Below are 72,089 nucleotides of genomic sequence, written 5' to 3' on the forward strand. Positions count from 1 at the left end.
GAGATACAATACTTGGCCAAGGAGGCCGAGTATTATAGGTGTTTATGCAAGGAGATGGTCCCTCAAGATCACATAGCACCTAGCTATGCTGCGGTGGCATCCACTCGATCTGGTCGTAGCCATATGAGGACAAAGAGTAGAGGTGTCATGGGGCTTGCTCGACGTGATCCATCTGGTGGAGATCTAGGAGCTAGGACATCTACTGTAAGACCATCTACATCAGGAGATAGTCATACTTGAGAGATCCGTCTTTGTTGCATTTTGATCACTTTTTTTGTATTTTGACAAACATGATATCCCTTGTACATTTCAACCATTTTTGAGATATATATATATATATATATATATAGCACTGATTTTCTCTGATCCACATGTGATGTGTTATTGATGATGATTAATTTACGATATGCATTATGTTTTGATATAATGATTCTATGAGGATGATTAGATGCTTAGATAATAATGATGTTCTTGATCATTTGATTTTGATTATTATATGATGATGTGAATGAATGATTCATGATGGAATGGGTGATAATGTGATGATGTATTGTTGTGTTTACTTTGAAATGAGATGTGATGTTATCTGAATGTTTATGATTTATGAGATGTATCTTGAAAATGAGATCTATTATAATGATAATGAGATGTGATATGTATCTTAAAAATGAGATGTATGATAATGATAATGAGATGTGAGTGAGATGTATCTTAAAAATGAGATGCATGATAATGATAATGAGATGTGAGATGTATCTTAAAAATGAGATGTATGATAATGATAATGAGATGTATCTTGAAAATGCGATGTATGATAATGATAATGAGATGTGAGACTAATGCAAGATTAAAATGATATGCAACTAAATGCAAGGTTTAAAATGATATGCAACTAAATGCAAGTTTTAAAATGATATGCAACTAAATGCAAGTTTTAAAATGATATGCAACTAAATGCAAGTTTAAATGATATGCAACTAAATATAAGTTTAAAATAATATGCAACTACATGATTGCTTTAATTTTGTCATTGTCATTCCTATTTAGTCACTTGTTTGTGCTCTTTTTGTCATCATTGAGCTTTTGATATGTTGAAAGTTAATACAAGAATCATGGTATAATTGAATCATAATGACCTGAGTAAAACTTACATGGATGTTTGATATTGCAAAATGACACAAGCGTCGAGGTATAATTGAACCAAGACAACGTGAGTGTTGCTTGCGTAAAACAGACAAGAGTTAACCATTTTTATGTGCAAAGTGGAAAATGTCTTCAATGATATGTTTCCAATCGTGTCTCGAGACAAGTTTGCACCATACGCATGATTGCCTCACAAACAGAAAACAAGGGAACATATCAGATTCCTTTGTTGCTTCTCTAGCTCAGTGCATCATTGAGTAGCTTAGGAGATCTAATGATTCGGAAATAAAGATACAAATAGCTAAAACTTCATGTCAAATGTAAATAAATCACAATTCAGAAAAATCATCCATCGTATGTGTGTTGAAGTTGCAGTTGGATAATGATCTTGTTATCTAGTCTGATGAGCAGTTTTGATATTGGTTCCCTAGTATGGTGCGATCCTTGTTTGTTGTTTGAATGCTAAAGTGAGATGAATGTTGCCCCCAGTTATGGACACTCATTGACATGGATATATACGTTGATCACCAAGCCATGGTGGGATATGATATGAATAAATGTTTAGATAATCAAGGACAGTGACTATGCTAAGTATGTCCGGGATAAAGTTACGTGTATAAGCATTCTGCGATAGCTATTAGCTGAGACTAGAGGGATCAAAGATATGAGTACCAATAGATAGAGGAGATGTTCTCTCACAAATAGTGCCTATTGCTAGGTTTTCACCCTTTGTTTTTATTGCACTTTTTGATTTGTTTTTCATTTTTTTGTATTTTTGTATTTATTTATTTTTGTGTCACAAGGTGTCTGTTTGCCAAGTTTTCACAATAGTGACGATTTTTGATACTTTTAAATTTTTTTTTTTGCTTGATCCGTGCATTGGACGACTCAAGTGTAGAACTTCTTCAGATGGATGTTGTTGGTTGGTTTGTCGACCACATCCCCTTCTGAATTTGATAACTGATATGCTCCTGATCCGTAGGCTGATATGATGACAAAGGGTTCCAACCAGTTAGGTTCAAACTTCCCCTTCTTTTCTTGATCTTGCTGATTTTTGGTATTTTCTTTTAGTGCAAGAACACCAACTTTGAAAGCCCTTGGGATGACTTTGTGATTATAGCTTCTGCACATTCGTTGTTGATATGCCTTGATATGATCATGGGCATGTTGTTGTTTTTCATCAAGAAGTTCTAGTTCCTGCAACCCATTCACTCAATATTCCTCATCTGGTATGAGGCCCTTCAAAGATACTCAGAGAGATGGGATTTCTACCTCAAGAGGTAGAACTGCTTCTGAACCATACACCAATGAATATGATGTAGCCCCTGTAGGTGTCCAAATACTGGTCTTGTAGGCCCAAAGTGCCAGATTGAGTTGTACATGCCAATCCTTGCCAGCATCATTTACTGTTTTCTTAAGGATTTTTTAGGATTGTTTTGTTGGATGCTTTTGTCTAACCATTCCCTTGCGGGTAGTATGGTGTGGAGAAACGATGTTGGATTTTGAATCATTCGCATAGCTCTCGCACATCTTGATTCTCGAAAGGACGTCCATTATCTGTGATGATGAAACTGGGAATGCCATATCCACAAATGAGATAGTTGAGGATGAATGATGAGATCTGTTTTCCAGTTATGGTGGTCATCGAGACTGCTTCGATCCACTTGGTGAAATACTCCGTGGTGGTGATAATGAACTTATGCCCATTTGAAGAGGACGGATGAATCTTTCCTACCAGATCGAGTCCCCATTGACAGAAAGGCCAAGATGTGGCGAATGGTTGCAGATCCTGTGCTGGTGCATGGATAAGGTTACCATGAATTTGACATTTAGGACATTTCTTAGAAAATTGATAGGACTCTCTTTCCATTGTCGGCCAGTAATATCCTATTCTCACAAGTTTCTTGGCGAGAGTAGGACCACTTGAATGCTTACCGCAAATACCTTTGTGAAGCTCATGTAAGGTAGAGTCAGATTCATTACGATCGAGACATCAAAGAAGAGTACCATCTAGACCTCGGCGGTAAAGTGTGTCAGCAATTAAGGTATAGTGGGCAACTTGTTGGATGAAGCTGTGTTTTTGGTTGTGAGATAGGTCTAGAGGGAGAATATTATTTTTGAGATAATCATAGATCTTCCTGTATAGAGGTGAATCCAAACCGGTTAGGGCATAGATGACTTGGGATGCAGAATTATCATAGGCTGGGGAAAACAATTTCTCTACTAGGAACTCGTAATGAATTTGTTTATTTGGAATTTGCAGCAGTGAGGTGATAGTGGCCATTGCATTGATAGCTCTGTTGTCCAATCTTGGAATTTGCTCAAAGGTGATGTTTACAAAGTATTTTTTGAAGTCATCCACCATTCTCTTGTAAGGCATTAGTTTATCATCCTTTGTCTGATAGTCATCGTTGATCTGGTTGATAACTAATTGAGAATCCCCATAGACTTTCAATTATGTGATTCGCCATTCTATAGCTACCTTGATTCATGTTACCAAGGCCTCATATTCAACAATGTTGTTGGTACATGGAAACATCAGTCTATAAGATCTTTGAATTGTGTGCCCCTCTGGAGTGACGAACAAGATGCTGACACCCGATCCATGTTGTGTATAGGATCCATCAAAGTATAGGGTCCATTTCTTGGGGGTGATAGTGAGCACATCCATGTCTATAAATTCCACCTGTAGTGGTTGTTGGTCTGGTAATGATGCTTCTGCTAGTTGATCTGCTATTACCTGTCCTTTGATAGCTTGTCATTCTGTATATTGGATATCAAACTCACTTAGAATCATGACCCACTTAGCCAATCTTCTTGTGAGAGTGGCTTTGCTAAGTAGATATTTGAGAGGATCGATTTTTGCTACCAGCTTGATTGTGTGGGCTAGCATATAGTGGCAAAACTTTTGGGAAGCAAACACCACTACTAAGCAAGCCTTCTCAATGAATGTATAATTGAGTTCATATCCGTTCAAAGTCCCGTTGATGTAATAGATAGCCCATTCTTTGCTTGTTGGATCTTCTTGTGCTAGCAGTGCCCCTAATGATACTTTTGTTGTTGATATATAGAGAATGAGTGGCTTGCCTACTATTAGAGATACCAATACTTGTAGATTCATCAGATATTGTTTGAGCTGGTGAAATGATCCCACACACTTGTCTTCCCATCTGAAAGGTATATTATTATGAAGCAGATGATTGAATGGGAGACATTTGTCTGCTAGCTGAGCAATAAATCGTCCGATGGATTGCAGCCGTCCCTGCAAAGATCTGAGTTGGCTAATTTTTTTAGGAGGTGGCATCTCCATGATAGCCTGAACCTTTGCTGGATCTACTTCAATGGCCTTTTCTAATATAATGTAGCCCAACAGTTTGCCAAATGTGACCCCAAATACACACTTCTTAAGCTTTAGTCTGACCTTGAATTGCGCCAATCGTTGAAAGATTTTATCTAGTATGCCCAGGTGTTCTGCTCGGGTGAATGATTTAGCTAGTAATCATCCATATAATCCTCCATGAAAGTATGCATCATGTCATGGAAGATCGTTGTCATGACCCTTTGATAAGTTGTACCAGCATTTTTCAAGCCAAAAGGCATGACGTTCCAACAATATGTTCCCCATGGACAGGTGAATACAGTTTTATCATGATCCTTTGGAGCTATCTTGATTTGGTTATAGCCAGAGAAGCCATCCATTAATGATAACATTGCATGGCCTGCTATTAGATCCATAATAGTGTAGTACAATGTTTGAGATCCATCCAGCATAGTCTATAGGTCGGATGAATCTGACATCTAATAAATTCTTTAGTTCTGCTTTGATCAAGAATGCCACATGTGGATTCATCTTTCTTAATTTTTGCTTGATAGGTTTAGCTCCAAGAGTGATGGATAAGTGATTGACTAGATTCAAACCTACCCCTGGCATGTCAGCATACCACCAAGAAAAATTGATTTGCTTTTCCTTGAAGAATTTGATAAAATTTGGTTGTTCTTCTTCTTCTATGAGTGATTCTACCAGATGTATGGTTTTGACTGCTACTTCAGTACCAATGTTTATTGATTGAGTTGGCTCAATCAATATTGGTGACCTTTCTTGATAATGTTCAGGAAGAGTGTCAAGTCTCCCATCTTTAGGTGCCTCAAGAAGGTTTTCACCTTCAGATACATCCTTAATTTTTACTTTCTTGTGATCTAATACGACCATTGATTGGTTTTCACCATTAGATCCTTTGTTTATTTCATTTTTATGACTGAGAGACTTGACACTCCCCTGATTGTAGATATTTTTATTTTATTCACTGGTGGAGCACGTTTCCAGGTTGATTGAGCACAGGTATTGGAAAATTGATTCATCGTTTGGGAATACTGGTATATCATGATGTTTGGGTTCTTCCTAGTCTATGAGATCAAGATATATGAGTGGTAAGGAGTCATTTAGTGGGTTAAGATCAATTTCTGTAAGTGTCATAATGGAATTATCGTTATAGTCATTTGGGATACTGGTGAGGTCTATGATATTTTTGAGGTCGTCGATGTTATTCTCTTCGATATTGCCTTATTTATATTGTTGTTGCTCGTTCTCACTAGCCTCGTAGATATATCGTGGTCCGAATTCAAGCGGTCAAGATTCTGAGCCTTGTCCCTCTTGAGAAATGGGTGTGTATGCATGGATGGTATCCACCTCAATATCTTCAGTAAAATCATAACAACTATCCCACTCATATTCATTGGAATCAATTTCAGAATCACCGTCCCAGGTTACCTCACTGTATCTGACAGGTATGTTGTATGGTGAAAAAAGATCATTAATGATTGACACCAGTTTTGTAGCTTGTTCCGATTCAGGATCGGTGCTTTCTTGTACTCTTTGTATTTGTTCATACACTATTTCCCTTATGTGAGTAGAAATTTCTTTAGGTGGTGGCTCCACCTTGGTTTGATCAAGCTCTTGTATATGATGTACTTTTTTATAAGAAGCTTCCTCCTTTTGAATAGCAAGCTCTTCTTGTCATTTCTCATTTTCTTGATGCTTTTGCTCCTTCCTTGTCTTTTTTGCTACTTGGTGCAGTGATTCTTTCCATGAATCTTCATTATATTGTTTCTTGGCTCTCCACTAGGATTTTTGATGGTGATTTTTCTTTTATCTAGGTGGAATATGTTATCCATACCCAAGTCCTATTTTGTCTCTTGCAAATTGTGAAGGAAGTTGCAGGGGTTCTATGATGTCTTCTTGGCACTTGCCAATAGGTTCTTTTCATTTGTATCCCATTTGTTGCATGATTCGAAACCCATTTCCATACTATTTAGTTGGTATGACCACTTCTATGGTAGCAGCTCTGATTTCTTCATCCTTGTATAGCCAACTAAGGATGTCTTTCTCTTCTAATTCATTAACTAGCGTGCCCAGTTGGATAAATTTACCATAAAACTTGGTGTTGGGTTGTGTTGCCTGATGTATTGATGTGGAAGATTGCCCATAAGATTTTGGTGACATTGGCAATTTAGATAGTCATAAGGGTTCAAAAGAGTACTCCCCCATGCCTTGGTCCTTGATTTTCATCTTTTGCTTGAAGTGTATGGATAAAGACTTGAGTTCTTCTTGATGATTGGATGATGAGGAAGCTTGGGCCTCCCTGTTGTGTGGAACCATGCTATCTTGAGCTGCCCCCATAGCATTGCAATACTGAAAAGGGTTATTATCTGCAGATATTAAAATTTCCTATCCATTGTAGTGGAACTTGATACATTGATGGTATGTGGAAGGCACCGCTTGCATTTCATGGATCCATGGACAACCCAATGGTATATTGTATGTCAAGTCTATGTCCAAGACTTGGCACATGGTGTCTCTTTGTACATGACCTACCTCAATGGGTAATATTATAGTTCCTTCAGATGGTCTCTTCATCATCATAGGCTTTGATGGTGATTTTCTTTTTCAGATCAATAGACTACTCAGAGAAGCCCAATGCATGAATAAGCTTTAGAGTACATATATTGAGACCAACTCCTCCATCTATTAATACTCTTTTTACCCAATGTCTATAGATTAAGACCTCGATATGTAGCGGGGTATTATATGGATGATTCAAGGAGACATCATCATGTTTAAAAAACTATATGTTGTGTGGCATGGTCATATGGGCCACCATGGCTTGAAATTGATCAATATCCAGATTATTTGGAATGGTTGTTTCGATAAGTGCTTGCTCTGAGATATCCTTATGTTTTAGCGAAAGTTTGAGTAACTCAAGTATAGATATCTGAGTGGGAGTTCTCCGTAGTTGGTTGACCAAGTTATAGTGAGTTTTGGGGAGATTTGTTGATGTTGATGCGTTCCCTTTTAAGACATATTTCTGCCCTCTTGTGGTCACATTTATCGATGCATGTTCTTTCTTGTCTTTGTTTTTTATGACATTTAATTGATTGTCATATGTCGATATGTGATTGATGGTGTTTTTCGTATATGTGATTAATACGAGCTCCTTTGGTATTGTTGGACGTTGACGCTCCTCCTTTGTCGTAATTGGGAAGAGGTTTTTTGAAAGTTTTATGGTCACTATTGGTTTCATGACCATGAACCATTAAGTCACCCTTGTCTATCACGTCTTGAACTATTTTCTTCAGCCTCATGCAATCATTTGTGTTATGCCCTTTGTTTCTATGAAAATCACAATAATGTGAGTCCATCCACCAGGGTGGTTTGGCTTGGGGTTCAAAGTTGCTTGTGGCTGGCAATGTGATGATTTTATTTGCCAATAGATCTCAAAACACTGATTATAAGGTTTGTCCTAATGGCGTGTATATTCGTCGATACAAGAAAGTATTAGTGTTGCACTTTTGGTTTGTATTATTCCCTTGGTTGTTGTTGTTGTTTCCTTGGTAATTTTTGTTGTTTGACATTGAAGCTCCTTGGTTGGCATTTTGTTGAAGAGTGTTAGTGCCTTGATTAGCACCTTTTTGATCATTATTGGATGGTGGGTTGCCCGATAAAGTCAACACTGGTTGTTTAAACTTCACATTGTTGGCATCAATTACCACACCATTAATAATGTTTTTGTTCCTTGTCCAAAATTTGGACTTGTCTAAATTGTTGTTATTATTTTGATTGTTAAAGGTGTTATTGTTTGACGAATTAACACCTTCCTTAAAGAACTTAAATGTTCCTTTCTTGATGGAAGCTTCCTCTACTTGGATACTATTTTCTATCAATTTTGCAAAAGATGGTATGCATTGTAGTTTGAGTTGATAACTCATCTCACTATTTAGATTGTCTGAAGATTTCCATCTTTTCCTTTTCAAGCACATCTCGGGGATATCTTGAGACCATTCGCCTCCATCATTTTAGAAACACCATAAATGTTTCATTGTTCTTTTGTTTTGTGTTACACACATCTAGCATAGTGATTGTGTGTTGGATGCTATAGGAGTATTATGTTATGAATTTGTTTACCAACTCATCAAATGATCTGATGGGAGGTGTAAGCTTTGGCAACCACTTCATTGTTTTCCCTCCCAAACTTATTGGGAATAATCTCATTAAGTATGTGTCATTGTGAGAAAACTCTAAGCTCATGGTACAAAATTCCCGAACGTGATCATGGGGATCACTCTTACCATCATTTTTGTTATACTTTGGTATACCTAAATTCGGGGGAAAAGGTACCATGTTCAATCTTCTATCAAAAGGGTAAGGACAAATTTCGTCCAAGGAGTATCTTATTATGGTTCCTTGTTGCATGTCCTGCATTTATCTTTGAAGTGTTTGGAGTTGTTGTGTAAGAGCATCCATGGGTGCATTTGTCCTTTGATGGGGAGCTTCCCCTCGTTCATTATGATTGTCCCAATTGCGGGGCATGGTCTTGCTCATGAGTGTTGTCTCATTCATGGGTGTGATCTTGGTTGCGTATGTTTTCTTGATCATGTGCCTCTTCTTCTCTTCATTGTTCTTGATAGGCATATTTTATTGCTCTTGTTCTTGAAATTCTCTCATCTATATTCCTTAAGTTATCTGTGTCGAAATACTCAGGAATGTTGACTCCTTTGCTAGTTAGCATGAGTAGATATTTTTCCTTATCTGCTTTTATAAGTCTTTCTACGAGTTTCTGGAAAGACACGTTCTCTTGAAATTCTTGGAGAAGTTCTTTGGTGATCTTTGTTTCTCCCATATTTTCATATTCATCAAAAGGATTGGATAGTCTATGACCCATGCTTGATTCTGGTTGTGATTTCTTCTCTTTGTTTCTCTGAGATCGAGTGACAATAGGCATTAATATATCTCTACTATGATGAATTATTCTTCTTCTATTGGGGTTCTTGGTGGAGTTGGTGGCTTAGGTAGAGATTCATTGTAAGTGATAAGAAATTTTGGAAACAAAGCGGGGTTAATCCTTCCTCCACTATTAAGGTGTTGGTTGAATGCCATTTTCTGAATGTAAGTCCTACTTATCAAAAGCTCTTTGTCAAATTATTTTGTTTTTCCTTGGATATACAACCACATATGATGCAAGAATGCATGATGTGATGCAAATATTTGACGGTTGATATAGAGAAATTTATTCCTTTTTGGTGTAGAGGCACCTAAGCACACACGCATACGAAGAGGTCAAAAGTCATAATATGAGCAATTTTATTGTATTTGAGTCATTCATAATGTATTAAGGTTATTTGAGTCCATCGAATCATAATATGTAAGGATAAATGAGAAATTTTGTAAAAAAATATCATATTTGGTCTATCTTGAAGTGTTAAAAGTGTCCATGTAAGGGTTAGAGTCATTTATATCAAAAATGCAAAAATTGTAAAAATTGTAAAGTTGCAACATTGCCAAAAAGTGCAACAAAAGTGTAAAAATCAAATCCATTGGTCATGAGGTGGTTAGAGTAGTTAGGAAGGATTTGGAAATGGTTTATAAAACCATGTTTGGCCGAAATCAAGGGGGTAGAGCAGTTTGGAGGGGATTTGACAAAGATTATCTATCAAACCCTCAAAGTGTCATAAGGTTTTAAGGAATCTGTGACTGTCATAGATCCATGGAGGATAACATTTGGTGTAATTTTTGTATGTAGATGTTTTTTAATGATATATTTATGAAATATATTTCAGATGAATCCTTTCTTATGCATTTTTGTGGAGTATTTGGCAAGATATGTTTGTTTTTACAAAAATTGTCAAAACCCTGCCAAGGGTTACCCGTTTTTGGAAAAATCCTTATAACTTTTGATTTAACCTTTGGATCTGGCTATAAATTTGAGAGAAGTTTTTTAACTCAATAATATAAAGTTTGTCTAGAGATATTTTATTTAAGATTAATATTTAAAAAGTTATTGATGATTATTTTCTACAGTTTATGGTGAAAAGTAGACTGGCGAAGGCAGTAGCAGTCCAGTTGCAGCATTTGGTGTGGTCACATGAGGGATAATAATGAATAAAGGGTATATGTTTTGGAAAGGTCTCCAAATCCTCTTTATAGTTCTTTTCTTTTGACTTAATTTGGTTAAGAGTTGAATAATTTGTGATTATTTTGGTGAAGATAATTTTTAAAGGATGAAACCCTGAACTAGGGTATTCCATGGCAATAAAGAATTTGTTCTATCATGTTGTTGTGAATTTTATGATCTAAAATATTGAATGAAGGTATACAGGGATGGAATATAACCTTTTAAATTGGTTTAGAGTTGAGAAGAGTGGTTGATCTTTTTATATGCCTCTTGATTCAAGTTTAAGGTCTTGTATTAGTTTTGGGTTAGTAATACCCTTGAATGAAGGTTTTATGTTTTGTGATAGATGTTTCTGCATCAAATTGGTATCAGAGACCAATAAAAGATCTGGGATAAGAGAGATGTTTTCATTTTGTGTTATGGATGAGTTTTGGTTGCAGGTGCTTGTCCATCTAGCTGCAAGAGGAAGCTGGTGTTGTGTGTGGGCAGACAAGGAAGGTCTGTCAAGGGCCATGGGATGGTCCATTGATTGCCAAAAGACTAGGGAGAGAGGAAAAGAGGAGAAATCCTAGGTGGGGCACAAAGGTTGTTGGTGAGGTGATGCAACATGGATAGGTGTAGTTATGGTTGGTAAAAGCACTTGGATAGAAACCACTACAAACTCCATTGGTAGGAGTCACAAAGAGATTATTTGAGAAGGAAGTAGCAACATAAAGAGGCATAAAGAGGTAAAGATGAAGACAAAGGTGAAAATTTCACTCAAATTTTTTCTTCCAGGTCATTGTACTCACGTTTCCAAGGGACTTGGAAAATTTTCAAGGTTGGGAGTATGGTGCAGAGGCACCTAAGCCCACAAGCATACCAGGAGGTCAAAAGTCATAATATGAGCAATTTTATTGTATTTGAGTCATTCGTAATGTATTAAGGTTATTTGAGTCCATTTAATCATAATATGTAAGGATAAATGAGCCATTTTGTCTAAATATATTGTATTTGTTCAATCTTGAAGTGTTAAAAGTGTCCATGTAAGGGTTAGAGTCATTTATGTCAAAAATGCAAAAATTGTAAAAATTGTAAAGTTGCAACATTGCCAAAAAGTGGAACAAAAGTGTAAAAATGAAATCCACTGGTCATGAGGTGGTTAGATTAGTTAGGAAGGATTTGGAAATGGTTTATAAAACCATGTTTGGTCGAAATCAAGGGGGTAGAGTAGTTTGGAGGGGATTTGACAAAGATTATCTATCAAACCCTCAAACCGTCATAAGGTTTTAAGGAATTTGTGACTGTCATAGATCCATGGAGGATCACATTTGGTGTAATTTTTATATGTAGATATTTTTTAATGATAGATTTATAAAATATATTTAAGATGAATCCTTTCTTATGCATTTTTGTGGAGTATTTGGCAAGATATGTTTGTTTTTACAAAAAATGTCAAAACCCTGCCAAGTGTTACTCGTTTTTGGGAAAATCCTCACAAATTTTGATTTAACCATTGGATCTGGCTATAAATTTGAGAGAAGTTTTTTAACTCAGTAATATAAAGTTTGAATAGAGATATTTTCTTTATAATCAATATGTGAAAAGTTATTGATGATTGTTTCTATAGTTCATGGTGAAAAGGAAACTGGTGAAAGCAGTAGCAGTCCGGTTGCAACATTTTGTGTGGTCACATGAGGGATCATAATGAAGAAAGGATATATGTGTTGAAAAGGTCTCTAAATCCTCTTTCCAGTTCTTTTTGTCTGACTTAATTTGGTTAAGAATTGAATAATTTGTGATTATTTTGGTGAAAATACTTTTTAAATGATGAAACCCTGAACTACTAGAGTATTCCATGGCAATAAAGAATTTGTTCTCTCATGTTGTTGTGAATGTTATGATCTGAAATATTGAATAAAGGTCTATAGGGATGTAATATAACCTTTGAAATTGGTTTGGAGTTGAGAAGAGTGGTTGATCTTTTTATATGCCTCTTGATTCAAGTTTAAGGTCTTGTATTAGTTTTGGGTCAGTAATACCCTTGAATGAAGGTTTTATGGTCTGTGATAGATGTTCTGCATAACTTTTGATAAGTGCCTTAGAACTAGGTTGTCTCTTCTTCAACATAGTCTTTTGATGAAGACTTCTTCTTCTCAAAATATGAGGAGTGGTCATACACAAATGATCAATGTTTGATGTTTATGTTGATGTTGGATATGGATATTCATTTGGAAACTCAAGTTTACTTTATCAAGTAGAGGTTTAGTTTGATTCGCCTCCACAACAAGGTGTGTAAAATGATATGAGTCAAGTTTCCTGATGTAGAAACTTAATTTGACAACTTGAGGACCTAACTAGGTATTGTTTTGATAGGATTTGTTGGATGGTGGAACTTTGATCACAATTCTGATACTCTTTAATTTTGTTGGATGAAATATGATCTCAGGCCAGTTTGAAGATTTGAAAACTCTTTCTAAGAGTGCTTTGTTGGATTCAAAATTTCTCTCCTATGATTCCTCTTTGAAGTTCCGTTGCTAGATTTGTTAGAGGACCTAAAAGGGTATCCGAAACTGTTGATAAATTTTCTTCACAGTGACTGGTTTGCCCTCTGTTTTTCACTAATTTTGACCATGTGCTAAGACAGAGACCTGATGCGCTAAAGAATGTTCTCAAAATGCTATAGAATGTTTTAGATGCACTATGCTACCTCTCCAATGCGCTATTTTAGACAATTTGATAATATAATTGTTGGATAGGTTATGCGCTAATATGTCCTTTTTACGTGTTGATGTTTCGTATGGAAGCACTATAATATGCTTTGAATGCGCTAGGCTGATGCTTGTATGTGCTACATTGATGTTGACAAGCGCTATCTAAATTCTTACCAGTGTGATATTGATCATGCACTAAGGTGAGTGATGAAAGTTGGTTGGAATGCACTACTGAATGTTTCTGATGCGCTAGGATGTTGCTCCTACGCACTAACTGTCATGATTTCTCCATTTTGATGCTTTTGTTGTGATGCTGAAAAATAACACTTGTGATTTTGATGGATGGTTTTTCTGAAAATGAATTGAAAAAATAGCAGATAGAAGAGATAACAACTTGTCTATGCTAAATAAATAGTTTATATCCCCGATGTTTTCACTGGTTTGGATTACAAAAAGACAGATCAAGCAAACTCTTTATTCAAGGGTCATTGACAATATCATATCCCACTAGTCTCAATATTCCATCAACTCAAACAACCTTGTCATCCCCTATTGGGTGCCCATTTTTTTTGCCTTTTGCTAGAAATTAACCCAAAGTGAATTGCTTCACAATTGGGTAGCTATCTTGGGAGATATATGGTGAGTGATCTTGGGGGCGGATTCTTCCCCACCCTTGCACTATGATATTACCAATGTTTGACAACTGACTTGGTTCAAAGTGTCTAATGCTAAGGTTTTTAATCAAGCTTTCATTTGGTCTTCAGTGATAAACTCCCTTGGGAGGCTTCCCAACCTTTAGGACAAAGGCTTTACGTATCTTAAAGATACCCGGGGAAGGCTAATTGCTGAGAAAAACCGTTGGAGGGGACTTTCGTCAGCCTCCACTTTTGATTATAGTGGGTTGGAACACTTGGTGATAAATCCGTTTCCCACTTAGGTCATACCCCTCTCACCAACCTTAATGGCGCCCTAAGGGAAACTCGGGAGGGCAGGCCTTCTAAAGGATTTAAGTGCTTGAAGTAAAAGAAAGCATGAAAGATTTGTTTGGTTTTTTGGTCACTTAATTAAGGGGATATCATATAACTTCCACTTTCGAGACAAGGCAAACAAGTGTTCTTTTTAACCTTTAAATCAATGATGATCTATCCTCTATTCAGAGATGTTGCTCCAACAAGCATGGAGTTCTTTTTAGTTCCCCATAACAATTTGTTTGTTTAATCTAGGAAATGAAATCCTGGTCAACTTAAAATAATGCACGTTGCTTGAAAGTGAAATGCTTTTGTAAGAAATGGACAAGTTGATTGTTCTTTTTAATTTTGCAAGAAAGGAATTGTTCTTTTTACCTTTGTGCAAGAAAATTGAAAAATTGTTCTTCTTTTTAGAGTCCAAAAGGAAGTGTTTTCCCTAATCTTGTAAGAAAGTAAATGTGAATTTTGTTCTTCTTTTTAAACTTGCAAATTTTGATTCTTTTTAAACCCAAAGAAAAAATGTGGCTGATTTTAATCCCAAAAGAAAGATGATGTTCTTTTTAATCCAAAGGAAAAATAAGTTCTTTTTATCCAACTTCAAAAATCTAGAAAGAAAACATAAATCCTAATTTTATTTCCTTCAACCTGTAGGAAACTGTTAAAATCTGCAAGCAAAGAAGTCAGAAAATTAACAAAAAAATATATGGTGGTCTTATATAAGCCTAATCTTTCTACCTATTTTACAAACTTTTCCTTTTCTCTGTCAGAACCACGTGCTAAACTTCCACACATACGCGCTATAGAATGGTGCCAAAGCGCTAAAATAAAACCCTTACATGCTACTCTGATGCCTGAATGCACTACACTGACGCTTCTATGCCCATAAAAAGAAGAGAAGGCTATGCACTAAAAAGAAGTTCAAAAGTGCTAGAAGATTGGTCCTATGCGCTAAATAGTGCGATGAATGTGCTACAGTTTGTCATACATGCACTAAAGTATACTCTAAATGCGCTAAAAGGGTATACCAGGGTGCTTGCAATCCTTAGCTTGCAGAAAAAAATGATGTTATTTTTGGGGATGAGCCCCACGGTGGGTGCCATAAATGTATGCGGGAAAATGCAGTGACCAAAATGAATAAATTGAGGTCAAAAGACCCACACACCTGATGAGCCTAAATAATGGCTCTATTTTGATAGATTTTTGATATGATACTACCGTCTATGTCTTATGATTAGATGATATTTGGATTATAATACTCTCCTAAGTTGATACCTTTTAAGTGTTTCTGAAACTGGTTTAACTTATACCTAAGGATGTCATATAATGGTTTTAAATGATCTATCTATGCAAATATCTAAAATCAATTATAAATATGGTTTATATTATATCATGTTAGCATTAGTATATACACATGTTTGTTGTGCACATTAATATCATGATGCAGGGTCAACAAAGGTGAAGTAAAGACTAAATGGCAGCTTAAAGGAGCATCAAGTATATAACTGCAATGCAGACCCAGTCAGAGAAATGCAGTAATGATTGAAACCACTTGACCGGTTCTTCAACAGACTGATTTATGAAAACATTTATAACTATTCTTAGTGGAGCTTAGATCTAGGAAGCGAGTCATGCTATATTTTCTCAGTTGTAGGACATATGTTGTTCTGTTTTCCTATGCTGACTTTTTCTTCTCTCTTGTCAATAAATCCTGTTCACCTATTCAGTAGGAATGTGGTCGATCAGTTAGAAGTTTGTTATATGTTTTCCTATAAATAAAGGGATCTTTCTGCTCTCGGGGATAGTAGAGAACGACCATAATATTTTGTAATACGCAATCTTCTAGTATTTTATGTATTTTTCTTAGTCAAGATGAAATAAAGAGATTGATATAATTTTGAATACTTAAACAATTGTAATCTGAAGTTCTGGAGATACTCACTCAAGGGGGCCCACTTGGTGAGTAATCCTTTGTATGTTCCAGTTAGTTTCATACTTCTATAGTAGTTGTTTCTGCAATTGTCTGTTCCTGCAGCCATTGGAAATAATTCCTATGTCTCTTCCTATAGCCACAACAACAGAGTAGTTCCTATTGCTTTCCAAAACTTTAACATTTAACAATAGTTGTTTAAAGTAATTTCCAGTTGTAAGATTAAGTATTAGTTCATTAAGATTCCGTGTGTTTACTTTAGAATAATTTCCTTTGCTATAGTAATATAGAATGGTTGCAATATGAACTTGGTGCACATACAGTGCTGACCCATTTCAAGTTTACATCCCTAGTTGATAAATAAATGAGGCTTTACCACAAGAAAGTTAGCTATTCAAGGATATTCAATCTCTGAATTGTGTTTTATTACCTAGTTGCCATTCCAGTTGTGAGGGCCAACAACACCAATGAGACTTTTGATGCAAGTATATGAGCTAATTGAATTAGTTCAACTTCCCAAGGGATGTCCCATTGTTCTCTATCTCACAGGAGCCCTAAATTCAATGTTTTTCTCTCAGATCATTGAGCAAGTGACTTAGGAATGACAACTCCAAGAATGTGTTATATTTGATTTATATGCATGAATGCATTCTAAGATATATATGATGTTAAAACTGTGATGATTAAGCTAGTATGAAAATAATGATATGATAAAGATATTGCTAAATTATCCTAATCATGATATGATAGCATGGATATATTATTGATATAAAAATGAAATGCTTTAAAATGTTTATGATGACCTTTTAACAAATAGAGGCTAAAATGCTTAGTAAATTAGACTATAATGTCGATGCATGAAACTTGGATTCTTTTTGAAAATGAGGAGAATGAGAGCTCTATTTATAGGGAAAATAGGGCAATGGATGATTGAGATTGAATAATCTTAACAAGGGCTAGGATTGAAAGTTAATCAATCTATGTTTACAATTCTCACCAATGAAATGGTGACAATTGTCAACAAGAGGTTTCTTAAGAGGGGATGCAAGAAGCATTAAATGCCTGAGAAGACATGAAGGTTACCTTAGGAGGTAAGGGTTAAGGTTAAGTTAGGGTTATCCAATGTATAAATCTTTTACCCAAGGAGTAAACTCTTGTCCAAGGGTTAATAGGATAACCATGGTCAAAGGCATAAGTTTTTGATGAGACCCTTTAGTTAGAAGGATGGTTAAGTTAGAGGAAAGTCTCTAACCAAATGTCAAAGATGAGTTAACCATAAATGGTTATGTAAGAGCCTTTAATGGTTTGGAAGACTTTGGAGGCTTTGAGAAGTGACTTATCTTTGCTTAGGAATATGACAATAATTAGGAAATGAATTAGGCTAAATTGGAAGTAATTAGAAGAATCTAGAAGGGGTTTAGGAGGCAAGTGGGAGATGTAGGAAAATGCAAGTGGATGAGGGAAAATGATTTTAATTAAAATAAAATTACTTTATTTCAACGAAAATAGATGCAACTTGCATAAATACAAGTGGGGGGATTCACTAAATAAATTAGATTTATTTATTTGCAAGGATAAATTTAATTAAATGTAAGTTTAATTAAAAAGGGAGAAAGGGGAATTAATTAAACAAAGTGATTTATTTAATTAAAGGCTAGAAAAGGTTTAGGTGAATTTAATTAAATCAATTGAGTAATTTATTTAATCAAATAGATGAAAATGAAAAAATTAATTAAATAAGATTTAATTAATAAGGGGACAGGGTTAAAATAAATATCAAATGTTTATTTAGGAAAATGTTCAGATTTATACGTCTACAATGCCAAGGCCAAGCATGCCATTCTCAGTGGTTTTTCTGATAATGAGTTTGTTAAGGTTATGCACTACTCATCCGCCAAGGAAACATGGGATAAGTTGAAAAGATTGTTTGAAGGAGATGTCAAGGTCAAGGAGGCTAAAATGCAAACACTAAGAGGTCAGCTTGAAGGCTTGAAGATGAAAGATGAAGTGAAGATTGTTGATTATCTTCAAAGAATTGATGAAACAATGAAAACTATTAGAGGACTTGGAGAGGATATAGCTGATGAAGTCATTGTCAAAAAGGTGCTTAGATCTATCACATCTAAGTATGATAGAAATGTCTTTGCAATAGAAGAAGCCAAGGATCTGAAAACCTTTTCAATGGATGAGTTTTTTGGATCCCTAACTGACTATGCGATGAGACAACCAGTGAAGGAACTTCAAAGAAAGAGGTTGCTTCCATGTCCATCAGAAAGGGTAAGGAAGAAATTAATTATGGATAATCTAGTGAAGACTCAAACACAACAGTAGAAAACTTTGTAAGGAAGCTTAAAAGAGGATCCGATAAGTACAAAGGAAAATTACCTCTCAAATGTTTTAATTGTGGTAAAATAGGACACTTTGTTTCAAAATGTCCCTATGGTGAGTATGTTGGAGAGGAGAAACAAAGCACCGGTATACCTTTGGGTAAGGATAAAAAGAAGAAATCCTACTGACAAGATAGAAGAAACTACCGGAAGCAGAACAACCTATATACTTTTGAAGATGATGCCACAGATGAAGAAAGTGCCTCATAAAATGACTGTTGTGAGGATGAAAGAGAAACCAATCTCCTTATGACACTAGATGAACCGGTTGATGAAGGTAATGAATATGAAGATAATGAAGCTGAAGTGGACTTGGATGGTGAGCTCATAAGTGCTCTTGAGGAGTTGAGTAAACCAAGAAGGGAACTCAAAAAGGTTAAGTGTGCTATTGCAGAAGATCAAGATCATTTGAAGCAATCACTTGAGGAGACCAAGAAAACAATTTGAGATATGAAACTCCAATTGGAAGAAGCTAAAAGGATATGTGAAGTTACATCCTCCGATTTGATAAAGAAGGAGAAGGAGCATCAAAATCTGGAAGAAGAAATTGTAAGGCTCAGAAAGGAGCTTGAAAAGAGAAAGAATGAATTGAAGACGAGAAGCAAATATGAGAGCAGTGCTGAAGCCTTGGACAAGATGTTAAGTAATTAGAAGCAGTCTAAAGATACCAGAGGTATAGGTTTTGAAGAAGGAAAAAGTTCCAACAGTAAAGACACATCAGGCAAGGAGATACAATTTACTTCTTCAAGTAAAAGTAAAGAAAAACAAACCTTTACTGTCAGCAAAGCTACCAAGAAAAAGACCTATGCTGAAGCCACAAGAAATCAGCTTGTGAACTGGAATGCTCAAACCTTGAATTGAAAGGCTCACTCACTATACCTGAATGCAAATCTTAAAGGCAAGAACAAGGTTGATAATGAAGGGTTCATTGAAGTCAATGACATGAGAAGAAGACACCCGATGAGACAAAGGTTTGCCGGTCCAAAGAGAGAAGATTGGTATGTACCTGAATTCCATGGTTACTGTTACCGCTATAATAAGTTTGGTCATAAAATTGTTGATTGTAGTTTGATGCATAAGCCCCCTACTAGTTTTGAAATTAGAAATTTGTTTGTTGCACTCTGGGAGATGAACATTATTTGTTATCATTGTAATGAGTCTGGTTATAGGAGTTATGATTGTAGGAGAAGTCAGCCAACATCCTACAATAGTTTTTCAAGTTCATCTTTTAATGTCAATGTGAAATGCTATCATTGTCAAAATGTTGGCCACATTGCAAAACATTGCAAACTCAAGACATCTAAGCAAAAGAAGTTCGTACCGGATCAGAGACCAAAAGAAAAACTGGAGCAGAAGATTGCGGCAGACAAGAAGAAAGAAGCCAACCCGATTTGGGCTGAAAAGGATAATAATAAGGTTGAATCAAGTTTGATTGTTCAGACTACCTTGCATGTAGAAAGAAGAAATTTATGGGTAGTTGACAATGGCTGTTCTAATCATATGACCGAAGATATAAATAAGTTCATCAAGTTTGATGATTGGAATGGAGGTTCAAAGATAATTCTTCCATCAAGATAAAAGGCAAAGGTACTTTGAACATAGATGGAAAATTAAAAGCACATGATGTATACTATGTGAAAGGACTAAAGAATAATTTGCTAAGTGTGAGTCAGATGTGTGACGAAGGATACAAATTCACATTTAACTCTATTGGTTATTAGATAAGGAAGGATAGTACCGAACAAATTGTTGCAAAAGGTAAAAGGACAAATGGAAATGTGTACAATGTGAAGGAATGCTTTGAGTCCCAATGCTTGATGGGACAAGTAGATGAGAGCTAAACGTAGCACAAAAGATTAGGCCATACAAAATTTGATAATTTGGTTAAAGTGAGAAAGAAAGGCTATGTGAGACATATACCACCGATCATCAAACCGAGAAGCACCTTTTGTGATGAATGTCTAAGAGGTAAGTAGACTAAGGTAACCTTCAAGACCAAAGAACATAATACCTCAAGGCCCTTAGAAATTGTGCATACAAATTTGTGTGGTCCAATCAGAACAAGAGCTTTGGCCGGTGAGAGATACTTCATGCTGTTCATTGATGATTTCTCAAGAATGACATGGGTCACTTTTCTACATGACAAATCACAAGCATATGAGAGGTTCAAAATATTTTGGAAGATGGTTGAGAGGGAAATTGGATGCAGGATGATGTGTCTATGATCAAACTAGGGTGGTGAGTTCACATCAAATGAGTTTGTAGAATACTATGAGAAACATGGAATCGGAAGACAATATTCAGCCCCAAGAACACCACAACAAAATGGTGTTGTAGAAAGGAAAAACCGAACTATCAAGTAGATGGCAAGAACTATGTTGAATGAAGCAAACATACTAGATATGTACTGGAAAGAAGCAGTTCATATTGTTGTATGTACACTAAAACAAGTTCGACTGAGAACAAATAGCAGAATGAAACCTTATGAACTGTGGTATGACCGAAAACTATCAGTTAAATATTTCAAAGTTTTTGGAAGTAAATGCTTCATCAAGAGAGATGAAGCTAGTTTAGGTGGTTTTGATTCTATGAGTGATGAAGGTATTTTCTTGGGTTAATCTACTCACAACAAAGCCTACAAATTCTACAATAAAAGACTGAGAAGAGTCATTGAAAGTGTGCATGTAAGAGTTGATGAAGATTTGCATAAAGGTAAACAAGCACAAGTAAACGGGTATGATGATTCATGTGATGGAGATGAAGTTCAGTCAAAAAGTGAACTGGGAGAAGCACCCAACAAGACCCCTAATAGATATGTGTAGAAAAATCACCCAGAAGAGCAGATTATAGGAAATAAAAGTGACAGTGTACAAACAAGAAGAAGATGTGCCTGAAATAATGAATAAGTGAATTTATGCCTCATGATTGAAATGGAACCCAAGAAATTCAATGAGGCCAACAAAAGTGACAAATGGATGGATTCTATGGAAGAGGAGTTGCAACAGATTGAAAAGAACACAACTTTAGAATTAGTTCCTAGACCAGCAGATAAAAATATCATTGGTACTAAATGGGTCTACCAGAACAAGATGAATGAAGAAGGTAAGATTGTCAGGCATAAAGCAAGGTTAGTGTGCAAAGGGTTTTCTCAAGTAGAGGGAATTGATTTTGAAGAAATATTTGCACCGGTTGCAAGATTTGAGGCTATTAGAATGTTCTTAGCATTCTCTACCTTCAAAGGATACAATGTATATTAGATGGACGTTAAATCTGCTTTCTTGAATGGCAATTTGGAAGAAGAAATCTACATAGAACAACCAGAAGGTTTTCAGCTGCATGATGATGAAACTTTTGTATGCTGATTGAAGAAAGCATTGTATGGTTTAAAGCAAGCTCCAAGAGCATGGTATTCAAGGTTGGGTAAGTATCTTAAGGAGCAAAGTTTCAAAAAGGGAAGTGCAGATAGTAATCTGTATATCAAAGCAGATGGAAATCACTTGATTATTATTGTTGTATATGTGGATGATATAATATTTGGAGGCAACAAGGATATCTTGTGTAAAGAGTTTGCTGATCAGATGCAATTAGAGTTTGAGATGTCAATGCTTGGAGAGCTGTCATATTTTCTTGGTTTGCAAACTTCACAACAAGATAAAGGAATATTTATCTCTTAAACCAAGTATACCAGAGATATGTTGAAGAAGTTCCAGATGGAATACAACAAACTAGTAAGTACCCCCATGGCGACCAAATGCAAGATGAGCAAGGTTGATGAGTCACTGTAAGTGGATCAGACCCTGTATAGATCCATGATTGGTAGTCTGTAATACCTTACTGCCTCAAGACCAGATATAGTGCAGGCAGTATGTATGGAGACAAGATTTCAAGCTGCACCTAAACAGTCACATGAGAATGCAGTTAGAAGAATGTTCAGGTACCTACAAGGAACACTTAATTATGACTTATGGTATCCAAATCAAGGATATTTCACTTTACAGGCCTACACTGATGCTGATTGGGCAGGCTACATTGATGACTGAAAAAGCACAAGTGGTGGCGCATTCTTTTTAGGTGACCGGTTAGTTTCATGGCATAACAAGAAGCAAGATTTAGTCTCCTTATCTACTACTGAGGAAAAATATATTGCTTCCACTACATGTTGTTCTTGGGTGTTATGGATGAAGCAGACCCTCAAGGAAATTCAGATAAAAATATCTGACCCTATTTTAATCCGATGTGATAAGTCAAGTGAAATCAATGTTTATGCACTCAAGGACAAATCACATTGCTATTAAATACCACTTTCTCAGAGAGAAGGTTGCAAAGCAAGAAGTGAAGGTAGAATATGTTCCTACAAGTGAACAAGTTGCTGATATCTTCACAAAATCTTTACCGATAAACACATTTGAGTATCTAAGACACAAGTTAGGAGTTTTCTCACCCACTTTATGCATTTAAATGTGTATGAATATTTGTGGTTCAGGGGGAGTTCACAACCATTTATTTTTGACTCTTGGACCATATGATGGACATAGGGGGAGATCAGATGTTTGTGTGGTAGTACTGACTGGTTTGAAGCTTTGGGAAGTTGTCTATTCAATTTGTCTATCTACAAAAGTCACAATTGGCCTGCTAGGTGTAATACCCTAAAAATGGTCACCTAAACCATGGGCCCCTATTCTCGACAACATCACCAAGGTCCTAACTAAAGACAATTAAATCAACCTTGAGCACCTAATTAATATATTCTTCAATCATTAATGTTAGATGACAAATAAATCACTCTATATTAATTAAATCATTCCAAGTAAATAATTTTGATCAATTATCCTATTTATTTAATTAAATGTCCTATCATATTTAATTAATAAATAAATTTTCCATTTAATCATAAAAAAAGGAATTAATTTACAAAAAGAGATTAATCACAAATAATGAATTAATTTACAAAAAGAGATTAACCACAAAAAGGGAATTAATTTACAAAGAGAGATTTATCACAAAAAGAGGAATTAATCTGCAAAAGAAAGAGTTAAATTGAAAACAAAAGAAAATAATTATATTGAGAGAAGAAATCAAACTTAAGATTTTTTTTTTCTAAAATTGAGATAACTTGAAAAATCAGAAAAACAATTGAATTGAATTAATCATTTCTCTAAAATTAAAACTCAAAGCTTTTGAAAAAATAAGTTCAGTTGCATTGAAAAGGTTTTTTCTAAATAAAAATCTTGAGCAAAATAAAGAAAAGTGCATGGAATCACCTATGTTTATCTTAAGTGCATGGAATGACCTAAATTTAATCTCCAATGCAAACTTAGACTTATAATCTGAATGCATTCAATCAAGCTATAATTGGAATCTATCTCAAGATTAACTGAATTTGATCTCTCAATTATTTCAATTATCCTGAATTGTGTTTTTTCTTGAATAATCTCAACCGCTCATTGCTAATCAATCTTGACCGTTGGTCTCTCTTTTGAGTCCCTATAAATTCAGCCTTCATCTCTCATTAAAAACACCCTAGAGATTTATTGTTATTATGCAGTTTTTGCTCTGGAGTCATTGAAGATATTGTGCTTTGAGATTGTTGCATCTTAGTTTAGCTTTCCATACTTAGTTTAATCATGATTGCTTGAATTCATTTAGCTTATTATTCATTCATCTAGCTTAATATTCAATCATCTAGCTTAATCTTCGATACATTTAGCTTAATCTTGTGCTCATATAGATTAAATCCTTCGTCTTCGTGTAGTCTAGTCAATGGTACTGCTTATACAAATATGAGAGCAAGTCTATACTTGCATCTTTTAGAAGGCAATAGGTTTATTTGTTATGGTTTTTTATATTCATGATTATATCTGTCTAACCATGCATGCAATGACTTAATTGAAGTGTTGTGTCTTACAACTTGTAGATACTTATTCCACTTTTCACACACACACCAGGAGAAAGGGTAGAGTTGTTTGATCCCTTTGTCATTGTTTTCAAAGGGGGAGATAAAGCATGTTGTGAGCCAGGATTGTGGATAAAGAGATCGGATTGTGAATAGTAAATAATATGTGTGTTGACATCAATGCCAAAGAGGGAGATTGTTGGCATTGGATTGTCATTAATGTCAACCGATATGCAAGATTTTGTTAGCGGCATTAGAGATTGTTGGCATGTTGATGTCAACTAGTATGGGATGTCAAATGGTAAGTCTGTCAATCGGTAAGCAAGAAAATCAAGTAAGTGTGGTTTGAGATAGCATGTTCTAATGGACAAGACAGAGAAGTGCATGATATGAAGGTTAACCGGTAGCATGTTCGGTCAATGAGTGAGTTTGAACCGACACAATCAAGTGAGCTGGATACTGACAGAGATGTCACATGGACTCTAGGTGGCAAACACACAGTGGTAGGTGAATGGTGCATTGGCGAGGTAGATTCTGACTAGGTCGGTATTAAATGTCGACTGTGAAAATCATGGATTGGTTGCAGAGGATTGAGGCTCAAAGAAGATCGAAGGAAAGAGATTTTATTCTTTAATATTATGGTCGAAGAAGGATATCTGATCGTCTTGTTGATCTGGAGAAAGAAATAGCTAGATCATTTATTATGATCAACAAAATCAAGACTGATGAACAAAGTCCAATTTGCTAAATATAGTAAACGTTTATAGGAAGAATAAAAATAGGACATAAGTTTTTTCTGACCTGTTGTAGGTTCTCAATTCAAGAAGATGAGATCCAAATTTGATATGGATCATGGTCGGTGAAGAAAACCCTAAGCGTGTGAAGTTTGAGTTTTGTGTTGGCAGGAAAGCATGTATATAAATATGCATATCAAAGACTTAAGAAATTAGATAGTATGTCAGATGAGTGATGAGAAAGTGTGATTTTGCCAGGTTGATCAATTTGAGTGTTGATAGAAAAATCTTGAAGTGAATGAGTGTTAGTTGAAGAATTGGTAGGGAAGGTTTAATTGATAAGGTTTAAGGTAACCGGTAGACAGTTACAAAGTGTAACAATTCATCTAACCGACAGTGTATGAACTGGTAAGATATCAACAAAGAGTGAAGGAGAGCAGAGTGAGTTTTAGAGAAGATCCGGCAAGACATAAAATGAGTTGTAGAGGATTCAAATAGTAAGAATAGAGGACCAGTAGAGAAGAGAAGCAATGTGATAGAAAAACATTTAACTGGTAGAGAGAATTGTTTGCAGGGGTTACGAAACTCATTTGTAACAAGTGTTTATCATTGTATTGTTTTATATCTCATTGTATTTCACTGAGTGGGTGCTCGATGTAGGGGTTGGTGCTCCTTGAGTTGGTTCTCATAATAGAATAGGGGTGGGTTCTCCTTTGGGTAGGTGCCCATAAATTGATAGGGATTGGTTCTCCTTAGGCTGGTGCCCTAAACATTGTAAAACTGTTATTTCATTGTAAGGCTAGATTGGAGCAGTAGATCTCCAACAACATTTCTCACCGAGGTTTTTCCCACATTGGGTTTTCCTCATATATCTGGTGTTATGTGATGTGCTCTTGTGTGTGGTTGCTTGCTAGTTCTTTCATTATGCTACTGGTTGTTTAAAATTGCTTATAATCACTGATTCACCCCCCTCTCAGTGATATCTTGTATTCTACAAAATTACACCAAGATCAACCACAACACGCTACACCACCAAGAAAATTGCATAACACGAAAATCATCACTGGTTGATAGAAACCACCAAAAATTTGCACAACGATAAATTCAGATCGACAAAAAAAATAGGACATGACTAGGAAACACCAACAAGAACGTTAGAATCATTAGGAGCAACTACACCAACACCACTTATCAAATCTTCATCGATCAACATCTGAAAGCTCAAGAACACAGCCAATCGACAACTATCACGAAGAAAGTTAACTTGTGGAGCACCAAATCATGATCCATCTAAAATTAAGATACATAAGACCATCCTAAACTATATCCCAAAATATTAGCACAAGATTTGATCACACTGGAATATACCAGAGGAAATACCAAACTGTGCAAAATAGTGATCAACAAAACAACACTGTAAAACCGAATCACAATATCTTCCCAAATTACACACACTAGAGTAATACACAAGAATATGTTGACATCAATGAAAACAACATATCCTAGCAGAAACAATTCACAACAATATCCAACATGAACGTTGCGTGAAGCCAAGAACCAAATAATACTAATCGAATAAGAATCTAGAGACTCACAGACAACATAACACCTAGACCAAGGACATCTAGGACCAGATAAATGCACAGATAAAGATATCAATTGCTGATAATCCAAAGATTTCTACCACAATGCAGAAAACATAACAACAAAGTAACAATGTTTAAGACTAAGATCATAAAAGATAGATCCCGAAGGCTGGTAGATCAAGCAGTTTCTAAGACAATGTAGGCAGAATAACAACAATGCTATGACTTCTAAGGACAAGACAACGAAAGATAAGTCGTAACTACTGAAAGGTCAAGAAATTTCTGATACAATGGAGACAACATAATGACAACGTAACAATGACTATGACCAAGACAATGAAAGATAGGTGTAAACTGTCGATAGATCAAGAAGTGTATAAAGTAATGCATACATTATAATGACAACACATTGACGTCTAAGATCGAGATCACAAAGATAACTAACAACTGACGAGTCAATGAAACTCTAAAGATAAATGGACATAATTCCAACAGTGTAACAATGTCTAAGACCAGAATCAAAGGATAATTGATAGCTGAAGAGTCAAGTAGTTTCTAAGGCAACACGGATAGCATAACAACAACATAATGGCATATAAGGTTGAGATCATAAAAGATGGGCATACACTGCCGATAGATAGAGAAATGTATAAAGCAATGTAGACAACATAACGACAGTACAATGACATCTAAAACTAGGATCACAAAAGATAGACTCTAACTGTTGGGAAAACGTAAGATTGTAAATCGATGAAACATAAATCCAACAACATAATGAGACTAACTAACAAATCCTAACAAGATAAAGCCAACTCGCTATAATAGGCCACAAACCCACCAAAACAAGACGCAAATCGGCTAGAACAAGATTCAAATCTGCTAACACAAGATAGAGAAGACTGAAAAATTCTTGGACAACACAACGACACCAAAAATGCAAACCTGCTATTTCAGGGTGCAAACTTGCTAGAACAACAAAAAAGACAGTATAAAAAGAAAACCCGCTAGAATAGGACTTAAAAACAACAAGATACGAACCAGCTAGAACAAGATGCAAACCCGCTAAAACAAAGAGCAAACCCACTGGTTTAAGATGCAAACCCCCTGGTTGAGAAAATGACAGTGACTGCACCAAGTATGCCAATTTTGGCTCAAAGTTGACAACATTCCCGCTAATACAAGATTGCAAACCTACTGTAATAGACCAGAAACCCACTAGACTGATATTTCGATAAAAGACTTGACACCAAACACAACAAGCATGAAGATCTGACCATAAAATAGATAAAATTATTTAAGTATAACCCTATGGATAGTCAAATGATAGTACGTGTTAAATATCCTGACCATAAAATACCACATCCAACCTGATAGATAGAAGCCTGACAACACTGGCTCCAACCTCGATACACACTTCTTGGGCATGCCAAGCTTCGAATTCCTGGGTAATCACTTCCTAGTGAATTTTCTATCTCGAATTGGGGGGTACACAAGGAGTTTCTTCAGTTTGCGCATATCACAACACCTAAATTAACACATAGAAGGATTTTTGGATGCTAAAGAACAATTGGCTCATAGTAGGGGAACTTTTGGGGTGAATCAGGTAGTCATACATGCGATGACTAGCTCATTTAAGAGATGTCCTAACCCATAGAGAATGTATTTTACGCATCTACCACACATGCACCAGGGGATTTTGACTTGCGTCAAGACCACAAAGGTATTTGCATAATGATATTGAGGGAAACCATCGGTATAACACAACGTTACCAATTGATTTATAGCTTTCTTTAAAATCATGAATATTTATATAGCGGAACGAAATAAAGTGTTGTTTGGGTCGTTCTCCCCTCACCCGACCTTATCGGCTATTCGTGGGGACAAGTCCTACTTAGAAAGTAAAATTGAGCGTTGCTAACACTTTTATCTTGCACCTATGACCACAAGAGCCAAAGGGAGAGGAAAGTGTGTGTTAGTAGTAGGACCACTCTATAGATGCAAAAGAGTGCAAGACACAAAAGACATGGGGTTCATTCCTTTACTTGAATTGAAGTGTGCCTAATTACTCAAAAGACACAACATGTCCATTCTCTTAATTATATTGAGGTATACCTAATTATGCAATAAGACACAAAATAAAGAAGGAAATGAAACAAATGAAATGAGCAAATTTGTTCCAATGAAACCCCACTTTCTTTAGCGCTCCTACATGCAAAATGTTAGTGTTTAAATGCTTAGGGGTCTTCTCATAGCTTGAAATGTTGCACAAATGTTAGCAAATTCATCCAACAACACACATATTAGCTAATTAATACTAAAATAACATGCTGGAAAATCATATAAATGATAATTAGCGATCCCTCTACTATGTGGCGCAAATCCGTCATTTCAAGGCGCAAACCCACTATTTCAGGGCACAAACCCGCTGTTTCAGGTCGCAAACCCGATGGTTTAAGTGAACCCGCTGGTTGTCTAAAACGCGTTCCCACTGTCCGTCTAAAATGCTAACATATAAGTTAGCTGATTAGTATAAAAAATAACATTCGATAAAATCATGTTAATGATAATTAGTGATCTCGCTACTATGTGGTACAAACCCATTGTTTTAAGCGAATCCATTAGTTCAAGATAGTGAATCCGCTGGTTTAAGCGAACCTGCTCATGCAAGATTGCGAACCTGCTGGTGCAAGATAGAGAACCTGTTGGTTTAAGCGAACTCACTAGTGCAAGATAGTGAACCTGCTGGTTTAAGCAAACCCATTGGTGCAAGCGAACCTGCTGGTATAAGTGAACCTATTGGTGCAAGATAGCAAACCTGTTGGTGCAAGATAGCGAACCCGCAGGTGCGAGATAGCGAACCCACTGTTTCACAGACATAAGCTAATTATCATTTATAAAAACCTGAAAATTAATGAGAATTTTTACCTTCCGTACGAAAATGATAATGACCAACTCGTGGTCGTATGAAAATGATAATAGCGAACCTGCGGTTTCAGGGTGCAAATAGGATTGAGAAAATAGACTTCGGCCTAGGCGGAAATCAACTTGTAGATCCATTTTTTTGCCTGCAAGTATTCAAAATCTACAAAAACGCACTAAAACAACAAAAACTATAAAAATGACCCGTGCAGTGGGTCCCACCGGGTGTGCCAGAAAATGTTTGATGAAAAATGTGCGTGCTAAACTAAGGGCTAAAAAGAAAGCTAATTAATAGAACAAACACAATACATCATACACCTCAAGATTAGAATGATAAAATGAAAATGAAATTCAAATGAAATAGAAAATACAAACCAAAACCCAGCTTAGATTTGATAGTTCCTCAATTTTTATGTATGCTTGATGACATCTTCAGATGTTCGATATTGCTCCATGATATTGATGCAATGATAAATGGATTTGATAAAAATGATAATGGATATGGTTGAGTAATTGTTTTGGTAGAGTAATAGTATGATGTGTGAAAAGTGGATCCGGGAGGGATTATTTCAGCATTATAATGGTATGATTAAAAAAGGTGGATCATTTGGTGTTAAAAAAGAGGGATTAAATAGGTAAGAGGAGGCAGGGAAGGGGAGGTGAAAATGAGACACTTTTCCTCCAAAAAGGACAAGTGGTTGAACTAGAAAGAAAAGGAATGACATGTGTCCACATGTCTATTTTGGGCAAAGCCACCCAAAAATAGGAAGAGTGACATGTGTCCTTGAGGACACATGTTCATTTTGGGAAAAGCCACCCAAAATAGGAAGAGTGACATGTGTCCCTGAGGACACATGTCTATTTTTGGCAAATCCACCCAAAAATAGGAAGAGTGACACATGTCCCTGTCTATTTTAGAAAAGGCCACCCAAAATAGGATATTTTCTCCAAAATAAGGAAAAGTGGTTAGGATGTGCACACATGTGTGGGAGGTTAGAAGGGATAGGATAAGGTTAGTTGGAGGGTTGACTAGGCTAGAGAAGTGGGTTGGAAGGATAGGGTTGGTTAGGATAGGATTGGGGGAGGCTTGGAAGAAAGTGGTTAAAATGTAGGAGCCATGTGCTCAAATAGGAGTTGAGTCTAATTAATTAATTAAATTAATTAATCCATGGGGGTTTTGGGAAAAGGGAAATTTAATTAATTAAAGGTAATTAATCAAATGGGATGGTAAAAAGGGGATTAATTAACTAGGTTAATTAATTAGGAGGAAATGGATTGGGGAATTAATTAATTAGGAGGAATAGGATAGGGAATTAATTAATTAGAAGAAAAGGATTTAAATTTGATTAAATTAATTAACCAAATTTAGGTGTCTACAATATGCATAATGTAACATTATTTGAGATTCATTATGGAGTAATTAGCTGCAACATATGTATGTTAGATAAACCTAGATTAATATAATAATTCTTGTGCTTCATAGTGGATATAGCCAATCATGGTGAACCACATTAAAACCTGTGTTGTGTGTTTCTTGTTTGTCTTCAGATTTCTTTTCATTTCTTCACATTGTTTGTTCACATTCTTCATTAACAATTGGTATCAGATCTCGGTGGTGAAGCTATTGGAAATCAGTCTAGAATTTCCAAAACCATGGAAGAAGCGAATAAATGGAAGGTTGAGAAATTCACAGGGTAGAATTTTGGGTTGTGGAAAGTGTAGATGGCATTGCCGCTGATCAAACAAGTTCTTTCACTCGCTTTAGAAGGCAAAGCGAAGAAACCAAATTCGATGCAAAATAAAGAGTGGGAGAAGTTAGACAAGAAAGCAAGAGCTATAATTTTTCTTTCACTATCAAGCAATGCTTTGTTTAACGTTTGAGTAGAGAAGACATCAAAGGATCTTTGGGATAAACTTTCTAGTATGTATGAAATAGCCTCAATTACGATTAAATTTTTCATCATGAAGAGATTATATAATCTAAAAATGAAAGAAGGAGGAATTGAGTCAAATCACCTTAACGAGTTTAATACTTTGGTTACCCAATTGATTTAGGTGGGTATTAATTTGGATGATGAAATAAAAACCATTTTGTTATTATGCTCATTACCTAACAATTAGGAAGGATTTGTGATGGCAGTAAGTACTTCGATGGCTGACAAAATAAATTAAAATTTGATGAGTTTGAAGCCACTCTTCTTAGCGAAGACATGAGAAGGAAATACCAAGAAACCTCTTCCGGTGAGGACTTGACTATTGTTATTAGGGGAAGGCTTCAATATAGAGGCAAAACAAATAATATAAGGAGGTCTAAAATAGTAAAAAGATCGAAGTCAAGGGCAAAAATGGTGATTGTGTTGGAATCAAGGAACATTGAGAGGGGGGGGGGGTGAATCAGTGTTCTGCAATTTTTAACTTTGACAATCTGCTCATTGAACCACTTAATGCATATGAAAGAAATTAAAGTGCAGAAACACAAAGCAAAGATCAATAACACTGTAGTACCCCTACCCTAATCAATCTCTAATCTTGGTTTAATCTTGGTTTAATCTTGGTTAGTTTATCTTAATATAATGTTATAGTCAGATGTTGATTTAACGCATAGCTGTTGATGTGGTTTTCACACTAGTGTATGCAAGTTGTTAGTGTACCTATTTCGTGGTATTAATATCGGGCTAACGCTTTCATTAAATTTTATATATGTATGCATGTATGACTCTTGGTTGCAGGAAATTTCAGGTACAACGCCGCATGAGTGCGAGGTTCGTCTTCACCTAGATTTGAAGGTCTGAGTGTACCTCTTTAATCCTTAGAGTTGGATTAGGTGGTCGTAAGACCCTAGTTGACCTTCGTCGTGCTCAAGTGAGCATCGTCAGTCGTTGTCGGTGTTCCCTTTTTGTTTGAGTTTGCGAGTCGGCTGTTTGGTTGACCTTCTTGGTTTGCGTGCTTGGTGTGTATGGTTAAATTGATTAATTAGTCCTTAGTAATTATTTTGATTATATATGTGTTTGTGCATTGAAGATTAATGGACTAGATTAATCGGGATTTCGTTATGCAATTTTTGTTGATATTGGATTGCTCGTTTTAATTGGGAGTAAGTTAGATTAAATGACTGATTTTGAATATTAAATGCATTTTGTATATGCTGTTGAAAAGAAAGTTCTGTATTTAATTGCGATAGATTTAATTGTATTCTGTTGGCTTCTGAAATTAGAAAGGTTAAATTGTAGTAAATGAGGAAATCGATTTTTGATTGAAAAGCAAGTTAATTTGTTGCTATAGCTAGAAAAGAATTAAATTTGAGAATTATTTTTAAATAAAAATTTTAATTCCAAAAATGGAATTTTGGTCAACTCTTCCATATAACCTAAAATTTGGGGAAAATTTAGGGGATGGAGAATTTTGGGAAAATTTTTGGTTGGAAAATATTTTTTTGGAGGAAATTTGGGGGTTTTGGAGGGTAAAGGATTCCTTGAGCTGCAGATTGGGGCTCTTCAGCAGGTTTTGCCAGGAATGCGAGAGAAGGTAGGATTCAGATCCATCTTTTTGATTTCTGGTTGTATTGTTCTTGTTTTTCTTTCAAAACCAAATTTTGGATATGAATTGGAAATGGCTATTCATGAGGAATTGTTGTGTAAATCTCCATTGGGTGCTCTCAATTTGAATTCTATGTTTAGAGATTAGATGTTATTGGGAAGAATAGATGAGTTATTTAGTTTATTGCCCATTTTACCCAAGTATGGGTTTTGATGAAGAAATTTTTATAATTTGATATTCTTCAGATTGTTGGGGTTTTGTTATTTCTCAGATTTTACCCTGTTTGTGGGTGTTTGAAAACCCAGATTTCATTATAGAAAATGGATCTCTTGCATGATTAAATCAAAATATTAAACTTCGAAAGTTTTCTTTTGTTATTCCGTTTTTATGGAAAAGAAACGAACTGTGTTTAAAAGGAAAAAGAAAACATTTATTTTTAATATTGAACTGTGCGTTTATTTTAGTTCGGACTGTGCGTTTTTTTTGTTTTTACCGAACTGGGCGAGATTTAATAAAAACGTAGCCTTGGTTTGGGGTTGGAGGGCGGGGAGCGGAGCTCCACCCGCTCCTCCTCCCCTCCCCCGCTCATCCCCCTTACTCCTCCGTCCCCATTCCCTTGGTGGTCCGCGTTCAGTGTTGCCCGCGGCTCACGGTGGTGGCCGCAGGGCGCCGCGGGACCTGCGGGCACCACTGTGGCGCCGCCCGCGCATATCCCCGCCTGCGGCTAGGGTTTGGGCGCCCAGCCGTCCCCGTTGGGAGGTGGGCCCCGCCCTCGCACTTTGTTTAAAATGCGTTTTTTTTTAAAACTTAGTTTTTAAAAATGTTTTTTTTATGTATTTTTTTTTTTCATTGTTCAAAAAAAAAAATGCTTATAATATTTCAATATTTTTTTAATGGAAAATTCTAATTAAGTTTTTTTTTAATTACGGGAAATGCGGCATGAATGTATATGTTGATGATTTTTTTTTGTTAGATTATTATGCAAGCTTGAAATTTAATTGTGTTTATTTTGGAAAGATCAAATATTGTTATATTGGAGATTCTTGTTGAGTTAAAATATACTTTATTCACGAATAAATATATTGTTGAAGATTTTAATGCTATAAGCCATCTGGAGATATTAGAAATGAATATTTAACCATTGGTCATTAGAAATTTAAATGATATGCTTTTGAAAACGATTATCTTCATTTAGACTCTCCTTTTATATTTATATTTCCGTGGTCCATTTAGTGCATCTGGGCTTGAAAAATATGAAACTGTAGAGGTGGTTTTGAACCAGTATGTCAATGACGTTTTGATTGGAGATTTAATATCTTATTTAATTGTTTAATGGTTGTCTGAGTTTCATTAATATGAATTTGGTTTAAGAACTCATTATGGCTTTATATGTCGGTTCGATGCTTTGAACCTTAAAGAGTTAGAAAACCAAGAACAACCTATTCCTAGATGAGGTAGATAACTGTTATCTGATATAGATCTTGTAGGAAACTTGATCGACGTTTAATGTTTAGATCAGATTCGGAAAGATTGCACCTGTTGAATATTGTCTTTTCTGTTTATTGCCTATGCGAATTTAATTTCTGTATTCGCTTTTGATTATGAAATGGCAAGAGTGCTTTGTTTGATAGGTCCCTGTCGTATGGATTGGCTTGGGGTACCTGTTTCAGTCCTCGATTCCGAGTTGACTGTTGTATTGTGGTGTTGTCATAGTTGGTCATATCCCTTGTATGGGTGTCGAATGATGATTTGTGGTTGACCTTAGTTGTCAGGTCTCTAGTTAGAGTACCGTCAGTAAGTGTTCATCTTTGAGTTGTGTTTGACCAGATGATTGTTTCTCTCTTCTTGAACTCCGTTCGTCTGACCATGTCTATTCCTTGTTTTTTTTGAGTTCGTCTGAGTTTAGTCTAGTGTCGTATGGGAAAGTGGCTTTCGATTGGGGGCCGCGCCCAAAGTGGCTGCTGGGTAACCCGTCGAAAGTGAGTCTAATAAGTGATAACCTATCAGTAGATTAGAATGTAATCTCTAAGTAAGATAATGTGCCTCACACATGGGATGAGTGCTAACATAGACTCGACATGCTGTGAGAAGGCCTGAAATGGCAAACCACCATCCTTGTCTTCACGAGAGGATGTGTGGGTCCACATGAGGCTTGGATGGGCCGGAAGCTCGGATTAGGTTGCCAGGGTAACCCAGTGTATGGGGCCGGGACCTATGAAGACTTGCCATGGTAACCATACCAGGTTGTGTGATGACACTTGTCCCTACGTTCGCTAGTGTGTTGCCGTTTTGTCCTATTTGAGTACCTTTGTGGGTTGTCCTTTTGTCTCTGCCCTTGTGAGTATCGGTTTCGTGTTAGACCTTGGGTGGTGATGACTCAGTTTTATGGATACTCTTCTGGACCTTTGTATTAGCTTTGATAATCTTCAGCTGGATCCTGTCCTTTTCAGGGATCGATTATGTATTAATTGACCGATGCGGTCATTTGTATATTGTTTATGCTTTGCCTTGATGGCAGGATTGTAATGGTGTAACCTCTTGTATTCTTAACTTTATTAATTATCAGAGGGGTCTTGCAGTTGAGCAGACCCGGAGATGTAGCCCTTTAGGGGTGAACTCCGAGATCATTATGGTGTTATGTGATGTATTCTATAATGTTTCCTTTATTCAGCTTTATCATGTATGATTAACTTATGTTAGAATGGTTAAGTGGATAAAATGGAATTAACTTTAAATGCTTATATTCAGTCCCTTCTTGAATGCCATGTGGATCGAATGCGTAAGTGGTTTAGATGAGATTTATCGTTGATGCATGTATGTAATCGTCTTTTAAAATGCAATAAGATGGAATATGAAAGAATGTAACTTAGAGTAATGGAATATATTCAGTTGTTGTTAAGGAAATTAGTATGCTTGAAAAGATCTCTTATGTTTATGATGGAATTCTAGTGTGTTAGGATATTAGATGTATGGCTTGTAATTTTAAATGAAAAGCTTGAATGAAGATTATGAATAGATCTTAATGGATGAGTCATTGCTTGTGATTTATATTTCCATCTTTTGAAAGAAATTATCCTGATTAAGAATTATCTCGTTATTAAGATATTCAGCTTTTTGGATTAATTGTGCGAGTTAAGTGAATTGTGAAATTTAAGTAATCTCGTTGGGAAACTCTTTAGGTGTTAGTTGATGTCTTCCGCTATGTAATCTGAATCTTTGATATCTTGTTGTATCTTATTGTGGTGTAACTTTTAAAAAAATAAATTATTGCACTCTATTCTTGAGCTATGTCTTAATCCCTTCGAGGTTTCCTGGCGGGGCATTACAAACACCTTAACACCAAGATTTTTACATGGAAACCTGGTCAAGGGAAAAACCATGGTGGGATCCTAACCCACAATATTAATATACTCTACTAAAAGTATAGAAATATTACATAAGGGAATGCACATGCATTCAGGCACACTACCTAGAGCTCACTGCTCAAATTATAAGAAAGGGCTACAACTCGGAAGGCTCACTGCTTTACAAATGTTTGTAAGATATTACAATGAAGTTTTGAACTATGAAGTAGCATCAACAAATGTATGGATATAGTTCCTGTTAAGCACAAAAGATATTCTTACTTTGCTCTGTAAATCTGCTCTCATTTGATATTCTACAACATACCAGAGCACCAATCTTCACCTTGCACATGTGAAATTGCACACAATCACTCATACACATATCCCACACAATCATTGAATACCAAAATGATCAAATAAACCTATATTATATATCCACATTACCAATTTAGGTTGCCACCAAGTCGGCTTCATGAATACGTCACAAAAGATGAAACGTGTACACAAGTCGGCTCAATATGAACCAAAAACAATTAAGTAGACCAAAAAAAAAATGTCTGCATGCTTTCCACAGGTTGGCTCATCAATCTAGAACACACAAACAATCACAAAAATTGATCCACAAGATCCACAAACTAAATCATCACACGCTACCACTGATAAAAACTATTCTAGCCAAAAAACATGATTACCAGATCTACTAACTTACACAAAATGTATCACCAGAGGCTATAAACTTGGAATAAGGTAAATTCTATATCCATAATACATCTCCTGGATCCACAAAGCAAAATACTCAACCACAATAATCCGCTAACTAAAACACTATGCACTTTGTCGGATACACTGTTCATCTTATCAAACCTTATCGGACTCAAGCAATCTTTACTCAATCTTCCAGAATGATGAAATCATGAAGTGCAGATGCCAAGACTGATATGAGTTTCCATCAATGACAACATACTTGCAGTGTCTCTTGCCAACATATTGTTGGTTTTGTGGCAAAGATGATCATACTAAAAATAATTGTTTGTCTTATAAAAAAGTAGAAGAAAAGGTAAGGGACAACGAAGCCAATATGGCTTTTGACAAAGATGAAGGTGTTTTAATCCTCTCCACAAGTGACACCACTTCAAATTCATGGGTGTTAGATTCTGCTGCATCCTTCCATGCTACTCCATGCATGAAGGCTTTCACAAACTACCAAGAAGGTTAGTTTGTAAGAGTATATTTAGGAGATAATAAAGCATGCAAAATATCTGGAAAAGGTGATGTTATGTTGCAACTAAAAGGTGGAGTCAAATGGTTGTTAAAAGATGTCAGACATGTCCCCAAACTTAAAAGGAATATAATATCCGTAAGTCAGCTCTATACTCAAGGTTGCAACATCTCTTTCTCTTCATATGCTTGGAAAGTAACCAAGGGAGCCTTGGTGGTGGCAAAAGGAAATAAGGTGGGCACTTTATAAGTAGTTAAGAGTCATTGTGAAGTAGGAGATGCAATGAATATAATGGACAACCATAAGCCACTTTGGCATCAAAGACTTGGACATATGAGCAAAAAAGGTCTTGATCTTATGGTAACAAGGGAACAACTACTAGGTCTAAAATCTATTGATTTGGAGTTTTATGAACATTGCCTTTGTGGAAAACAAAGGCGGGTCAACTTCATGAAGATTGGACATGACAAGAGGACAACACCTTTGGAGATGGTACACTTAGACATTTTCAGACCTACAAAGGTAACCTTTGTTGGATGGGCAAACTATTTTGTTACCTTTCTAGATGATTGTACTATTACCAGATTTTCACTTATATCTCAATCAGGTAGAGCTAATTTTTTAGAAAAGGTACATTTTATCTCTCCTATCTAGATATCAAAATGTATAAGAAGAAAGCAATAGAATTGTCTGATATTTTGTTTCCATACTCAAATGCACAAGTTTTGAAAAGATAAACCTTATTGATAATGAAGTGTTCATTGTCTCACACAAAGCGTGAGACTAACTGTTTCTTATTCAATATGAACAAAGAAAAACATATGCATGAATAAGTAAAGGTAGAACATAATGTGCATATAATGAGAGGGACTAGTCATTTCCTAAATAACTGGTTTGCTATGTTGTCTTGCTTGTGGTCTTGTCCTGCTACTACTTCAATCTACCCATGTCCCTCCTAGCTCCATTTTGTGCTTATTTCCTGCATTTGATTATGAAAGAAGGTTAGAGCGATGCCCTAAACAATGAAATATCCCTAACATTATATGCACAAACACTTATGCATGTATTAGATGATCTTTATTCACATTAAACAAGCAATGCATACTTTAGGTGTCTAGGAAACAGCTAAGCCATTATAAACATCTGCAATATACATTTATTTTTCTAACAAGTTTGTTCACTGTGCAGATACAGGTGTATTTATGTATTGTTTTGATCTATCACTTTACAACATGTGGAGTAACGTGGGCTCCCACAAGGGTTGAGCCCAACATGCTTGCCATTTGGTGTTTTGTTTTAATAACACTAAGGATTATTGTTTACACAGTAGCCCTATCAAGGAAAACTCATGATTCATAGTAGTGAATTGATGAGTTCACTATTATAAATGACAAGTTTGTTCTCAATGGGGCTACAAAGTCAAAAACCCTATGACAAGAAAAGAGAATAGCATGAAAGAATCAAAGACTATGACAGTCAAAAGGATTCTAAGATCATTGTCATGAAAAAGTAGACATAAGAATCAAAACAGTGATAAGATACAATCCCAATTCTTTTAATTACAGAGGGATCCATAATGAATCCAAGAGGTAAGAAAGCATTAGTGAATCTATATGAGTATAATATTCAAAACCATGGATAAGAACATAATCATGAAGAAATACAGTCCTTGAAGCCTTAAGCCTTTTCAAAAGCATCACAGGGCATTATATCATAGAGTGTCAAAATGAGCAGCTCAATGCAAAGGCATAGAGAAGGCACAAAAGATTATGATATTATTCATTGTCAAGAACAATCTTTGGAAACAATAGAAAAGAAAGCCATCAAAAGTAGTGCTACAACCAACACATGATCCTTTAATAGATCAAACCATAGTGATTTGATGAATAGTTCCCTTCCATGAAGAGTAGTCTTTGCTCGCAGTAAAAAATTCTAAACAATAGCTTTAAGAGCCTTTTATGATCATAGCAACAGATTCAATAAGCTTGAAAAAACTTTAAGACATAAGTACAGTGACTAGACCAACACTATGAGAGAATTCCCTACTAAGACATTACATGAAAGTATAAGCACCAAGAATAATGACTAGTCTCAAAAGTTGAAAATAAGGAAAACCATGATAGAGATTTCTTGAATAATGACAGATTTGTAGAAGAGGCATACAACTATGACACAGTTATATAATCAAGATATTCATTTAGAAAGTTAACCTTCATAAGAGTTTTAGATCTGCTAGACAACAAAGAGTGACTTTGAATCAGTCAAAGATATCAAGGTTCTTCCAAAGCATGCTTTCAAAAGATAGAAATCAAAATACAATTATTAGCAGCAGTAACAACTTAAAAAATGTTCCATCACACCCATAAAAGACTAAGGGTCTATGACAATGTGGAGATGGCTAATCTCATTGAAAGTATGGAACAAAGATGTGATTCATTAGGGTAGTCTTGTTCATTTATTGATTCAAAAGAGCCAATTGGCACCAAACACAGTGATTTGTCAAGATCATGAGAGACATCAAAACATAATCAGAGCAACACCCATGTTCATGGTTCAATGGATCAAAGGAAAAGCATTCCATAAAGATCACAAAGAGTAGAAGTCCCCATGGAATGATAAAAGATGCAACCATGAAGAAGTTGCGACAGTCAAGGGGGGGGCTGTCATAATCATCATAGTTAAAAGATAAAGGTCTTTATCATAGGACATGTAATAGTACTCAGGGGTACAAAACAAAGTTAAGGGGTTGTAACAATCATGCGAGCAATGATAAGATGCTTAAAGTATGAAGAAAATGGACTCAAGAGGATAATGATATGCATATATCTAAGGTTGCATGGTCATCAATAGTCACAGAGCGTAGAACAAATATAGAAAAAAAGGCACAATAACCTTCAAGGTTGACAAAAAATTGTTAAGAGAATAAAGGCTTCCTAACAACATTATGACAAAGAATACAACTAATACCTATGGCATTCCAAAAGGATAGTGATCCAAGAGTTTAAGAAAAATATAGGCCAAATCAATAAAGAATGCATCCATTGTTGCAACATTTATCATGATACAATGAGCAAGAAATTGAATCTTTTTACGAAGATATGAGTGCATGTAGTCAAATAACAGTCTAGGCCACCATATAAAGCCCTAACAATCATAGAGAGAAAGAAGTGTAAGGAATATATTACCCAAATTAATCAAAGCACAATCAACGTAGGCAATAATCAGTCCAAAATAGTGAATAATATTGATACAATGACAATAGAATATCACAGTCTAGTGGAATCAAGTCAATAAATATGAGAATAGCTTCAGGTCCTTGACTGTTACAAAGCCAAAGTATGACAACTTAGAGGAAAGACAATATAAGTTCCCTAAGAATGAGAAGATAGAGAAGAAGGGCAAGAGATGAAGCTAATGATACCAAAGCAAGGCTACAACAGTCTCAAAGAGAATTGCAGTGAGGTTTTGACAGTCTAAGCTCAGTATAGTAGAATAATAAACCCATAATTTAGCAATGCAGGAACCTTGTTTACAACCTGCCAAGGAAATATTGTTGGCATCAAAGTATATCATGCAAAATTCATAGCGAAATAGAGAGATGGTGGTATAACAACATACAAAAGGCATTCACACATATATAGTCAAGTTGCTCAACACATAGACTTATCAGTTTTGGCCTTTCAATGCTCAAAGCCTACATAAACCGTCTTGATGATGGTCTCTGTCCAAACCTCAAAGAGCTTCCACTCAAACCCTCATGGTGGCGCTTTCCCAGCAGAGCAGAGTAAAGAAAGATGTCGAATGCCAAAAGAAAGAAGAATGAATGCTTTAGGGTTTTTTTGTTGCCCTAATGTATTCAAGGCATTTTATGCCTTTTTCTTTTTGAAATGTCTTTTTCCCCTAATACCCTTGTGGTTATTAGGGTAAAATTATTTTTCCTTGCATCATATATCAATATAAGGAATGTTTATCAAGTGGTGGATTATAAATCACTTGATAAATATTTCTTATTAAACAAATAATTACATGTGTTGCCAAAAGACAAAGTCAAAATGATGTGGCTAGGAAAAAAATAATGACAAATGAAGTGTATAGGTAGCTGGAAAATGATGGGCAAAGATATAGGGGAGTTTGAAGAGTTTTTAAACACTTGGAGGAGATTTAGGGGTTTGTTTGAGTCAATTTAGGGAAGGTTAATGTATTTTGAGGAGTCATCATGTTTGACATGGTCAAACTTGACTTTTTCACCTATTTGGAGCTCTTTTAGAAGAGATCATGTTGCTAGATTTTGGGGTTTTCCTTTTTAGGTGGAACCACTTGAGCTTTACTACTTAGTCATTTTTTGGACTCATTTGTAACGCAGTTCTTATTATGCACTTTTTTGGACTTAGTGATTTTTTGGCTATCCTTAGTTAGATTTTGAGCATGCTTTGTAACTCTTTCTGGATATGAAATACATGTATTACTTTGGAGATTATTGGTGAGAGATTTTCCCTTCTTGTTATTGCAATTCTGTGCATGGTCATGATTGATCAAGTTACTTGTGAAATTTTTGTTTTCCTTGTAGCTTTGTCTCATATTTTATATTTTCTCTACAAATAGCATGTTCATCTAGGTTGCTAATTGTGTTATGGAATGTACATGACTTTTAAATTGTGAAGATATCTTCCTTTTATGAGCCTTTGCAATTTTTCCCTTTAGTGAAATATTTATGTAGACGCATGTTGTAATAAGTTGTGCAAATTGAGTTTTAGTCAGTGATAACCAAGTGTTTTGCCTTCTGAGTTTCACATTTCTTCATTAAGTTAGGTGTATCACCCTCTTATTCATACCTTTCTAGTTTTTATTTTAAGTTATCCTTTTCCCTTTTCCTTGCGAGTTTAGTAGTTTTAGGTGATAAACCAACTAGGAGTTGTCCTTATCCAGAGATTTACTCCAAATTCCAAGGGTACCCACAACCTTAGGAGTGTTTCCATGTTTCACTAGAAAGCTAAGTTCTACAACTTAGAAAGGGTGCATTTTTAGGTGATAACATGTACTAGGAAAGTATGGAATGGCCATTCCAAATCTCATCTCAATTCTCCATACCTTTGGATAGTTTTGGAATGGCCTATGATTATCAGGAGGCATTCACTATATTTGGTACCACAGAGGGAGTTGCTACTACATAGGGGAAAATCATGCCTTGGTTCCATTCAAATGGCAAAATCATGAGTAGAAATGAAGATGTTACACACATAAAGCCCATGATAGAAATGTCCCCAACCAATGAAAATTGCTCACCACAATAAATCATTGGTAATATTGCGATAAACAAGCTTTAGCCTTTAGATAAAACACACGAGTATTCATACGCAGGGGATGTTCGATGGTTTGGAGTGACAAAATTCAGCAAAAGAGCTTCCACCACTTTCCACGTAGTTAGCTAATTTGCAGAGGAAAAATAATGTAGATTTTATGCAATCCTTAGTGCATTCTCCTGTAAAACCTTCTTTGCTGCTAAATGCTGGTAATATACAAGGGACTACTATCGAATTGTGGGGAAGTATACATAGAGTTAATTTTGATAATATTCAGAGGAATGAAAATCATAATGATGTTGGTAAAATTGACATTAATGGGAGGTCAACTTTGCAACGAGAACAATTTAATAAATCAATTAATGCTCTTGAATTGTGAAGGCCTACAAGTTAGAGAAAGCCTCCCACAAAATTTCTAGACTATGAGCTATTATTTTCTGAGGAAGCAGAGCTTGAACTATTTCTCTTTGATCAAGCAAATCTAGTAAGTTTTAAAGATGCTTGCAAAAATGTTGAATGTCACAAATGGTTGGAGGCAATGTAAGGGGAAATGGACTCATTGATAGCTAACGATACTTAGGATCTCCTGAAGCTTCTGCATAATAGAAGACCCTTCAAAAATTGATGGGTATACAAGTTGAAAGAGGAAGAAGGAGGCAGGAAACATTATCATGACCAGCTAGTTTTGAAGGGATATAATTAGTAGATGATAATATTTTGATGAGATCTTTTTCCTAGTTGTGAAGATTACCACAATTTGAGTAGTTTTGGGTTTGACAGCTGTTTGGGATCTTGAACTTGAACAACTTGATGTCAAGACTACTTTCCTACATGGATATATTGATGAATAATTATACATGGATCAGCCTCAAGGGTTTAAAAAAAAGGGGCAAGAGAATTTATTTTGTAGGTTAAAGCAAAGTTAGTATGGGCTCAAGCAAGCCCCAAGATAGTGGCATCTTAAATTTGATTGCTCCATGACTGAGCATAAATTCATAAGGTGTGAATAAGATCCATGTGTTTATTACAAGAAACTTCATAATGGTGAATTTTTTATACTTTTGCTTTATGATGATGACATGTTGGTAGTCAGTAGTAGCATGAGGATTGTTCGTGAATTAAAGGAACAATTAGTTAATATATTTGCAATGAAGGACTTAGGGGTATTGATGAAAATATTTGGGATGACCATTATTTGGGATAGATAGAAGAAGGAGATCAAATTTTTACAAAAGACATATATTGACAAAGTTGTAGATAGATTTGGTATAGCTCCTCTTGTTGGATATTTCGTTTATCTTCTAACATGTGTCCCAAGACACAAGAAGATAAAGAATTTATGAAAGACATTCCATAATCTTCTACAGTTGGCACTATCATGTATGTCATGGTTTCTACTCATTCAAACATTGGTCATACAGTGGGAGTTGTAAGTAGATTTATGAGAAATCCAGGTAATCTCCTTGGGAGGCAGTCAAATGGATTTTAAGATATCTCAAAGGTACTTTAGATTATGCTTTGTGTTTTGGAGGGAATAATGCATAGTTACAAGGTTTTGTTGATTTTGATCTAGCTGGAGATTTAGACAAATGGAGATCTACTACTAGTTATGTTTTTACTTTTGGTGGAGCAACCATTAGTTAGGATTCTAGGCTGCAACAATTAGTTGCTCTCTCTTCTGCTGAAGTTGAGTAAATGACTCTCTCTAAAGGGGAAATGGAGATGATATGGTTGTAGTGGTTGTTGAGTGATTTGAGATGAAAACACAATGACTTTGATCTATTTTGTGAAAGTAGCAACACTATTTTTATGGCTAAGAATCCCGCAATTCATCATCACTCTAAGCATATTGATTTGTGACTTCATTTCATTAGTCATGTGATCAAAGAGGGAAAGTTATGGGTTTCAAAGATTGACACAAAGGTTAATTTGGATGATGCTTTGACCAAGGTAGTTCCCAAAGAGAAGTTCAAATTATGTAGGGCTTCTCTTGTCATTGTCAAGACATGACAATAAGATCAAAGTAGGGCAATGTCTAATATGTTGCAACGTAGTTGGACTTCAAGTGCAAGATTGTTGGGTATATGAAGCCCAATAGAATTCTTTTCCCTCCATTTCCTTGTCCTTTCCTATTCCCTCTTGCATGCTTATCTATATATGCATAATGTAATACTGTTTGAGATTCATTATGGAGTAATTAGCTGCAACATATGTATGGTTGATAAATTGAGATTAATATAATAATTCCCTTGCTTCATAGTGCATGTAGCCAATCATGGTAAACAACATTAAAACTTGTGTTTTGTGTTTCTTGTTTGTCTTTGATTCCTTTTAACTTTTGCACATTGTTTGTTCACATTCTTCATTAACAGTAGTTGTTGATGCTACAAGTGCAATGATTGCTAGCACCATCTTCAAATGCAATGAATAATAGACATCAATAGGCATTTGAGGGGAGATAATAACATTATTACCTTATCTTTGAACTATTCAAAATTAGAGATAAGTGAACCACGAGGATGCATGAATAAATAGTTAAATATCTAGTCTTTGGATACATAAATTTAAGTATGATATGCTCTATTTTTCTTTTATTTAATTAATATCTACATTTTATGTAAAATATGAATGTGTGGTTTTCTTCCAAGTTTGTTAATAATTTAGTATTCATGGTAGTTTCAGGTATTGATTAGATATGATAACCTTACATGTACTTGATCTAGTATATGTTTTTCACTCTTCGATGGAAAATTTACATAAACACTAAAAAATACAAATAAAACTAGTAAATGCATTGCTGAATGATAAGCTTTCTTTAATCCATGTGTCTAATGACATTATTATAATTGTATGTTTTTTGTACACATCTGAAAGTGAAAGTGAAACTATACGAACTTAATCAAATAAAAATTAGAATTAATCTTAGATGGTATTATTTATTCCATAGGTCTAGTCCTTATGTCCTTCGTTTATAAGAATGAAAGTGAATTTAGTTTATAGCTTCCTAATGTATGATTACTTTGCCTTCCTTACAAACCAAACTATAAGATACTATCTAGTGGATCTAACTCTATTAACGAAGTAATTTGAATTGATGATCTTAAATTTGTTGGTGTTTTACCAAGATCTAATAGCAAATACCAAATGCCAAATCATGAGAACACAAATTTAGCCTAGATAGTAAAAGGGTTAAGTATAATCTATAAGATAAACCTACATATATAGGCAAGCAAATGGAGGTAGACAAGTTAAACACAACTATTGAATATCCTTCCAAGGATGAGGCACTTGTGAGTACACTTGATAAGTGTTTGTAAAAGTGACTAATGCACATGCAATAGGTGTCTCACAAAGTGAGTAGACATGTCTTAATTAGATTAGGTGAGACAAAAGACTAAAATGAATTACTAAACTTAAGCTTATGTGAATAGGTCAATCTAGAAAGTGCTAACAACCAATTAGTTAGGTAATGACACTATTTATACTAACAACCCCTCAAGTGAAACTTAGCATGTAAAGTATGCATGATGACGAGTCTCAAATGCTAAGATATGTTAGTTACTCATGTACAAGTTTCACATAAAAACCTAGTGGGAAGAAAACTCCTCTCCCAAAAGAGAATTGATACGATAATGTTTCCCTCATGTGAGAGAAAGAAGAGAGACTATGTAGCCCCCAAAAGATGATGCACGTAGTACTGAAAACTAGTTTGTATATTTTGTTGTAAGGAATCAATGATGCATTCCATGAAGCATTTATAGAATCATATGTAGCAACAAGCATTCAGATAGCAATGCATGTCAGTGGACTACATTGTTCATCTCCATGTTGTATAGTCATTAATAACTTTTCCTTTTTTAAATATCTTCAAAGTTTTCTTAGTTGCAATCTTGATGATTTGTTTTTTTACCTTTTGACTTATTAATTGTTTAGCCTTCCCATGGAGCTTTATAAATCCTTCAATGGATTTATTTAAGGGAAAACCTTCCCAGAAATTATTTTCAAGGCCTAATTAGAGATACTGAGAATAAATACATACACACTCTAAATATTGGTGTGTGATTGCAAACATTGGAAGATAGATAGAGATAATAAGCACCAACAACCCCCATTTGATGTAACATTTGGCACTTTATAACTTAGTGATTTTTACATTTCATCAAGGCCCATTGCTAGAGAATGTCAAAACATGAACTTTTGCAAAGAAATAATGCTCAATTTTGATCTATTGTTTAAAAGTTATTTGACAATCAATTTCTTGGTAAATGGCCTATTTTTTATTTACATCCAAACAAAAATAGCAAAAGTTACTCTAAGATGAGATCTAACTTATATGTCCAATTACTTATTGGAATCCTCATTAAATATGCTTTCTTATGGCTATACATTTGTAAAACTTCACCTCCATAGAGAAAAATGATGACAAAATGAAAAAATCAACCCCCTTTACAAGCATTTAATTTAAAAAAAACATTAATTTTTTATTGACAACTTCAAGGAACTAGTTGGAGTAATCAAGTCCAATGGTAGTACGATGTCATAAAACCATGTGTTACTTTTGTTGGAGTGTTGATCAGTGCCTTGTGTAGAGTTGAAATAAATACAGACAATTTGAAGGTTGCTGGAGACTATGCTTCTAATCAACATTCGAATCAATGTTTATTAGAAATCTATTTAACCTCAAATTCCTTGTTCTTACCTACAAGTTCGAGTCTTTGGCCACCTGAAAAATATGAGTTGAAGATAATTCAAATATAAGGGGGTATATCCATTTGAATATGGGCCCTGCCTCTCTTGAGCTTGACACCACCTAGATTTTATGGATTTTGTCCCACAGTGTTTTTTGGGTGTGTAACCCTAGATTTTTGTGAGTCCATACCAAATTGATCCAACATTCCAAATTTGAATCGAGAAGATTATTGTTGCCTAGTGATGCAGGAGAATCCTCAGTTCATAGAAATCTTGCATCAACCAAAAATATTTTCCTTTCTATTTGTAGTTTCAACTTTTCTTTCTGTGTGTCCTGGTTTTGGATTACCGGATCTTGTGGAGTTGGATTCTACTTGAAGAATTGATCATATTTCTTGTTTCTAGACCGCATCACATTTGGATCATTTTCTGGCAAGATATTGCTATTGGTTTCCTTGACAGTTTTCTGTTACCGATTGACAGTTCTTGTTATGGGTTGCCTGGACCTATTTTGGTGATCTACTGGAACCCCTTACAAAGCTTGTAGAGCCTTGGGCATTGATTTTGATGTTCCTTGGTGTGTGGCTGACCTTTTCTCGTGATCTACATTTCATCCTTTGGATTTTTTGGAGGGATCCCTTGGCGGAGGCCAACCTTGTTATTTTACATATTAGGTCATGTTCTTCAGGTTTTGATCCCTTTTGGGTCAATTGAATCCTTTGGATCGATATATATAATTGTAATTGCACATTAGAATATAATTAATGAGAGAATCAAGTAGCTAGACTGTGCATAGAATTTAGATCCTTAGATTCAAGGTCTTGGTTGTGACCTATTTTGTATGTTCTACCAAGCCTATGAGCCAGTTATGCTGTAACCCGATTGTTACCGATTGGTTGTAATCAAGTTTCATGAAATAAAACAATCTATTCTGCATTTCCTCCATCATATCTTTGTGTTTCTGTTGTGTTACTCTTATTGATCAGTCTAGATTGGCAACTTCAGAGTGGCCTTCTTCAACCATTCTTAGTCCTTGTATGCCCCTGGGCTTCCATCAGTATGGATTTTATCACTCAACTGTCTAATGTTGATGGATTCACAAGAATTTTGGTGGTGGTCGGCCGTACATGACCTTTGTGCCTTACAAGCCACCTATCACCACTGAGGCTACAACACTTTTCTTAAGTTTTTTGTCAAACTTTGGGGTGTATCATTGAGTATTGCCTCAAACCAAGATCCGAGGTTCACTTCAAATTTTTGGACCAAGCTCTTTAATCTCATGGGAACAAAATTGTTGATATCTATGACATACCATCCCCCCAAAAATGGATAGACATATCAGATTAATGAAATTTTTGAAGATTTCTTTGAGTTACTTTGCTTTGCTGGGAAATAGGTGTTGTACACATTGCATAATAATGTTATAATTGTAATATTTATTTAATATGTGATGTTGCACATGGACATGTAACATGTAGAGATTCGTTGGGAATATTCTCGGGGCCACTTAATGAGCTGTATTGTAACATTGTGCTATTGTATTTTAATTATTTAATATTGGGGAAAGATATTTAAAAAGAGAAAACTTAGTGCCAATATTAAATGTGGGGTCAAGGGTAGTTGTGAGCACATGGTTTTACTTTACCACTAGTTGTTTTTGTGCAAGTTTGGGTCTATGTAAGCAAGAACATGTTTAGTGGTTAAGTTTGGCTAGTGGTTTTGGGATGTCATTGTATCAAGTCCTTTGGAGGATTGAATTTGTGAAGCGGGGCATGTCATGTGTGGATTCATGCTTGGACACATGGGTATGCATAAAAGGGCTTGATGGTTTGAAGGTATTCACTGTAACTCTATGTTGCTTTATGACTAATTAATATAATGGAGTATGGGTGCTTTTGGAGGCTAGGTTTTTCCTTCATGATGGTTTTCCTAGGATATATGTTGTGTTATCTTGTGGGTTGTCTATTTGATCTTTGCATTATGGTGATTCCGTAAGCTTGTATGAATTATTTTCTCTCATGGGTTATGCAATAAATAGATTATTAGAATGTGGGTTTAAAACATTATTTCCTAACATGTTCATGCATACTAGTCCAATTGGTCTTGACTATTGCATGTTGCACAATTCAGTTACAATCTAGATAAGTCAAGTGCGAGCCACTACCCATCCCTTGAGTTGGCTACTAACCAACGACCCTGGATCCCACACTCTATTATGTGTGGCTACCATGGGCCTAATTCAGAAGCCACATAATACATGAAGCACTAGAATGAGAGGGTTGATATAGCTCAGTACCACTTGATTAAGGCAGTCAATTGGATGAAGCATTTTATCGGTGCTCATAGGAGGCAAGTCAAGTTCAAGGTGAGGGATCAAGTTGTACTCAAGATGGAATTGAACCAATTCCACCCCCTTTTGAGTTGGTATTTGGATGTAGATTGTGAAGTTTAGGGTAAAGAAATGAATAATTAAAGTGAATTAGAAATAAAAGAGTGTTACAAACATCAAACATAGCCACTGATAGATATCTAGGTAGAAGAAGAGGATCAAAACCTATTGCTAGAAATTCAGGTTGAATTATTAGAATTGTGGTGGTAGCTTGCCATAGTCCTATAACTCTCTGACAAGAAAGTGGGATCTTTTTTGAATCAATAAGATGCACTAGATCCACTATCAGAAGCTCAGGCAAAATTCTCAGGACTGTGGTGATAGGTTGTCCTAGTCCTCCACTTTTTGCTCTCTCAAAATTTGAACCTATTTGTCATCAACAATTATGTTGGAATTTTCAATAGCAGCTCTTGAGTTAATTTCTTAGACATAGAAAGATATGGAAAAGGGTTGTGGATGGGGGTTTTCCTTGGGTCAAACCCTAGTTTAGGAATGAACCTTGAAATTGAAATGATAATTGTAATGAAAATAGAATTGAATGCTTTTCTTTGAGGGAAAGGGTAGATCGAAAATTGAATTATCAATTGGAATGTATACCTTGATGAAGCTTGCTTGAATCCTCACACAAGGGTTTTAGGATGTCATGTAGAATGTCTTCATAGAAGTTCGATCATGGATGCCATTTTAAATGCTTGAACTTGACCCCACTTCTCCTCCAATGCTTGATGAATGATTGATTGCTTTCTCACTTGAATGGAAGTTGAAGTATTGATTGAGGTTCTTAGACATTATAGGCAAAGACTTCAAATGAGAAGGATAGGCCTCCTTTTATACCTAACTATATGAAAACTATTTGAATTTTCAGAGCAGGTTGACGCGAGACCTAAATTCCTGCTCACTTGAAGTGATAATTATGAGGACCAAATTTGGGTCTTGATTGAGAGGACCGGTGTGCTTTGGTTCCATGGGCTTGAGCTAGGACCAAGGCACCCTAGCACCCCGGTCCTAAGAATTAACTCAACTTTGGGAAAGAGACAAAAGAGAAAGTGAAAATGCAGGTTTGTGAGAGGTCTAAGTAGAATTAAAGCAATAATTGGGCATCAAAAGACAAAATGCCAAGGTGAGCTCTAGGTGAGGACAAAATTGCATGCAGATGCAATTTATGATTCTTTAAGTATAAATTATCTTTCTTATACTTTAAGTTATATTTTATGTATATATTGGTAGGATGCTTCAGAATGGTTTCAGATCTCTAGGAGTCATAATGTATATTCTAGATTTTAGTAGAGCTCATAATTTTATTTTTGTCTTTTAATTTAATTTAAGTTATATTTTATCTTTCTTTTAATTTAAGTTATAATTTATGTATATATTGGCAGGATGTTTGAGAATGATTACAAATCTCTAGGAGTCATAATGTAGATTCTAGATTTTAGGAGATCTTATAATTTTTAAGATTTAGTCAAATTTTAGTAATTAGTAGGATTTTATTATCATTAATTTTTCTACCTCTTTATCTCACACTCTTTGTCCCCCAAATCTCTAGACCTAACTATTTTCCTACCTCTCTCCTTCTCCTCCCACTCTACCTCTCTCTATCTCACTCTCTCCTCTCTCCCCAAGCTCTAGCTCTTATAATTACTCAGATAGCCAAATTTAAATAATCACTAATCTCCTATTCTCTCTCTTTCTCTCTCAATATCTAAACCTACCTCTCTTCCTTTCACTCTTACTCTCATTCTCTCTCCCATCTCTCTATATCATTCTATCACCCTTATACTCTGTCTCTCTCCTCTCTTCTCTACCTACCTCACACACATTCTATCCTCTCTATCTCTCCTCTCTCTCTCTCTCCTTCCCACGTATATCTCTTCCCTCTCTCTACTTATCTCTATCTCCTCTCTCCCTATCCCTTCATACCTCCCCACACTCCCTACTTTTAATTCTCTCTCTCTCTCTCTCTCTCTCTCTCTCTCTCTCTCTCTCTCTCTCTCTCTCTCTCTCTCTCTCTCTCTCTCTCTCTCTCTCTCTCTCTCTCTCGCCCGCTCTCCCATGCTCTCTCTCTACTTATCTTACTCTCAAACTTTTTCTTTGCACTAACATCTATCTACCCTTTCCCTCTCTCTACATACCTCTACATCCATCCCTCCCTACCTCTATTTATCTACATAAATAACCCTCTCTCTCACTCATTATTTCCCTCTCTCCTTCTTTATATAATTATCTTCATCTCACTCTCTTTATCTTCTCCAAGATTTATACCTCCATATCATTCTCTCTCTCTCTCTCTCTCTCATATCTCTCTTTCTCTCTATCTCACTCTCCTCTCCACCCCAAGATCTAGGCATCTCTCTCTCTACATACCTTCCTCTCACTCCCTTTATTTTTATACAAATATCTCCTTCCTTCCTCTCTCTCCCCTTCTATCTCTGCTTATATCTATCTCCCCTCACCCTCTCTTTATAAATACCTCTCCCTCCTACCCTATCCACCTTTATTTCTCTAAATAAATATCTCTCCCACACTCTCTCTTTTTTCCTACATCCCTCCCTACTTCTATTTCTCTACCTCTCTACATATCCATCTATTTGTACTCTTTATCTCCCCTATCCCTTTCTCTACCTACCTCTCTTTCCATCAGTCTACTTTTATCTCCCGTAACTCTCTACCTCCTTCCCTCCATAATACTACTATCTCTCTCTCAATACCCTCTCTCTCTAACTACAATCTCTATCTACTATCCCTCTCTTTGAATACATCTCCTTCCCTCCCTCACTCCAACTCTCCCCTCCACTTCTGTCTATCTCATCTCTCTCTATCTCTCTCCTCCCCCCTTCCCCCTCCACCTCCCTATCTATTACCACACTCTCAACTTATCACTATATCCCCTCTACCTCCCTACATTACCTTTATTTCTATCTTTCCCTCTATCTCCTAAACTTACCTTGCCACTTCTATCAATCTAACCTCTCTCCCCATTCTCCCTCTCTATTACCTCTTTCTCAACCTATATCCCTCTCCCTCCCTATCTATTTATCTCTCTCTCTCTCTCTCTCTCTCTCTCTCTCTCTCTCTCTCTCTCTCTCTCTCTCTCTCTCTCTCTCTCTCTCTATCTACCTACCTCTCCTACGCTCCCCCCATACTCTATTTATCTAAATACCTATATAGATAGAGATAGGTAGAGAGGGAAAATGAGAGATATAGAGAGAGGAAAGGTAGAAAAAAGTAGAGGGGATAGTTGGAGAAAGGAGGGAACGAGAGGTATTCAAAGAGAGAGAGTGTGGATAGAGAAAAGTAGTTAGAGAGAGGTGAGATAAATAGTAATATGGAGGGAAGGAGGTAGGGAGTTAGGGGGGATAAAAGCAAAGAGGGATGGAAAGAGAGGTAGGTAGAGAGAGGGGAGGGGAGATAAAGAGAGTGAGATGAAGAGAAATAGATAGGGAAGGAGGGAGGGAGGGAGCAAGAGAGAGGGGGAGAGAAGGACTTATGTAGATAAATAGAGGGAGGGAGGGAAAGAGGTAGAGGTATGTTGAGAGAGGGAAAGGGGAGATAGAGGTAAGCAGAGAGGGAAACAGTGAGAGTGAGATAAGTAGAGAGTGGGCATGGGAGAATGTGATAGAGAGAAAGGGAGAGAGTGAGGACAAGCATGTAGGGAGAGAGAAAGATAGAGAGAGAGAGAGATGGTTATTTGTTCATTATTCCATTAAAAAATGATTATATTTAATTGATATTGGGTTATTATTATATTATGATAACTATTAAGACTAAATTATTAAAATCAAGTTTGCAAATAGAAAGTTGTAGCTATTCAATTCAAACCAAATCTAATATTAAATAACAAAATATTTCAAATGGAAACATGCCCATGCTTTCCACTTTATATGTGGAAATTGAAAATAAATCAAATCCAATGTGAAATTTTAAATCTAATTTTTGCATTATGTAGCAAAAATTAGAAACAAATAAAATCCAAATGTTCTAAATTTAAAAGCAGATCAAATCCACAATGGAATTAAATGTTCTAAATATTAACATGCTCATATTGTCTACTTTCTTTAGTATTTGCAGATGGACATCAATTTTAATCAAAGAAGTTTTTATTGATGGACATTCATGTGAGTATAATATGCCTCTCAAATTAAAAAGTAATTTTAAATAAAAAGGACTAAAATTATTTGGAAAAGGATCTCTATTATTTGGGTGGTTATCTCCCAAATAGACATGTGTCCTCAGAGACACATGTCACTCCCCTCTTTGACATTTGTCTTTTCCAAAGACACTTGTCACTTCATATTGAGCCACTTGAGGACAAGTGTGGAATCTCATTCCACATGACATCTTGAGGCTTGCCACTTGTACTCTTTGAAGACAAGTATCTCATTTTCAAACCCTCTCATCTCTCATCCAAATCCTATTTAATCCTCCCCATTTTCTATGCATTTGATCCACTTTTTCACACTCACACCATTGTAATGTTGAAATAATTACTCACTTTTTCACAATCCTATGACCATCCACATCTTTCATCAATCGTCATGGAGCAAAATCGAACATCTGTAACATCATGAAAACACATCAAATCGAAGAACTATCAAATTAAACCTGATTTTGGTTTGCATTTGGTTTATTTCCTTTTTTATTGCCAATTTCGTTTTCATAATGTTCTTATCTTGAGTGTTTGATGGAATTTTATGTTTTTGTTGCTTTGTTAGTATACATGTCAATCTCTTTTATTTTGTACTCACATTTTCTTTATACATTAATGTCACACCCGGTGGGACCCACTTCATTAGTCATTTTAATGCCTTTATGTTGTTTTAGTGATTTTTAATTCCAGTTTTTGGTGCTTGGAGATAAAAAAGCGGGTTTAGAGATCTTCCGCTTCGGCGGGGGTCATTTCATCACCAAGCCATATTTTGTAGTATAGCGGTTTCATGGTCAACTGTGGCGGGTTCGATACCGACTTCAATGAGAATGCATTCCCGCCATTCCATCTACATGTATAATCTTTAGCTAATTTTTCATATTCATGTGAGTTTGAAGGTAACTCTCATAGGTTTGGATTGGTGCTATAATTCTGGGTCTTTTTGCTCTCAAGTCTTCTCATTTATTATTTTGTCATTTTAGCAGTATAGTGGGTTTGAGGGTAAGTACAACGATTTCACTGTTTAGGCATTTTGTCTTTGTCAGGCTCTTAGAACTACTTTTTACATTTCATACTCTGGTGGGTTTGCAGTCTACTATAGCAGGTTCAGAGTTTACTATGGTGGGTTTGCTTTTTTAAGAAAGTGTTAATTTTCTATTCTCGAGTCTAGAAAATTAGGTTATCATACTCTAGTGGGTTTTCTTCCTACTATAGCATGTTTGAGTCCTATTTTGGTGGGTTTGTGGTCAACTATGATGGGTTTGTTGTCTATCTATGTAGTCCAGTGGGTTTGCACTATGTTTTAGTGGGTTTGAGGTCTTTGTTTTACTGTCATTTTTCTAGAATCTTTATTTGATCAGATTGTTACTAACTTGATAACATTTGTTGTTTGGTTAGATGTTCACTAACATTTGTGTAGTTGTCTTGTTTGTTGAAGACCCCACGCTTGTAAATATTAACAATTTGTTGCAGGACCATCAAAGAAGGGTGCCTTGTTGAAAATATCTTTTTCCTTGAATGTGCTTTTATTTGCATTGTATTTTATTGCTTAATCTAGTGGCACACTTCAATTTCATAAGGAAAAGAACATCTATTTTTCGTCCTTGGCACATTTGTTCATGTAGAGTGGACCTATTGCTAATACACACTATCCTCTCCCCTAGCTCTCATGATATTGGGTGCAAGAGTAAAGTGTTAGCATTGCTTGACTTTATCTTTTTTAAGTAGAGGGCTTGCTTCCCAAGTAGCCAATAAGGTCCGGGTGAGAGGGAATGACCCAAGTGGTATTTTCTTTTGATCCGTTATATAAATATTCATGATTTTGGTGCCATAATCACCTGGTTTAGTTACCTTATACTGACGGTTTCCCTCAATATCGACATGAAAATACCTTCGTGGTCTCAATGAAAGTCAAAATGCCCTGGTTCTTGTGTGGAAGATGCGTAAAAAACTATGTTGTATAGGCTAGGATATCTTTTAAATGAGCTAGCCCCACATGTATAGCCACTATCTTTACCCTGAAAGTTCCCCCACTAGGAACCATGTTTTAGTAGCCCCAATCCTTGATGCTTGTTGATGCAAGAGGTTGGACCTCTGAAGCCACCCCAATTCATATTGTTCATAGTTGAGACACATGTCCCTCGGTTTATAAGATCTTTGGATCTTTAGGATATGAGATTTCGGTGTTCTTGAGAAGTGTTTGCCGTGGTGGGGGAGCCAATGACACTAAAATCTCATACTATTCACTTTGTTTTAGTATCTGGAGATATCCAAATGGGGATTCAATAGTTAGTATCCATGTTTCCAAACTTAGGTTGTATAATTGATTTGTAGTCACAATGATTGTAAATATCTTGGGCTCATTTAGGCCCTCTTTTATCTCAATTGTATCAAACATTTTTACTTTCGTGCTTGATGTGCTTATGTCACAAACAATCTTTTGTCAAATTAGTCTAATTTGTTAAAACTTCTCATTTCACATGGTCTTAATTATTCATGTACTTCAACGAGTTTGCTTCCTAGTGTAGTGTCATAAATTGTACACTCTTTATTAGTGTGTCCAATTTCACACTCTCCTAGCTTATATTTTAGTATTTCCCTTTCCTATATGCATTATAAGACCTTTCTTCTAATTAATTAATATTTAATTCAATATTATGGATCTTAAACCACTTTATTACATCATCACACTCTTATTTGGGCCCTTAATTCTAGGTGTGCCCTTTATCATTTTATCCTGATTTTTCCTTAATTCTACCCTAATTTCAACTCTCAAAGCATATTTCACATATCTACACATCTTGGGTTGAGCCATCGAGTTGGATTTAGTAGTATAATCACAATAGCTCGCATCCCTAGAAATTTTGGAAAAAGTGGTTAGGACCATGGCGCCCACCACCATGGTCCCATGCAAATATCCTCGAATTTCGATAGGATGATTAGATAGTCTTATCTTATTCAAATCTACTTCTATGCAAAAATATATTTATTCTAAGTTGGCCTAAAGGTGATTTTAATCATGAAATCCCTATATGAGGCATCCTTCTCAACTCATTTTAAATCTAAGACTCCAAGCATCATAAGTATTCAACCTAAAGCATTAAAGCATTCATTATCAAGCATTTCCAAAGGTCTTAAAGACTATATATTCTTCATTCAACCATTGTGGATTAAAATTACATCATTCAAATGCAGGCATGTGTGTGTGTTTAAGGTTTTGTTATGTTCATGCTATTTAATACAACATATGTGATTACATTCAAGAAGCAAAGCATCATTATCAGTCATTGTAGATTTGAGGTATATCTTTCCATCATTTGTTTTAGTATTTGCAACATTTCATTCAAGGTTAATTCCTAAAATAGGGTTTGAATTAGGAAAACCCCTATTCCCAACCTATTTCCCCTTCTTTCTATGTGTAAGAAGCAGGGACGAAGGTGCAATCTTCAAGATAAAATTTATTTGCAGAGATGAATCGATCCCCCATTATAGTGCGAAAAGTGCAGAGGACCAGGGTGACCACCACCACAGTCCCAAAAAATTAGGAGCTCCTTTTGGGAACAAGTTCAGATACTCTTATATTTATTAGATCCAAATTTGTGGCTCAATCCGATGATTGTAGTCACTGTTCATGCATAATTACTTCAATTTAAGCCCATTTGCCCTATTTTCAATATCTTCAATAAATCAGTTCAACTCAAGGGAAAGAAGATACACATTAAACACCCCTTAGAATTAGATTAGAATCTAGATCTATTAGGTTAGATCTATCTAATTCCTATCTTTCCCTAATGTAATGGCCCTTAAGAAAAATTAGTGGTTTTACTACATCCAATGGTGGTAACTCAAATTTTCACCATTACACCTAGTACAATGAGAATGCCTCTGTTTTTGAGCTAGATTGACATACTTAGCATATTCATTGTCATTCCATCTCTCACAGGTTTGATTTGAATACCCATGAGTTTTCTCTTTACTCTGGCGGGTTTGCATTGTGTTTTTGCCCAATCTTTTAGCTATCTAGCATGTCAGGTTTGCACCCAACTCCAATGGGTTTCCTATTCTTTTCACCATTCATTTCAACCATCAATCCTTTAGTGGTTTGCACCTAAGCCTAGCGGTTTTGAACCTTAATTTTGTGGGTTCACCTATTACTCCAATGGGTTTGCTCATTTGGTTTCATTGTGTCACCAAAATTGGTCTGTGGTGGGTTTGAACTTTAGTCCGTTGGGTTTGCTCATAGCTTTGCAGGTTTGACCTTGTCGGTTTGTCACCCAGACTCTGCCAGTGGTTGTCTTGATTATCATCCCTTATCTTGTGACATTATTATTGATACTTTCATCATCATTTGTCTTGTGTCATTCGGATTTCATTGCCATTACATGTTCTTTTTAAAGTCAAGGATAATCTTTTTGATCAAAATCAATTGCTCTTTTCTAGCTGAATTGCATCATCGGTCCATCACTCTTTTTTGCCACATTGATCGCTTGATTCTCACACCTTACACTCCTTTTCTTGATTCGATTTATCAATCCAAATTCCTCCAATCCCTTGGTCTTTGTTATCTCAAATTGCAATATAGTCTACATCTTTTACGCGACAGTGTCACCAACTCTTTGACTATATCATGTCTAGAGTTTTATCTTTTCATTCATTGTGATTGTATCACCTCGAGCTAGAGGTTTGATTCACATTTGATCTATCTTGTTTCTTGAGTGTATCCTCTTAAGTAAATTTAGTGTCATATTTCTTTACTTAGATGCCTTCCAATTGCAATTCAAGTGTTAGTCTTCTAGTCAGTCTACCTCCAAATAATCATCGCTTCCATCCCCTTTATATCCTTTTGTCAGATGGATCTGATAGACTTATAAAGAATTGAGAGGGGGGGTGAATCCGTGACAACAAAAACAATAATACTTTAAACCTAGACCAGTAAAAAGCAGTTAACCAGTTTACTTAAGACTTGCATGCAATCCAAAGTGTTATAACAACATTCACAATAAGTAAAACAATCACCACAACACAAGTATTTATACGTGGAAAACCCAACTAGGAAAAACCATAGTGAGATGGGACTCACCTGTTAACTATCTTCAAAATAGGTAACTGACAGGTTAAGGTCTACAAAGTGCTCTGATAGGAATGAATCCTGTTAGAGATTCCAAAGCCTTGTTAGGAGCTATACCTGTCTAAAGGTAATACCATGTTAGGAGTAACCTTGGTAGAGGATTTCAAATCCAAACTAATGGATCAACTGGTTAGAGGATTTGTACAATGAAGCTTGTTAGATCTTACCTAGTTAGGGGATTTAACTGTTGTAGTGATTATAAAACAATAGGTGGTATGATCTAAAAATAGGACATCTTGCTTGTATAGATCCTTTTCTACTCACTCAATACTACATCACCGACATACTTTGCAATTCACATCAACTCTAACTCTTAACACAACTCATATCTTGCATCATAAAAAAAAGTTCATCACAATGTCTTTTTATAGACATTAGATTTCATGCCGGCCTCAAGAACCTCATCACAATTTGCTAGGTTTAGTGTATTTGGACAATCTTCCATAACACATTAAAGATCACCGTCAAAACTATCGGTTAGAGATAACTCATCACGATCGGTGATAACTCATCACATAATCCATGAAACCGGTTTGAACATTGATATCGGTTGAGTGTTAACCATTTCCAACTCATTTATCGATTGTCCTCCATTCATCTCCTTGTCGATCTCCACTGCATCTTGGAACCGGTGTCAGTAAAATTGACCAAAACCAATTGTCATTCCTACATATACCAGTTTAGACACCTTCATACTGGTTGGACTTCTCTATACAAATGATACTGGTTTGCAATACAAAGACTTAGGAGTAGTACCGGTTTGACTTAACTAATATGTGTGTGTATATGTGTTCCATCAATGACAACACATAAAGTCATCCAATACAAAAATCATCATCAAGCCAACATAAGCAGCCAATCCATTCCTTGACTTTGGAGTTACATTTTTATTACCTCCTCATTTCATCTCGCAGTTCATGCCCATCACCACTCAATCTTGATCTTGACAAGCTATGAAACAACAACCTTCATAGTTTGGAGTGGGATTCTCTGACCCACAATCAAATCTTGATTCGAGCATCAACCCTATTGTGTCAAGAAATGTGCCTATCAACTACGAATCGCTTAATCCAATCCATCCCTGATGATACTATGGTCAATCAACGTGATGAGACAAACACCCAAATAATTCTTATCAACCAATTCCTCTTGAATCTTGATAATGACCAAATGGTAGATGAAATTATAGAGAGTCACAAGAGTCTCATATTCGTGAACATGGTTGCCCAAGGCATTGCTATTGCATCACTCGTGACTACTAGTCCATAGGAACTTCCTCAATAATAGATGCCCTTACCAAAACCCCTGCCATTATTTCTGATCCAACAACAAACCCAAATGCCAACAACACCACAACCACAAAGTGCCCCACTTACATCAATTAGATTACCACCGATGGATGATATTATCAACTGTATTATGCTAATTCATTAGGACTCACACTGCCTCCACTCTCGATAGGTGGTATCTATAATGCACTAATTAATGTACCATATGCACAGCTTATCACATCACTCCTCTTGATGGATAAAATGCCCATCACCTCTAGTTTGGTTCAAATTACACCTTTCATTAATCTGGTCACTCAACCTATAAGTGTGTCTTATACATAAGCATCAACTTGGACCATGGGAATGTTAGGCTATCCGCCACCATCTGTCACATAGGCCATGACTGGGGCTATGAGTTACACAATGCCATCATCATCTACACCCCCATTCACATAGTCTATGCCACAAGTTGTTAGTGCCCCACAATATTACCCACAAGTGACTTCACAACTTATTTTTTTGCAACCAAGATTCAGTTAATTGCAAGCACCACCTTCATTATATGTCGTGACAAATATTCATCAGTTACCAGGTGGCTCTAATCCAAATCCCCCATCGTACAATGCTCAACCCAATGTGTATCCTAACTATATTGGGGAAGTTATATTGAAGGTGGCACTCCTCAAGTCCAACAATTCCCAAATGTGTAGTACCAACAACAACATATCACTCCTCAAGAAAATATTATGACATACTCACAAGCACCCCAATATCAACAACCACCTCTTGCCCAACAATATGTTCCTACATATCAAAATATGGCAAGCTATCAAAACTAGCCACAACAATCAAACTATCTCCATCCACAACAAGTAGCATATCAAGTACTGCATTATCAATCTGCTACACCATCTCTAGATCCTTTTCTAGTCAATACCGAATGGGAAGAAATGAAGGCAACTCTTAAAACCTTACAAGTCAACAAAGTCAAGCACATCTTCAAATTTGAAGAGCTTTGTCCTTACTCGTTCGACAAGTCCATAACAACAATGCCTTTTCCTGAGCACTTTGAAATGCCAAAGTTTGATAAATACATGGGGAGGGGTGATTCTTGCCATCACATTAAAGAGTTCTTCATGGCTTTTCAGGAGGTGTCATGGTGTGACAACTATCTTCTCCATTTGTTACCCAAAAGTCTCAGCAAATCTTCTCTAGAATAGTTTTTCAAGTTACCATTTGGCACTATCACTATGTTCGTAAACTTGTCAAAGCATTTTGTAGCTCATTATAATTACAATATAGATAATGATATCTATATGCTTGACCTATGTCAAACCAAGCATAAGGGAGGCAAGATCCTATTAGATTATATTCAAAGATGGAGAGCCCTTGCTGGTTGCCTCTCGTGTACCATGCTGAACACTCAATTGGTCTCGATGTTCATCAACAATCTCCACCCAAAGCTTGCATATCACATACAATTGAATTACGTGAGCACTTTCAAAGACATCATGTCTAAAGGGCCATCAATAGAAAAGGCTTTGATCGACAAAGGAATCATCAAAATATACAAAGAGTATTTCAATAAGCCTAGTAAATAAGCAAAGGTATTAGAACAAGAATAAGAATGATGTAGGCAATGGGGTCACTACTTGTATGATGATACAAATTATTGTGGCTGCAAAGCCACCAACCCCATAGACATATGCCAATTCCTTGCAACAATCGTATGCCAATCCTTCTTCAACTATTCATGTCAACCCATCACCCCAAGCTTATCAATATCCACAAGCGCAAACACAAAATGCATAGACCAATAGATGCAATCACCATATCTCAAACTCTTCCTCCTTAGTCCAGTCAAAATGACCCACGATACCAATTTAAACCCATGGCGGAACCATTATATGTAATTTTAAAATGCATGTAGCAACACAACAGGGTTGTGTATCCTCTAACACAACCATTTAACGAGTCCAATCCTAAGCTTGATTGGTATAAGGATAATAAAAACTATGCCTATCATCGCATTAAGGGTCATGATATGAATAAGTCCATGAATCTCAAACACCTTATTCAAGACCTCATTGACTAGGGCAAAATTGTCATCAAACCTATCACGAAAAAGTCACCAAATTCTAGCCCTGACATGTATAAGAATGCTCTTCCTAAATATCAAGGAGGAGATAACACATCTAACACCAATCAAGCTTGCCACCAACAACATTAATTACAATAATGTGCCATTTGATTATGGTATTATGATATGTTGTATCACTCAAGTAGAGGATCATGTCAACATGATTCATGTAAAGGGAGCTAACACTCAATGTGCAGTAACCACCAGGAGATCTTGCATGCTAGTACTTGGGGCCCCCACGCCTAATGCTTCCCTAACAATGTATGTGTCTACACCGTATAACATTCTTGAACATCTAGGGAAGACCCCCACATAGATCTCTATCCCAACTTTGCTAAAAGCCTCACCCAATCATCAAGAGATCCTTACCGAAATGTTGCAAGAGGCTCGTGTTGCTAGTGATAGAGATCCTATGCAATTTCAAGCCATGGTATCCCACTTGTTGTCCAAAAATCACCTCAGTTTCATGCAATTTGATGCCATGGTTCCCTATCCTGATCATATTAGCTGACTAAACATCGAAGCCATCGTCAAACACTATAAGGTAAAAAGGGTACTGATTGATAAAGGTTCTGCCTTGAACCTCTATACATTGAAATTTGTTACTCAAGTGGAGTATAATATTATGGACATGTATAGTCAATGCATCACCATCGAGGCATATGACAATGCTGAGAGAAGTTCAATAGGGATGATCAATCAACCAATTCATGTAGGCCTAGTAACACAAAGCACATTGTGCCACGTCGTTCATCTTGTGTAACATTCCAATTGTTCTACCCATTCAATTTCCTAAGTTTTAACCCACATGTGAAAGAAATAGGTTACCATAATACAGGTAATAAAATTATTCCTTTTTCCATTTCATAAACAAGATGCATATTTGAAATAAATCCTATTTCAACTTTTCTATTGCATCATAATTCAAATACAATATCATATTCATAAACATATGAAAGTATTTACATTTTCCTTTTCAAATTTCTATTTACTTTAAGAATATTTGAGTACATACAAAGATTCTATGAGCTTAATGAAACATAAGTAATACAAATGGTCTAGATGTCCTTGCTGGCATACATCGTCAAATATCAGCCGCCAATTGTATGGGGGAGAGCATCACTCAAGCACTTTTCACCCAGCCAAGACTTTATAGTCCTCATGCCTCTTCTAACTGAAGTGGCTTGACCCTTCGATGAAGAGTGTGGTTTGGTGACCTCATAATAATAGCCTTACAAGCATAATGTTGTGTCCTACATAACTAGAGCTACCATACATTGACTACAACCTACATGTACGATGTTCCTTGTCTAGTATGTAAACTTGAATCCCAATGAACCGACAGTGTAGATAGTGGCAACCTACACTACTTTGGCCTAAGAATTCATCACCTAGTACTTCTATTGAGAGTCGTATGTCCACCTGTTGGCAACAACAATGAAGGAAAACTAAGAGGGGGGGTGAATTAGTTTTCACCGGATTATACAATTTAAGCACAATCTCAGATCTGATCAACCACAACAAGAATAAAGATAAATACAACAACAACAACATACACAAGACCAATATTTTGACGTGGAAAACCCGATTAAGGAAAAAACCACGTTGGGAACCTACCCACAATAGGATGATTCTCTGCAGCAGTATGTGTAAATATTACAAAGGGGAATGCACATGCATTCAAGCAAACTACCTAGAGATCACAAATAAAAATACAATGACCTGGAATTCTACAACCTTCAGGGAAAGTTCACTACCTTACAATGAAATTCAAACTTTAATCTGGTTAAGATGAACTGAAAGAATATCATCTCCTAATTCTTGATGATAGATCCAGTTAAGCATAATTGTCTGCCTTGCAACAATATTTTCTCAATACACCCCACTGAAAGATAAATTCTCTTATTTTCACATACACCACTTTCTAATAATGCAAACACAATACTAATCCCCAAATTACATGAATATAACAACTATTTATACAAATCATCAACCTTGACTACAAGGTTGGCTCAACCCTCAACACTTAATTATAAAATTACATCACATGATACATAAATCAACCACCAGATAAATACAATGCCATAAACAACAGAACATGGACCCAAATCAACTCCTTGAACATGCAAAACCACCAAAAATCTTGTCAAGATTAACCGCAACACGCTACACCACCAAAAATATTGCATGACACGAAGAATATTACCAGACCCATAAGATCTTAGATAACATGCACAATGATCAATACAAGCCACCAAAATAAATAGGAAACTATTAGGAAACACCAAAAAGATATGTTAGAACCATCCGCAATAGTTGCACCAACACCACTTAATCAAATCTTCATTGATCAACATGCTAACACTCAAGAACACTTAACAATAGCAACTTAGACAATAAAGATAACTTGTAGAGCACCAAATCATGAACGATCTGAACTGAAGATACACATGAACATCCCAAATAATCTCCCAAATCCACAACCAAAGACATGATCATATCGAAGCACAACAGATCAAACATCAGAACACCACAATACTGAACATTGAAAAACCAATCTTCATACTGGAATCCACAACTCGATGAAGTCACCACATGAAATAATTAAAGAATGGAGTATCTCTAGTTGATTCAACATATCAAATAGATAAAAAAACTAGATTAACTCACTGCAATCATCGAATCACCAAAATAATTGTCTGCAACACCAAAACATAAGAATATATTGACATCAATGACAACAACATATCCTAGCAGCAACAATATCCAACAATCTCCCCCTTTGGAATTTATGGCAGCATATGAATGTGAAAAACAATCAATGCAAAAGAATAAATCAACACCAATAAAATCCCCTTAAGATCATGCAGACAAAGCTCCAAAGATAAAGCAGTTTTTGACATGCTTCTCTCCCCCTTTGACAACAATGCCAAAGACAAAATGTAAATCATGCATCTCTCCCTCTAAGAAGGAAAAAATATCCCCCTTAGGAGAAATGCAAAAATCTGAACAACTGAATCACTCACTAACTACTTTGGCTGTGTAGGAGCACCAACTCATCAATCCAGATAAGAAGATAAGATTCTGAAGTCCGCCAGATTGATGCATCTCAATGTGTCTAGTTCTCATCAGGAGGGGTAAAGACCCTAAATTTTCTCTCAAGTAGACAAATGTATATGCAGGCAAAGGTTTAGTAAAGATATCTGCAATCTGATCCTTTGTAGATACATACTCTAGTTTGACTTCTTCGTCATTAACTTTCTCCCTCAAGAAATGATACTTAATTGATAAATGCTTTGTTTTAGAATGCAGTACTAGATTCTTGGAAATATTAATAGAATTTGAATTGTCATTGATGCTCTGCAAAAAGGATTAGAAAATCTGTTTGATGGCAACACACACAAGAGCACAAGAAACAAACGTTAGTGTTAGCAACAAAAGATTATCCTAAACAGGCATATCAAGAGAGATATTAAGCATGAAATAGAAAGCATATAAACATAAAATGAAATAGCTAATCAAGATGCTCATAGTTGCTCCTCCCTTGTTCCTCTCCTCTCCAAGTCCCAAATGAGTGTAGCTCTCAGCAGCTTTTTGCACTATGGATGCTTATGGAGGATTGAGATTTAATACTAAGCTTCAAATATGAAATGAAAAGCTAAATACTATGCTAGAGTAGATAGTGATGCTATGAAAAAGCTCTATGCTAATGTCAGTATAACAACAATACTCTAAAATGCTTCTCCTTTTGCTTGAGGAGAAGGGTTCTATTTATAGAAGAAATAGGGAAATGAAGGGTTAAGATTGAGCAATCTTAACAAGGGTTAGGATTGAAAGTTGGGGATCCATGTGCACAATTGGCACCAATAAAATGGTGACAAGTGTCAACATAGGATTGGGTTGAGAGAAGAGGTTGGAGGCATTAAAGGCCTGAGAAGACCTCATGGTTATCTAGAAGGTAAGGGTCAAGCCTAAATTAGGATTACCCACTGGATTAGGAGTTAATCCAAGGATAAACCTTTGTGCAAATGATTAAGAGATAATCATGGTCAAAGCATTAAAGGCTTGATGAGACCTTTGGGTTGGGTAGAGGTTGAGTCAAAACAAATGTTTTAACCATGTGGGAGGGTTGAATTAACCATTAATGGTTATTGGAGACTTTGGGGATTAAGTGGTTGAAGGTTGAAAGCTTTCAAAGGTTATCCAAGACTTTGAGGGTTAATTTGTTGAACACACAAAGCATTAATTGCTTTTCAAAGACTTTGGAGTCTTTGAGAAGTGACTCCAATTTGCTTAGGAATGTGACAATATTTAGGGGATGGATTAGGCTAATTAGGAAGGGTTTAGAAGAATCTAGAAGGGGTTTAGGCATACAAGTGGATTTTGTAGGAAAATGCAAGTGGGAGAAATTTTGGTATTTTCAATTAAAATAAAATCATTTATTTCAATTAAATGGTGTAATTTGCATTTGGATAAATATTCAAATAAATATTAATTTATTTAAATGAGAAAAATGAAGATAAAGCATTTAAAATGCTTGAAGACTTTGAGGGAAACCATTAAAGGCTTGAAGACTTTAAGGAAAACCATTAAAGTCTTAAGAAGACTATAGAAGGAAGCCATCAAGTTTGAAGACTTTAAAGCCATCAAGTTTGACTACTTTAAGGGAAACCATTAAAGGTTTCAAGTGGGTGAGGATAAATAGGATTTTAAATAAATAATTTATTTAAAATAGTTGTGCAACTTGCTTTTGTAGGAAAATACAAGTGGGTGGAGGATAAAGGTGATTTAAATAAATTATTTATTTAAAATAATTGTGCAATTTGCATTTGTAGGAAAATGCAAGTGGGTGGAGGATAAAGGTGATTTAAATAAATGTTAATTTATTTAAATGTGAGAGGTGGGATTTTGGGGGATTTAAATAAATATTAATTTATTTAAATGTGAGAGAAGATTTAATTAAACAAATATGATTTATTTATTTAATTAATGGTCTGAATTTGGTTAAGTGAATTAAATCAAATAAATTGAATAATTTATTTAATTAATAGGAGAAGAGGGTTAAGATGAATTAATTAAATATTAATTTAATTAATTCATTAATTGATGGTTAAATAATCAAATAAATACTAAGTATTCATTTAATTAAGTGGACAGATTTATGTGACTACAGTCATAGTATACAACAGTAGGCTCATCATAAACAACTCTAATATCCTTCAAAATCTACTTCATCCAAACTACCTGAGTACAATTGCTAGTAGTAGAAATGTATTCAGCTTCAACAACATCTTTAGGTTCAATATTGGAAATCAAGCATATATCTTCAACAACAATCCTTCTCTTAGTCATCACACCCTTGTTTTTATCACCAATGATCTGATTTTATGAATGATTCAATTTTACATACTTCAGAGTCTTTTGATTGTTCTGATTTTTCAGGTTCTTGAACTTCTTCACCAACAACATCAATATTTAGATTAATTGTGTCTACTGGAGCATTATGCTTTAAGATCTTATTCTATATAGGCTTTTAAACAACATCTTAGTCATAAAAATCATATCCACATGCTCTGATTTGCTTTCCATGACATTCACCAACCTTCACATTTGCACGTTCCACTATCTTCTTCAATCTCTTATTTTAGCACCGATAGGCCTTGCTCTCAATAGAATAACCCAAGAAGATTCCTTCATCACATCTTGCATCAAACTTTCCTATATCTGATTGTATGATGAAAGAATAAGTATTTAGTAGAATACTGAGAGGGGGGGGGGTGAATTAGTATATTGAAAAACTGATACAAAGTTCCCAAACTCAAACTCAGTCACACAAAGTAATCATATCTCAGTCAAGATCAATATTCATAAGAATACTTGACATCAACCAGTTTAACTGTTATGACAACTTAACAATAATCAACTTTAATCTTTTAAACCTCAACAATGCTTAATCATAACTCAACATATTCATCTCTCAATGCTTCTAGTTATCATGCCTTATCAGAAATTAACCAAATCAAGAAATAAGATCATAACCACAAAAACATTCACCACTTGACACAAAAAAATTCCAACCACTCCATGATCACCGCTTCATCAGACTTTTTAACTCATCACACGCCGTGTATTAGATGCAATCCACTTTGCTCCTTCCCTAGACAAAAACAAATGCGCCAAAACAATTTGAACTTATCCTCATACAATGATCACATGTGTCTCCATCATTACCACTCATCAGATAATAAACCAACAAACTTGATCGGTTAGGGTTTAATAACTGATAGGGTTTACCAGTTACATTTCATAGAAAGGTTTAACCATTTACATTGGTTTACCGGTTCAAATTACAAACTTTACATACTGGTTTACAACATCTTCCACAAAGCTCTTCTTACTGGTTACTAGCCAATATCAAAAACAACAATATCAACAATAACATGAATACTATTACCAGTTCAATTGACATCAATGACAACATATCATTAATGCAATCTCTATGCAAAATGCCAACAAACTCAAAATACCAACAATATCCCCCTTTGGAATTGATGGCAATACAAATATCAACGCCTCTGATTGCTGTTGAGATTGGTGAATAGGAATCCTGGTTTACATTACCAAGTATTCACCTTGCTTTATCTGTCTTCAGCCTGCCATTGGTTCACCTAATCAGACACATAATTCTTCTCCCCCTTTAACAACAATGCCAAAGTGAAAGTAAAAATGTAATTCTTCTCTCACTGTGCATCAACATCATTCTGCAACTTGATGCTCCCCCTGTGGAATACATCCACTTCTTCATCAATCCATGTAAAATTCTACAAGTGGTTCAGGGACTGATGTAATCAGCATCATGCTCAACTAACTTTATGAAGAGGGACAACCCCCAATTGACTTCTAAGATACTCGAAAGTGATATTAGGCAGAGGTTTGGTAAAGATATCTGCAAGCTGCTCCTTGGTAGAAACATGCTCCAAGACAACATCTTTACTTTGAACTTTTTCCCTCAAGAAGTGATATTTCGATTCAATGTGCTTAGTCCTTGCGTGCAAAACATGATTTTTTGAAATATTTATTGCACTTGTATTATCACACAAAATCTTTATTGGTTATGAGATTTCCATCTTCAAACCTTCCAAAATGTGCCTCATCCACATAGCTTGTGTGCAATTCATATAAGCTGCTACATACTCAGCTTCAATAGTAGATTGTGAAGTACAACTCTTCTTTTTACTACTCCATGAAACTAGCCTTCCTCCTAGAAAGAATGCTCCACTGGTAGTACTCTTTCAGTCATCAATATTTCCTGCCCAATCAACATCTGTGTATGCTTTAAAATCAAAATTTCCACCATATGGATACTATAACCCATAGTCAACAGTACCTTTCAGATATCTAAAAATTCTCTTGGTTGCCATCAGATGTGCCTCCTTTGGATTCTTCTGAAATATAGCAACAATACCAACTGCATGGGCAATATCCAGTCGACTGTGAACAACATAGTGTAATTTTCCAATCATTGATCTGTATTCCTTTTCATCTACATACTTAGATGCATCTTCCTTGGATAATTTACAACCTGTAACCATTGGGGTTCCAACTGGTTTATAGTCACTCATACAGAAAGTCTTCAAAACCTCTTTCACATACTTGGATTGAGTAATGAAAATACCATTCTTCATCTGCTATATCTGTAAGCCTATGGAAATTTTTATTTCCCCTACTAATGACATCTCAAATTCATTCTTCATTTCATCTGCAAAATAATTACTCATGTCATCATTACCTCCAAATATAATGTCATCAACAAATACTTCACTGACCAGTATTTCATCTCCTTCAGACTTGAAATAAATGTTGTTGTCATCACTGGTTCTAGCAAATCCTATCTTCATCAGATGAGTATGAAGCTATTCATACCATGCTCTGGGTGTCTGCTTTAATCCATACAAATCTTTATGCAATTTGCCTACCATGTCTTCCTTATCTGTCAATGCATAACCATCAGGTTGCTCTATATAAACCTCTTCTTCCAGTATCCCATTCAAGAATGTAGACTTAACATCCATCTGGTATACCTTGAACTTCTTATGAGCTGCAAATGCAAATAATGTTCTGACACCTTCCAGTCTTGCTACTGGTGCAAAAGTTTCTCCATAATCTTCTCCTTCTTCTTGCACATAATCTTTGCATACTAATCTTGCCTTGTTGCAAACTACAACACCATCTTTATTTATCTTGTTTCTGAACACCCATTTAGTACCTATAACATTCTTGTTTACCAGTCGGGGTACCAGGGTCCAAGTGTTGTTATTCTCAATTTGATCCAACTCCTCCTCCATAGCTTTCACCCAATGATCATCACCAAATGCCTCCTTAGCGCTTCTAGGTTCAAAGGTGGAGATCATGCAAGAGTTCTCTCTTATTCACCTTCTAGTTAGTACACCGACATCCTTATCTCCAATTATCTGTTCAGGACTGTGATTCAATCTCACATACCTAGGAATAACATGAGCATTCTCTTCAGGTTCAACTTCTACATAATCATCTTCTTCTGAATTTATTTGTTTCGGTTGAACAAGTACATCAGGATTTACTTTACCAGTTTTTGATTTAACAGTTTCAGGTTCCAAAAGAAAAATGCAAGGGTCTTCATCCTTCTTCTCAGAACTAGTTCCATCTGAAACTTTAGGAAATTCATCTACATGAACATCAACACTCTTAACAATTTTCTGTGTCTGGTTGTTGAAGCATTTATAGGCCTCACTCTTGGTGGAATAGCCAAGAAATATGCCTTCATCACTCTTAGCTTCAAACTTGCTTATGTAATCACCTCTTTTAATTAAACATTTGCTTCCAAATATCTTAAAATAGCTAACATCAGGTGATCTCCCATACCAGTATTCATATGGGGTCTTTTCCTTACCTCTTTCCACCAAAACTCAGTTCATTGTGTAGATAGTTGTACTCACAACTTCTTTCCAAAATGTTTTTGCTACACCTCCTTGTATCAACATAGTGCTAGCAGCTTCAACCACATACTGATTGTTTCTCTCTGCTATACCATTTTGCTATGGTGTCCTTGGTGTAGAAAGTTGCCGCTTGATACCATTATCATCAAAATACTTAGTGAACTCCATAGAAGTGAATTCACCGCCTTGATCTGTTGTTAGATATTTTATCTTTTTGCCACTCTCTTTCTCAGCTAAGGCTCTGAATGCCTTGAATT

This window comes from Cryptomeria japonica, chromosome 3 (genome assembly GCF_030272615.1).
Source record: "Cryptomeria japonica chromosome 3, Sugi_1.0, whole genome shotgun sequence".
Lineage (NCBI taxonomy): Eukaryota > Viridiplantae > Streptophyta > Pinopsida > Cupressales > Cupressaceae > Cryptomeria > Cryptomeria japonica.